General features: G+C 41.9%; 2 protein-coding genes across 3 annotated transcripts; both read left to right on the top strand.

The window, feature by feature from the left end:
- The first annotated feature begins 22,478 nt into the window (after positions 1 to 22,478).
- Positions 22,479 to 34,314, top strand: commd1 (copper metabolism (Murr1) domain containing 1). 2 transcript variants are annotated; one of them, XR_014602016.1, is made up of 4 exons: positions 22,479 to 22,653; positions 25,012 to 25,302; positions 32,215 to 33,793; positions 34,226 to 34,314. XR_014602016.1 is itself a non-coding variant. In XM_084075172.1 (3 exons), the coding sequence occupies exons 1-3, from the start codon at positions 22,480 to 22,482 to the stop codon at positions 32,320 to 32,322; spliced, it is 573 nt and encodes a 190-aa protein (XP_083931298.1). In that variant the 5' UTR covers position 22,479; the 3' UTR covers positions 32,323 to 34,278. The 2 variants fall into 2 exon arrangements, 1 of the variants encoding a protein (XP_083931298.1); XM_084075172.1 differs by having other exon boundaries at positions 32,215 to 34,278.
- Positions 34,315 to 38,242: 3,928 nt separating this feature from the next.
- Positions 38,243 to 50,081, top strand: LOC311065492 (N-acetyllactosaminide beta-1,3-N-acetylglucosaminyltransferase 2-like). The gene is made up of 3 exons (XM_084085869.1): positions 38,243 to 38,456; positions 44,445 to 44,579; positions 47,359 to 50,081. The coding sequence occupies exon 3, from the start codon at positions 47,377 to 47,379 to the stop codon at positions 48,583 to 48,585; it is 1,209 nt and encodes a 402-aa protein (XP_083941995.1). The 5' UTR covers positions 38,243 to 38,456; positions 44,445 to 44,579; positions 47,359 to 47,376; the 3' UTR covers positions 48,586 to 50,081.
- Positions 50,082 to 72,089: the final 22,008 nt, after the last annotated feature.

Raw genomic sequence — 72,089 nt, 5'->3', positions numbered from 1 at the left:
GGTATTTGGGCGTGCGTGGGGTGGGTATTTGGGGCGTGCGTGGGGTGGGTATTTGGGGCGTGCGTGGGGTGGGTATTTGGGGCGTGGGGTGGGTATTTGGGGCGTGCGTGGGGTGGGTATTTGGGGCGTGCGTGGGGTGGGTATTTGGGGCGTGCGTGGGGTGGGTATTTGGGGCGTGCGTGGGTGGGTATTTGGGGCGTGGGGTGGGTATTTGGGGCGTGCGTGGGTGGGTATTTGGGGCGTGCGTGGGGTGGGTATTTGGGGCGTGCGTGGGGTGGGTATTTGGGGCGTGGGGTGGGTATTTGGGGCGTGCGTGGGGTGGGTATTTGGGGCGTGCGTGGGGTGGGTATTTGGGGCGTGCGTGGGGTGGGTATTTGGGGCGTGCGTGGGTGGGTATTTGGGGCGTGCGTGGGGTGGGTATTTGGGCGTGCGTGGGGTGGGTATTTGGGGCGTGCGTGGGGTGGGTATTTGGGGCGTGCGTGGGGTGGGTATTTGGGGCGTGCGTGGGGTGGGTATTTGGGGCGTGCGTGGGGTGGGTATTTGGGGGCGCGTGGGGTGGGTATTTGGGGCGTGCGTGGGGTGGGTATTTGGGGCGTGCGTGGGGTGGGTATTTGGGGCGTGCGTGGGGTGGGTATTTGGGGCGTGCGTGGGTGGGTATTTGGGGCGTGCGTGGGGTGGGTATTTGGGGCGTGGGTGGGTATTTGGGGCGTGCGTGGGGTGGGTATTTGGGGCGTGCGTGGGGTGTGGGTATTTGGGGCGTGCGTGGGGTGGGTATTTGGGGCGTGCGTGGGGTGGGTATTTGGGGCGTGCGTGGGGTGGGTATTTGGGGCGTGCGTGGGGTGGGTATTTGGGGCGTGGGTTGGGTATTTGGGGCGTGCGTGGGGTGGGTATTTGGGGCGTGCGTGGGGTGGGTATTTGGGGCGTGCGTGGGGTGGGTATTTGGGGCGTGGGGTGGGTATTTGGGGCGTGCGTGGGGTGGGTATTTGGGGCGTGCGTGGGGTGGGTATTTGGGGCGTGCGTGGGGTGGGTATTTGGGGCGTGGGGTGGGTATTTGGGGCGTGCGTGGGGTGGGTATTTGGGGCGTGCGTGGGGTGGGTATTTGGGGCGTGCGTGGGTGGGTATTTGGGGCGTGCGTGGGGTGGGTATTTGGGCGTGCGTGGGGTGGGTATTTGGGGCGTGCGTGGGGTGGGTATTTGGGGCGTGGGGTGGGTATTTGGGGCGTGCGTGGGGTGGGTATTTGGGGCGTGCGTGGGTGGGTATTTGGGGCGTGCGTGGGGTGGGTATTTGGGCGTGCGTGGGGTGGTATTTGGGGCGTGCGTGGGGTGGGTATTTGGGGCGTGGGGTGGGTATTTGGGGCGTGCGTGGGGTGGGTATTTGGGGCGTGCGTGGGGTGGGTATTTGGGGCGTGCGTGGGGTGGGTATTTGGGGCGTGCGTGGGGTGGGTATTTGGGGCGTGCGTGGGGTGGGTATTTGGGGCGTGCGTGGGTGGGTATTTGGGGCGTGCGTGGGTGGGTATTGGGGCGTGGGGTGGGTATTTGGGGCGTGCGTGGGGTGGGTATTTGGGGGCGTGCGTGGGGTGGGTATTTGGGGCGTGCGTGGGGTGGGTATTTGGGCGTGCGTGGGGTGGGTATTTGGGGCGTGGGTGGGTATTTGGGGCGTGCGTGGGGTGGGTATTTGGGGCGTGCGTGGGTGGGTATTTGGGGCGTGCGTGGGGTGGGTATTTGGGCGTGCGTGGGGTGGGTATTTGGGGCGTGCGTGGGGTGGGTATTTGGGGGCGTGGGGTGGGTATTGGGGCGTGGGGGTGGGTATTTGGGGCGTGCGTGGGTGGGTATTTGGGGCGTGCGTGGGGTGGGTATTTGGGGCGTGCGTGGGGTGGGTATTTGGGGCGTGCGTGGGGTGGGTATTTGGGCGTGCGTGGGGTGGGTATTTGGGGCGTGCGTGGGGTGGGTATTTGGGGCGTGGGGGTGGGTATTTGGGGCGTGCGTGGGGTGGGTATTTGGGGCGTGCGTGGGGTGGGTATTTGGGGCGTGCGTGGGGTGGGTATTTGGGGCGTGCGTGGGGTGGGTATTTGGGCGTGCGTGGGGTGGGTATTTGGGGCGTGCGTGGGGTGGGTATTTGGGGCGTGCGTGGGGTGGGTATTTGGGGCGTGCGTGGGGTGGGTATTTGGGGCGTGCGTGGGTGGGTATTTGGGCGTGCGTGGGGTGGGTATTGGGGCGTGGGGTGGGTATTTGGGGCGTGCGTGGGGGGGTATTTGGGGCGTGCGTGGGTGGGTATTTGGGGCGTGCGTGGGGTGGGTATTTGGGGCGTGCGTGGGTTGGGTATTTGGGGCGTGCGTGGGTGGGTATTTGGGGCGTGCGTGGGGTGGGTATTTGGGGCGTGCGTGGGGTGGGTATTTGGGGCGTGCGGGGTGGGTATTTGGGGCGTGGGGTGGGTATTTGGGGCGTGCGTGGGGTGGGTATTTGGGGCGTGCGTGGGTGGGTATTTGGGGCGTGCGTGGGGTGGGTATTTGGGGCGTGCGTGGGGTGGGTATTTGGGGCGTGCGTGGGGTGGGTATTTGGGGCGTGCTGGGTGGGTATTTGGGCGTGGGGTGGGTATTTGGGGCGTGCGTGGGGTGGGTATTTGGGGCGTGCGTGGGGTGGGTATTTGGGGCGTGCGTGGGGTGGGTATTTGGGGCGTGCGTGGGGTGGGTATTTGGGGCGTGGGGTGGGTATTTGGGGCGTGCGTGGGGTGGGTATTTGGGGCGTGCGTGGGGTGGGTATTTGGGCGTGCGTGGGTGGGTATTTGGGGCGTGCGTGGGGTGGGTATTTGGGGCGTGCGTGGGTGGGTATTGGGGCGTGGGGTGGGTATTTGGGGCGTGCGTGGGGGGGGTATTGGGGGCGTGCGTGGGGTGGGTATTTGGGGCGTGCGTGGGGGTGGGTATTTGGGGCGTGCGTGGGGTGGGTATTTGGGGCGTGCGTGGGGTGGGTATTTGGGGCGTGCGTGGGGTGGGTATTTGGGGCTTGGGGTGGGTATTTGGGGCGTGCGTGGGGTGGGTATTTGGGGCGTGCGTGGGGTGGGTATTTGGGGCGTGCGTGGGGTGGGTATTTGGGGCGTGGGGTGGGTATTTGGGGCGTGGGGTGGGTATTTGGGGCGTGCGTGGGGTGGGTATTTGGGGCGTGCGTGGGGTGGGTATTTGGGGCGTGCGTGGGGTGGGTATTTGGGGCGTGCGTGGGGTGGGTATTTGGGGCGTGCGTGGGGTGGGTATTTGGGGCGTGGGGTGGGTATTTGGGGCGTGCGTGGGGTGGGTATTTGGGGCGTGCGTGGGGTGGGTATTTGGGGCGTGCGTGGGGTGGGTATTTGGGGCGTGCGTGGGGTGGGTATTTGGGGCGTGCGTGGGGTGGGTATTTGGGGCGTGCGTGGGGTGGGTATTTGGGGCGTGCGTGGGGTGGGTATTTGGGGCGTGCGTGGGGTGGGTATTTGGGGCGTGCGTGGGGTGGGTATTTGGGGCGTGCGTGGGGTGGGTATTTGGGGCGTGCGTGGGGTGGGTATTTGGGGCGTGCGTGGGGTGGGTATTTGGGGCGTGCGTGGGGTGGGTATTTGGGGCGTGGGGTGGGTATTTGGGGCGTGCGTGGGGTGGGTATTTGGGGCGTGCGTGGGGTGGGTATTTGGGGCGTGCGTGGGGTGGGTATTTGGGGCGTGCGTGGGGTGGGTATTTGGGGCGTGCGTGGGGAGGGTATTTGGGGCGTGGGGTGGGTATTTGGGGCGTGCGTGGGGTGGGTATTTGGGGCGTGCGTGGGGTGGGTATTTGGGGCGTGCGTGGGGTGGGTATTTGGGGCGTGCGTGGGGTGGGTATTTGGGGCGTGCGTGGGGTGGGTATTTGGGGCGTGCGTGGGGTGGGTATTTGGGGCGTGCGTGGGGTGGGTATTTGGGGCGTGCGTGGGGTGGGTATTTGGGGCGTGCGTGGGGTGGGTATTTGGGGCGTGCGTGGGGTGGGTATTTGGGGCGTGCGTGGGGTGGGTATTTGGGGCGTGCGTGGGGTGGGTATTTGGGGCGTGGGGTGGGTATTTGGGGCGTGCGTGGGGTGGGTATTTGGGGCGTGCGTGGGGTGGGTATTTGGGGCGTGCGTGGGGTGGGTATTTGGGGCGTGCGTGGGGTGGGTATTTGGGGCGTGCGTGGGGTGGGTATTTGGGGCGTGCGTGGGGTGGGTATTTGGGGCGTGGGGTGGGTATTTGGGGCGTGCGTGGGGTGGGTATTTGGGGCGTGCATGGGGTGGGTATTTGGGCCGTGCGTGGGGTGGGTATTTGGGGCGTGCGTGGGGTGGGTATTTGGGGCGTGGGGTGGGTATTTGGGGCGTGCGTGGGGTGGGTATTTGGGGCGTGCGTGGGGTGGGTATTTGGGGCGTGCGTGGGGTGGGTATTTGGGGCGTGCGTGGGGTGGGTATTTGGGGCGTGGGGCATATTTTGCACCATTACGGTGCGTTCATCATCGGTGACGAGTGCCTCTAAACAGCCGCTGCTGCACGCAGCCAGCGAGGCAATGCGAGGCGATGCGAGGCGACGCGAGTCATATCTCTCCCCCTGTACCTAATGGCTGTACACAGACAGGACGGATAGGACACTTACACAGACAGGACACTTATACAGACAGGACGGATAGGACACTTACTTAGACAGGACAGATGGATAGGACACTTATATAGACAGGACGGATAGGACACTTACACAGACAAGACGGATGGATAGGACACTTAGACAGGATGTTTTTTCCAAAATAAAATAAAAAAAATCAAACATGTTTTTTTGGGGGGGGGGTTAGTTAAAGTTACAGATATGGTGTGTGCGATAGGAAATGTGAGTTTACCATAATCACAGTAATCCTTATTCATATTCCATCAAGGGCTTTTGGAGAGGAATGAGACAGACTGCATTCACTTTAGAGCACTGCAGAGGGGAGGTGTGTGTGTCTAGTATTACTATTAGTACTAGTAGGTGTTAAAACAGGAAAAATAATTGCTGTCTGTGGTTTAATATGGCTGTGGCAATATTTTTTACAAATAGCTCGCAGCAACGTATTGAAAAAAAAGAACAATAAATGAACTAAATAGTTCATTTTTGGAACCATGAACTTTAGTTCAAAATGTGTAATTATGAACTCAACTAGTTCATGTAGAAAGTGAACTTTCCCAACACTGGCTACACTTGGTTGGTACAGATGATAAGATTATGACTATGGCATTAGTGCCATTCATCTTTATTATGGGTCAGTATTTATATTGTATTTGTATTAGTGTCTTATGTCTTCTGAAACAATGTGGTTTATAGTGAGAACTTACTCCACGTGTTTATATACTTTTAAACTGAAGATGATGGTCAATGTTGATGATAATTTGGGGGAAATTACAATAGTATATTGTGTTGTTATCAACTATTAATTAATTTCCCAGTCCCCACTGCGCTGGAGGAGTGACACATGCTTAATTGATTTGACTAATTAATTATTGGAAGCAGTTGTATTCCAGAATATTTGGGGACGATCCTCCACTCTGTGTCAGGAAATGTATTCCTACTGCTGTAGATCTGCCATGCTGCATTATTATGCATAGTACATAATTACCTCAGTTATCAAACTGCAAGATTTTTGATTGAAGAAAACATTTGAATTCAGATCATAGTTTTAGTGCAAAACATGGTGTTATTCTGTGAAATGTTTTGAAAAGGAAATCCCACAGCCTTCAGGTCTATGTCAGCTTCTTGAAGTGCGCATGGTACTTTATTTCCCTGTGTTTAACTTAAGGCAGAATTGCAGTCTTATGTGGTTGCTGTGCATCTGCCTCCAGGCACCACTTTATGTCGGGGAGGGGGAGTGAATTTGCACTAACAATTAAATTTAAAATAAATATTAACCATTTAACAGTTACCGGTTAAACGGTTAACCATGAACATTTGGTTATTTTCTTTTGTTTTCATAGGCCTGTGGCCCCCGACCTCAATTCATTTAACAATTTTGGCCCCCTGTCTAATCTAGTTGAATGCCCCTGGCCTAGTATGTCGAGGCGATAATCTCTCATCGTCTTCAGCACCTGGTCCAATCTGGGTCAAGAAAGAAAGAAAAATGCTCATTAGATTGTTCATAAAATAATATGATCATAAGTACCACATTCTGATTTTGAATTGTATAGTTACCTTGCCATGATGTAACTCCAAATGTGGGCGAGCAATCACAAATAGTTGCTCCATTGGTTAGAAATGTTTCATTCAAAATGTGCATCTCGTTGTTGATCAAGATCACCATGTTGATGAAATACATCAACATGGTGATCTTGATCTTGTTCTTCTTCGGGCAAGAAATTAAACTTTTAAATGAAAAACGTAGATTGTCTTGATTAAAAAGTAGCAGCGTCATGTGATTAGTGTAAACGGAACGAAATGACCAGGTCCAGGCCTGGATTTACAGAGGCTTATGTCTAAAAATATATTGAATGCAAATTCTCTCTCTCACAAACACACAAAATAACAGCCACAACACTACCAACATAGTCGTTCTACACCCTGAAAAAAACTACCTTCTAGATTCAACCTGAAAACAATAAATACATATACAATTGTCGATTCCACAACGTGGAAAAAAAGCAGCAGAGAAACATCTTTAACCACATCAGCACACATACGACTCAATCAGCATCCAACATGCATACGCCACAAGCACCATCCAACAGACTGCAGCATGAAGCAACTGCAGCATCCAGCAAAGGAAAAGGAAACATTAGTTCCTAAAATGAGGTCCTACTATGAGGTGTCTTCAGAGGAAACCCCCGCCGGGCCGATATCTTTGGTGGAGACCACCAGTGGAGACCACCGTATGGCGACCAGAAATCTGATCGCTCAGTAATCGAGCCACAGTGGAGGTTCACCAAAGACCAGGGTCAACCGCACGGAGGAATCCCCCCCAGGCAGACGAATCCATGGATAGAGAGAGATCTCTAAGGGCATCCTCGGGTTGAGCCTTCCAGCAGCCTCTCCCGCCATCTCTGTGAGAACCTCAGTCTTCTGGGCATTTAGGGCACAAGAACAATCTCAGCACAGTCTGTGTCCACTCTGAGAAAGAAAGAAAGAAAGAAAGAAAGAAAGAAAGAAAGAAAGAAAAAAAGAAAGAAAAAAACAATTAATTCAAGTGACCGAGAGCCAGATATATGTATATTGTATCCTGTCACAACATACTGTACACAGCCTAGTGTATCAAGTCAAACTTTATTTTTTGAGCACATTTAAGCTATTGTGCATTTAGAGGGCGTTCATCATAAGACATTTTTTTTAAATTGTCTTAAACATTTGTATTACTGTAAATGATTCCATTTTATTACAAAACACAATGATAATGCATAGATTGAGCATTGAGTAGTAGAACAATGGTTCCCAAACTGGGGGTCAGGACTCCCAGGGGGAACCCCCCAAATTATTTTGGGGGTCTGGTTACCCCAGATGGTAAGCTTAATGTGCAACATTATGTTCTCACTCAACAGTAAACAAACCAACATACAGTATAAGTGTAAACAGGGTATTTGCACATTTATAAAGTAACAATTTAAGGACTTTTAAGACCTTTTTAATTCCTCTAAAATGACAGATAAAAATAAACTAATAATCACTGCGTCCAAAGTAACCAAATATACTATAAAAAGATTGTGATACATTGGCCAAATGGCAAATATTACCTAAGAAAGGAAAACATTTTGTAAATAGTCACAACGCCTCGCAGTGCGAGGCGTTGTGAGCTTGTAGATCTATTGGTCTATTGTCATATTTAAAAAATTAAAAAAACTAAGTTCAAATATGATTATGTTGGGGGGGTCCCCAGTTCATATGATTATTTGGGGGGTCCCCAGTTCAAATATAATTTTTTGGGCGGGGTTCCCGGTTCATATATGATTATTTGGGGGGTCCCCAGTTCAAATATAATTTTTTGGGCGGGGTTCCCGGTTCATATATGATTATTTGGGGGGGTCCCCAGTTCAAATATGATTATTTGGGGTGGTCCCCAGTTCAAATATAATTAAATATCATTATTTGGGGGGGTCAAATATGATTATTTGGGGGGGTCCCCAGTTCAAATATGATTATTTGGGGGGGTCCCCAGTTCAAATATGATTATGTGGGGGGTCTCCTGTTCAAATAGGATTATTGGGGGGGGGGGGGGTTAAGTATAAAATTGATAAAGATGTCAGTAATTTATTTGTATTTTAAAGGTAGGGTAAGTGATATTTTTTGGTTAAAACAAAAAGTATTTTGTTAAAATGTTAAAATACTATATTCTGATAGTTATCATTGCTATAGAGTGTTTGTTCAGTAACATATGTCTCCCCGTCTCTCCAGCTCTTTAATAAACAGAAAATACATTTTTCGGTAGGTGTCAAAATCTCAGCCAATCAGGAGGAAGTACCCATTTTTAAGCTTAATTTTTATAGTGTTCCAGTTCCAATTTTGTCTGCTCATTTCTTAGTGTCATCACTTCCAATTTCACTTGTTTAATCTGTATCCTGATTGAGTTCTCTATCCTGGTTGGATAAAATTGGAAATGAAACTGAAACGAAAATGCATTTTCTGTTTAACAAAGAGGTGGAGACAGGGAGACTCCTAATACTGAACAAACAATCTATAGGAATGAGTACTATCAGAATATAGAGCTATTTAACACTTATTTTAACCAACGCAAATCACTTACCCTACCTTTAAGGTTATAGCTGCCCTGTGCAACTTTTTGATTAGGAAGCCTGAAAGCAAACAGAAATGTGTTCAATGCCCAAAACACAAGGAAATCATATTAATCACAATTCCAAATGGACCCTTAAAGATCTGTAACTCAGTGTACAAATGGAACCAAATGAACCCTTAAAGATCTGTAACTCAGAGTGTACAAATGGAACCAAATGGACCCGTGATTTGCACACACAGTTTGTAGATTTTTTTAATGGTGGAAAATGTGTGCAAATCTTTAAAAAAAAATATATACACACACACACACACACACACACACACACACACACACACACACACACACACACACACACGTTTTAAAGCGAAAATGTTTAACTTCAATCTGTGCTTCTGGGGGTCCCTGGAACAACATATTTTGAGATGGGGTCCACTCGGTGCCGCGCTATGACCTTGTAGATCTGCTGTTTTTGAATAGCCAAAGAAATCTTAAAATGACAAAGATGTGTTCCCGGATTGAATGGGTTAACTCAACTATTATGTTATCTACACAATGACTCTTAATCATAAAGGAATTTTCAAACAGATTCCACTATGTGTCACACACAGGCCCAGTTCATTCACACATTATAAAAAGACAAAACATGATACAAATATGAACATCCCTCCTTCTCCTCTACAGCAGTGGTTCTCAAACTTTTTCATGTCAAGGACCCCCAAAATTATATGTATTTGGCCGCGGACCCCCATCTAAAAATATTTTTTACAGGGTCCCCCAGAAGCAAAGATTTGAGTTACAAATGTTTGCTTTAAAAAATAATTATATTCAAAGATTTGCACAAATATTCACGATTTTTCTAAAATAGCCAAAGTATAAAAGGTTAAAGTGGTTACAAATAAAATTATTGTGATTCTATATTAACACATTTTGCTGGGGACCCCCTGGACCCCACTTTGAGAACCAACGCTCTACAGCCCTTTCCCAATCAACAGGATTACCCTACCAGCTCTGCAGAGGAGAGACACGTGACCCACACATCATTTAACTTCCTCACAGGGTCAACAGCCTCAATAAACACATTTAAAACCCTTTTAGTCCTTGTGTGTTGCTTTAACAAGGGAACCAGGAGACCTGGTACTGCCAGACCCCTAGTGGTTGAGATCTGGATGGCTTCGCATGACGTGTGTGCAGAGGAAAAGAGGGACAGACCGACCGACAAAGCCTCATGTAGGCCGACCCCCTGGGTCTGGCAAAAATGTCATTATGCACACAGAGGAAACATTGCAACACAATTGATCTGTCACTTCCAAACCAGCTGGTGATGTCAATTAGTCATTTGATTAGTCATTTGAGTGCCGCGCTATGAGCTTGTAGATCTGCTATTTTTGAAAAATCGTGAACATGTGTGCATATCTTTGAATATATGTTTTTTTAAAGCGAACATTTTTAACTCAAATCTTTGCTTCTGGGACCTCCGGGAACAAAATATTTTGAGATGGGGGTCCGTGGCCAAATACATATACCGGCCAAATACAGACCCTTATGGGTCTGTAACTCTGACAGTGCATGTACAAATGTAACCAAATGGACCCTTATGGGTCTGTAACTGAGTGTACAAATGGAACCAAATGGACCCTTATGGGTCTGTAACTCTGAAAGTGTACAAATGGAACCAAATGGACCCTTATGGGTCTGTAACTCTGAGTTCCTCTTAGTATCCAGGGTGTTAACAGTCGGTACCTATGTTAGTTGATATTGTTGTGTGCGCCTGAGAATGAAATCCCTCACCTGTAAAAAATATGAAAAAATTGACCATACTGTATATTTCTAGTATTTGATCAAATGACATGAGTATAGGACCCTCAGACAAATTTCCTAATGTTGTTATACCACCATCTTTACAATAATTAAACCCAGGGTCATTAAGGCCAGGAGGGAAGTCTGGGTTCCCCTGAATTGAGGTGAGGTGTGATGTTATTTTGGCTCGGCCCTCCAGGAGCCTCGCCACCCTCCACGCCCTAAGCGTGTACGAAACAATTGGGGTTTTACAAAGTTTCTTCACTGTTTTAGGGTCTGTAAGAAACAAGAGATGCCGGAGAGGATAATCACACTGTGCAGTTTCAATATCTAGCCAAATTGAAGGCTGGTCACCCTTTAACCAGGCCGCTACAAACCGCAATAGGCTCTATGCACAGCAGCCATATTGGGAATGAATTGGGCCCCTTCCGTACTTCCTTCACAGGTGTTACCAATGATACTAATGAAGGCTCTGTTCCATTCTGGTCAGGGTGCTGATATTGTGCATGTTGGCTCACTAGAAACGCTCCATTTTGGTTCCCAAATGGCCCCTTGTGTGTAACTCTGAGAGTGTAAAAATGTAACCAAATGGACCCGTAAGGGTCCATTTGGTTCCATTTGTACACTCTCAGAGTTATGGGGGTCCTTGAAAATAAGACAACTACTGTGCCACACTAAATGGAACAGAGCCTTAATTAGTATTGTTGGCAACACCTGTGAAGGAAGTAAGGAAAGGGCCCAATTCATTCCCAATATGGCTGCTGTGCATAGAGCCTATTGTGCAGCTGCCTGATACCACTTTATAAGATCTAGTCCACCCTCAGGGCCAGACAGAACTTGTAATTTTGATAATTTTAACCTGGGCTGTCTCTTGCTCCAAATGAACGAGCTCAGCCAGCCTTCAATGATCTTAACCACCTTGCTTGAGAGACAAATAGGAACCAGCGGACCCCCCATCTCAAAACGTGTTGTTCCAGGGACCTCCCAGAAGCAAAGATTTGACTTTTCGCTTTTAAAAAATATACATATTCAAAGATTTGACAAATTTTCACAATATCTTTTTCAAAAATAGCAGATCTACAAGCTCATAGCGCGGCACTCGGTGCCGCGCTATGAGCTTGTAGATCTGCTGTTTTTGAATAGCCAAAGAAATCTTAAAATGACACAGATGCGTTCCCGGATTGAATGGGTTAACTCAACTATTATGTTATCTACACAATGACTCTTAAACATAAAGGAATTTCCAAACAGATTCCACTATATGTCACACACAGGCCCAGTTCATTCACAAATTATAAAAAGACAAAACATGATACAAATATGAACATCCCTCCTCCTCTACAGCAGTGGTTCTCAAACTTTTTCATGTCAAGGACCCCCAAAATGATATGTATTTGGCCGCGGACCCCCATCTCAAAATATTTTGTTCCAGGGACCCCAAGAAGCAAAGATTTGAGTTACAAATGTTCGCTTTAAAAAATATTATATTCAAAGATTTGCACAAATATTCACGATTTTTCTAAAATAGCCAAAGTATAAAAGGTTAAAGTGGTTACAAATAGAATTATTGTGATTCTATATTAACACATTTTGCTGGGGACCCCCTGGAACCCCCCCAAGGACCCCTGGGGGTCCCCGGACCCCACTTTGAGAACCAATGCTCTACAGCCCTTTCCCAATCAACAGGATTACCCTACCAGCTCTGCAGAGGAGAGACACGTGACCCACACATCATTTAACTTCCTCACAGGGTCAACAGCCTCAATAAACATATTTAAAACCCTTTTAGTCCTTGTGTGTTACTTTAACAACACATTGGCTGCCAGAATTATTTATTTATTTTCTACAGTAGACTGCCAGACTTTTTCAATTAAAAAAGTACTCAGGAGCCGAGATACAGAATTTTTAAGTTTTAAGTTAACAAGGAAGTGGATGGGAGTCTAAATCTTCGAAAAATCATATCTCCTTGGTCTTTGGGTCAAATTTTTTTTATTTTTATTTTTTTAATAGAACGCAGATCTGCGTCTTTGGCAGCGTGCGTTCTAGGGACTCAATAGAACGCAGATCTGCGTTTTTGGCAGCCAATGTGTTGTTAACAAGGGAACCAGGAGACCTGGTACTGCCAGACTTGAGATCTGGATGGCTTCGCATGACGTGTGTGCAGAGGAAAAGAGGGACAGACCGACCGACCGGCCGACAAAGCCTCATGTAGGCCGACCCCCTGGGTCTGGCAAAAATGTCATTATGCACAGGTGTTGGCATCAAAATGTACTTTAAAACCCATTAAGACCTGGAACGCATGTGTGCCATTTTTAGATTTGAGCTAAAAAGCATTATTTTACACTTTGGCTATTCAAAAATAGCAGATCTACAAGCTCATAGCGCGGCACTCGGTGCCTCACTATGAGCTTGTAGATCTGCTATTATTTCTTTGCTTCTGGGACCCCCTGGAACAAAATATTTTGAGATGGGGGTCCGTGGCCAAATACATATCATTTTGGGGGTCCTTGACATGAAACAGATTGAGCACCACTGATATAGAAACATACATTTTTCAGAATATTATAGAATAGGGATTTAGGAGACATGTAGAATCGGCTTCAGGTCTTAATGGGTCCCAAAAGTAGAATGTACTCATTATGCACAATGTCCTGTTTCACAAGTTTTCTAATGGATAAATTGTCTTAAACATTTGTATTACTGTAAATGATTCCATTTTATTACAAAACACAATGATAATGCATAGATTGAGCATTGAGTAGTAGAACAATGGTTCCCAAACTGGGGGTCAGGACTCCCAGGGGGAACCCCCCAAATTATTTTGGGGGTCTGGTTACCCCAGATGGTAAGCTTAATGTGCAACATTATGTTCTCACTCAACAGTAAACAAACCAACATACAGTATAAGTGTAAACAGGGTATTTGCACATTTATAAAGTAACAATTTAAGGACTTTTAAGACCTTTTTAATTCCTCTAAAATGACAGATAAAAATAAACTAATAATCACTGCGTCCAAAGTAACCAAATATACTATAAAAAGATTGTGATACATTGGCCAAATGGCAAATATTACCTAAGAAAGGAAAACATTTTGTAAATAGTCACAACGCCTCGCAGTGCGAGGCGTTGTGAGCTTGTAGATCTATTGGTCTATTGTCATATTTAAAAAATTAAAAAAACTAAGTTCAAATATGATTATGTTGGGGGGGTCCCCAGTTCATATGATTATTTGGGGGGTCCCCAGTTCAAATATAATTTTTTGGGCGGGGTTCCCGGTTCATATATGATTATTTGGGGGGTCCCCAGTTCAAATATAATTTTTTGGGCGGGGTTCCCGGTTCATATATGATTATTTGGGGGGGTCCCCAGTTCAAATATGATTATTTGGGGTGGTCCCCAGTTCAAATATAATTAAATATAATTATTTGGGGGGGTCAAATATGATTATTTGGGGGGGTCCCCAGTTCAAATATGATTATTTGGGGGGGTCCCCAGTTCAAATATGATTATGTGGGGGGTCTCCTGTTCAAATAGGATTATTGGGGGGGGGGGGGTTAAGTATAAAATTAATAAAGATGTCAGTAATTTATTTGTATTTTAAAGGTAGGGTAAGTGATATTTTTTGGTTAAAACAAAAAGTATTTTGTTAAAATGTTAAAATACTATATTCTGATAGTTATCATTGCTATAGAGTGTTTGTTCAGTAACATATGTCTCCCCGTCTCTCCAGCTCTTTAATAAACAGAAAATACATTTTTCGGTAGGTGTCAAAATCTCAGCCAATCAGGAGGAAGTACCCATTTTTAAGCTTAATTTTTATAGTGTTCCAGTTCCAATTTTGTCTGCTCATTTCTTAGTGTCATCACTTCCAATTTCACTTGTTTAATCTGTATCCTGATTGAGTTCTCTATCCTGGTTGGATAAAATTGGAAATGAAACTGAAACGAAAATGCATTTTCTGTTTAACAAAGAGGTGGAGACAGGGAGACTCCTAATACTGAACAAACAATCTATAGGAATGAGTACTATCAGAATATAGAGCTATTTAACACTTATTTTAACCAACGCAAATCACTTACCCTACCTTTAAGGTTATAGCTGCCCTGTGCAACTTTTTGATTAGGAAGCCTGAAAGCAAACAGAAATGTGTTCAATGCCCAAAACACAAGGAAATCATATTAATCACAATTCCAAATGGACCCTTAAAGATCTGTAACTCAGTGTACAAATGGAACCAAATGAACCCTTAAAGATCTGTAACTCAGAGTGTACAAATGGAACCAAATGGACCCGTGATTTGCACACACAGTTTGTAGATTTTTTTAATGGTGGAAAATGTGTGCAAATCTTTAAAAAAAAAAATATACACACACACACACACACACACACACACACACACACACACACACACACACACACACACACACGTTTTAAAGCGAAAATGTTTAACTTCAATCTGTGCTTCTGGGGGTCCCTGGAACAACATATTTTGAGATGGGGTCCACTCGGTGCCGCGCTATGACCTTGTAGATCTGCTGTTTTTGAATAGCCAAAGAAATCTTAAAATGACAAAGATGTGTTCCCGGATTGAATGGGTTAACTCAACTATTATGTTATCTACACAATGACTCTTAATCATAAAGGAATTTTCAAACAGATTCCACTATGTGTCACACACAGGCCCAGTTCATTCACACATTATAAAAAGACAAAACATGATACAAATATGAACATCCCTCCTTCTCCTCTACAGCAGTGGTTCTCAAACTTTTTCATGTCAAGGACCCCCAAAATTATATGTATTTGGCCGCGGACCCCCATCTAAAAATATTTTTTACAGGGTCCCCCAGAAGCAAAGATTTGAGTTACAAATGTTTGCTTTAAAAAATAATTATATTCAAAGATTTGCACAAATATTCACGATTTTTCTAAAATAGCCAAAGTATAAAAGGTTAAAGTGGTTACAAATAAAATTATTGTGATTCTATATTAACACATTTTGCTGGGGACCCCCTGGACCCCACTTTGAGAACCAACGCTCTACAGCCCTTTCCCAATCAACAGGATTACCCTACCAGCTCTGCAGAGGAGAGACACGTGACCCACACATCATTTAACTTCCTCACAGGGTCAACAGCCTCAATAAACACATTTAAAACCCTTTTAGTCCTTGTGTGTTGCTTTAACAAGGGAACCAGGAGACCTGGTACTGCCAGACCCCTAGTGGTTGAGATCTGGATGGCTTCGCATGACGTGTGTGCAGAGGAAAAGAGGGACAGACCGACCGACAAAGCCTCATGTAGGCCGACCCCCTGGGTCTGGCAAAAATGTCATTATGCACACAGAGGAAACATTGCAACACAATTGATCTGTCACTTCCAAACCAGCTGGTGATGTCAATTAGTCATTTGATTAGTCATTTGAGTGCCGCGCTATGAGCTTGTAGATCTGCTATTTTTGAAAAATCGTGAACATGTGTGCATATCTTTGAATATATGTTTTTTTAAAGCGAACATTTTTAACTCAAATCTTTGCTTCTGGGACCTCCGGGAACAAAATATTTTGAGATGGGGGTCCGTGGCCAAATACATATACCGGCCAAATACAGACCCTTATGGGTCTGTAACTCTGACAGTGCATGTACAAATGGAACCAAATGGACCCTTATGGGTCTGTAACTCTGAAAGTGTACAAATGGAACCAAATGGACCCTTATGGGTCTGTAACTCTGAGTTCCTCTTAGTATCCAGGGTGTTAACAGTCGGTACCTATGTTAGTTGATATTGTTGTGTGCGCCTGAGAATGAAATCCCTCACCTGTAAAAAATATGAAAAAATTGACCATACTGTATATTTCTAGTATTTGATCAAATGACATGAGTATAGGACCCTCAGACAAATTTCCTAATGTTGTTATACCACCATCTTTACAATAATTAAACCCAGGGTCATTAAGGCCAGGAGGGAAGTCTGGGTTCCCCTGAATTGAGGTGAGGTGTGATGTTATTTTGGCTCGGCCCTCCAGGAGCCTCGCCACCCTCCACGCCCTAAGCGTGTACGAAACAATTGGGGTTTTACAAAGTTTCTTCACTGTTTTAGGGTCTGTAAGAAACAAGAGATGCCGGAGAGGATAATCACACTGTGCAGTTTCAATATCTAGCCAAATTGAAGGCTGGTCACCCTTTAACCAGGCCGCTACAAACCGCAATAGGCTCTATGCACAGCAGCCATATTGGGAATGAATTGGGCCCCTTCCGTACTTCCTTCACAGGTGTTACCAATGATACTAATGAAGGCTCTGTTCCATTCTGGTCAGGGTGCTGATATTGTGCATGTTGGCTCACTAGAAACGCTCCATTTTGGTTCCCAAATGGCCCCTTGTGTGTAACTCTGAGAGTGTAAAAATGTAACCAAATGGACCCGTAAGGGTCCATTTGGTTCCATTTGTACACTCTCAGAGTTATGGGGGTCCTTGAAAATAAGACAACTACTGTGCCACACTAAATGGAACAGAGCCTTAATTAGTATTGTTGGCAACACCTGTGAAGGAAGTAAGGAAAGGGCCCAATTCATTCCCAATATGGCTGCTGTGCATAGAGCCTATTGTGCAGCTGCCTGATACCACTTTATAAGATCTAGTCCACCCTCAGGGCCAGACAGAACTTGTAATTTTGATAATTTTAACCTGGGCTGTCTCTTGCTCCAAATGAACGAGCTCAGCCAGCCTTCAATGATCTTAACCACCTTGCTTGAGAGACAAATAGGAACCAGCGGACCCCCCATCTCAAAACGTGTTGTTCCAGGGACCTCCCAGAAGCAAAGATTTGACTTTTCGCTTTTAAAAAATATACATATTCAAAGATTTGACAAATTTTCACAATATCTTTTTCAAAAATAGCAGATCTACAAGCTCATAGCGCGGCACTCGGTGCCGCGCTATGAGCTTGTAGATCTGCTGTTTTTGAATAGCCAAAGAAATCTTAAAATGACACAGATGCGTTCCCGGATTGAATGGGTTAACTCAACTATTATGTTATCTACACAATGACTCTTAAACATAAAGGAATTTCCAAACAGATTCCACTATATGTCACACACAGGCCCAGTTCATTCACAAATTATAAAAAGACAAAACATGATACAAATATGAACATCCCTCCTCCTCTACAGCAGTGGTTCTCAAACTTTTTCATGTCAAGGACCCCCAAAATGATATGTATTTGGCCGCGGACCCCCATCTCAAAATATTTTGTTCCAGGGACCCCAAGAAGCAAAGATTTGAGTTACAAATGTTCGCTTTAAAAAATATTGTATTCAAAGATTTGCACAAATATTCACGATTTTTCTAAAATAGCCAAAGTATAAAAGGTTAAAGTGGTTACAAATAGAATTATTGTGATTCTATATTAACACATTTTGCTGGGGACCCCCTGGAACCCCCCCAAGGACCCCTGGGGGTCCCCGGACCCCACTTTGAGAACTCTACAGCCCTTTCCCAATCAACAGGATTACCCTACCAGCTCTGCAGAGGAGAGACACGTGACCCACACATCATTTAACTTCCTCACAGGGTCAACAGCCTCAATAAACATATTTAAAACCCTTTTAGTCCTTGTGTGTTACTTTAACAACACATTGGCTGCCAGAATTATTTATTTATTTTCTACAGTAGACTGCCAGACTTTTTCAATTAAAAAAGTACTCAGGAGCCGAGATACAGAATTTTTAAGTTTTAAGTTAACAAGGAAGTGGATGGGAGTCTAAATCTTCGAAAAATCATATCTCCTTGGTCTTTGGGTCAAATTTTTTTTATTTTTATTTTTTTAATAGAACGCAGATCTGCGTCTTTGGCAGCGTGCGTTCTAGGGACTCAATAGAACGCAGATCTGCGTTTTTGGCAGCCAATGTGTTGTTAACAAGGGAACCAGGAGACCTGGTACTGCCAGACTTGAGATCTGGATGGCTTCGCATGACGTGTGTGCAGAGGAAAAGAGGGACAGACCGACCGACCGGCCGACAAAGCCTCATGTAGGCCGACCCCCTGGGTCTGGCAAAAATGTCATTATGCACAGGTGTTGGCATCAAAATGTACTTTAAAACCCATTAAGACCTGGAACGCATGTGTGCCATTTTTAGATTTGAGCTAAAAAGCATTATTTTACACTTTGGCTATTCAAAAATAGCAGATCTACAAGCTCATAGCGCGGCACTCGGTGCCTCACTATGAGCTTGTAGATCTGCTATTATTTCTTTGCTTCTGGGACCCCCTGGAACAAAATATTTTGAGATGGGGGTCCGTGGCCAAATACATATCATTTTGGGGGTCCTTGACATGAAACAGATTGAGCACCACTGATATAGAAACATACATTTTTCAGAATATTATAGAATAGGGATTTAGGAGACATGTAGAATCGGCTTCAGGTCTTAATGGGTCCCAAAAGTAGAATGTACTCATTATGCACAATGTCCTGTTTCACAAGTTTTCTAATGGATAGAAATCTTTTGAAAATAGCAGATCAACATACTCACAATGTGTCGCATCACGACGCATTGTGAGCTTGCAGATCTGCCATTTTCAAATGGCCGAAATGGCTGAAGTGTTTAATATATGTTTAGTAATAATCCAAATCTACAAAGTAACTAGTAACTTAAGTTTGCAAATAGTAGTGGAGTAAAAGTACAATAGTTGTCTCTTAGATGTAGTGGAGTAAAGTAAAAGTACTGCAAATTGGAAATATTATATATATGTATGTATAAGTAAAGAAAAAAAGAAAAACTCACAGAGAATTCTCAGGTAGCTTCACCAGATAACCTCTGTGTAGCCATTAGAGCTGGATGTTCTGGTAGGATGAGAAATAGAGAAAGAAAGAAAGAAAGAAATAATTAATTCAAGTGAGCGAGAGCCAGTCACAACATACACAGCCTAGTGTATTGGTTCTCAAAGTGGGGTCCGGGCACATTTGTACAAGTGAGCGTGTACAAATGTAACCAAATGGACCCTTATGGGTCTGTAATTCTGAGAGTGTACAATGTAACCAAATGGACCCTTATGGGTCTGTAACCGAGTGTACAAATGTAACCAAATGGACCCTTATGGGTCCATTTGGTTACATTTGTACACTCTCAGAGTTACATTAACATAGATTTTACAATAGTGGGGTCCCAGAGATAGAAATGCCATTAAATGGGGGTCCGTAGCCTAATGCATGTCAAACTGGGGGTCCTTGAGATTAAAATGGTTGAGAATCACTGCTCACCTGTTTGTCTGGATGGAGAATTCATTCACACAAACAGCCTGCTCTTCACCAGCCTAATAAACACTGATATCTTTACCCATAACCATGTCCATGTGGACTAATGTTACTTTAGGAGTTGTTAAAGTTCACTTTTAAACTGTCTTTTTACTGCCAAACAATTTAAACGTCGTGTTTGCTGCTTTGAGAGAGAGCGCGAGCGATCGAGCGAGGCGGCAAACACCTGCTGTCCCTTTGATCTCTCACCGCAAAGCGGGCTGCTACTGTATGAGCAAATCTACAAGCTCACAATGCCTAGCACCGCGACGCATTGTGAGCTTGTAGATCTGCTATTTTCAAATGGCCGAAATATATATATAGGGCTTAAGTGGTTACTGTAGGTTTTGTAATAATAATCCAAATCTACAAAGTAACTAGTAACTAAAGTTTTCAAACAATTGTAGTGGAGTAAAAGTACAATATTTATTTCTGGGATGTAGTGGAGTACAAGTAAACGTACTGCAAATTGGAAATACTCGAGTAAAGTAAAAAAATATATATATATCTCAAAATTGTACTCAAAGTAGCCTACAGTACTTGAGTACATGTACTCTGTTACTTTCCAGCACTGACTAGGCCTGTCGCCTGTCATGAAATGAATACCAAGGACCTCAATGGAAACAAGGCCTTTTAGACAAAGTATTATACATGTAATTGTGATGTTTTACATTGTTTTGCCTAATAAAACACAGCTCAATAAAACACATATTATATATTCACTTCACACATCCTACTAGTTGCAATTGTGAAATTACTCGCAATTCCAAGGCAATGCAACTCACCTGCTTGGAGATAATTGTCTTGTTTTAGCGTTTTAACAGCTTGTTCCACATCCCTGGTCAACTCTACTCGACGTCCATGTGGAATAATGTTACATTATGAGTGGTTTAGTTCACTTTTTAACACTCTTTTTTACTAACAAACATTTAAACAGAGCTGCGTCACAAACGCTCGTTCGTATTTGCCGCTCTGTGTGTGTGTGTGTGTGTGTGTGTGTGTGTGTGTGTGTGTGGGTGAGGCGGGGCTGAAAGCTGCTCGCGCTCTCTCTTTGATCTCACCCGCAAAGCCGCCTGCGATGGGCGTGGGCGGTGACGTCACGAAGAGTGGACACTGAGCAGATCTACAAGCTCACAATGCGTTGCGTGGCAAGCATTGTGAGCTTGTAGATCTGCTAATTTCAAATGGCAGAAATGTGTATAGGGCTGAAGTGGTTAATGTATCTTTAGTGATAATAATCAAAATCTACAAAGTAGGCCTAACTACAATAAAGTTTTCAAACAATTGTGGTGGAGTAAAATTATGATATTTGCCTCTGAGATGTAATGGAGTAGAAGTAAAAGTACTGAAAATTGCAAATACTCCAGTAAAGTAAAAACAAATACCTACATATTTTTGACATATACAATATTTTACTGAGAATAAAGGGTGAAAATGTGAATTACATTAATAAATATGATTGACAGATTCATATGGTAGAATAATTAAATTAATACCATTATGGTAGAAGGGTGCAATTTCAGACAATTAAGGCACAGAGGAGATAGCTGCCTAAAATAAAATAAAATGGAATGCATCTTTTATTCACAGACTGTCTCACACAGACTGACATTGTGCTTATATTCACGTTGACTGTTAATTCTGCACAATCACCATTGATACACAAATCAGTGTTTTTAAAATAACGTTTAATTGTATGCAGTGTGCAGTCACGTCGAGTTTATTTTGATTTAGGCTGTTCTCGACCGCAAATAGTGCGAACTGCCGTTATAGAAATATATTTTAAAGGACTATTTGCATTACTGGCCTATCACCATTAATGCAAACTGCCATTATTTAAGCGATAATAGTGAGATATTATCACTTCTAAACATACTGTTAGCGTCCTAATAAAACCCTTTTTCAAAAACATGTCTAAAAAATAAAATAAATATCATGGTTTAAAACTGGTCTAAATGTAGACGTTTATATATGGTTTTGATTTAAACGTCTAAATCTTGGCTAAATTTAAACTATACTGTATAATGATCAATGGCTATTCAAATTGTTTTTGTCCAATAATTGGAGATCAGTTATGCAACTTACAGTTGTTTTTTTAATCGATATTTATGGAATAATGCTTTAAATTAATTCAGTCGGCTAAATTCGGTCTACATTATAGACCGATTCTAGACCAGCTAATTTAGGTCTAAAAAAAAAACGGACGTCTAATATTCGACTATGGCTCACTGGGTTGGGTTTAGGGGTTGGGGTTGAAATAATCAGGGGGTTATGGGTTTATAAATGCTTTTTTGTGTGGTGTCTGCACTTTTTAAGTGAAAGTCATCCGGGATGAAATGTGCTATATGAATATTGACTCGATTTATGCTTAATTTATCACATGTTTCCCTTTCCCACTTTTTATTTAATATTTTATAAGAAGCCAAATAATTGATGATTTATTTTTTATAATTTAGTTAGTATAAATGCCAGCTGATTTACTAAAACAAAATCTAATTGTAATACATTCATTCTAATGACACAGTAATGTCTGTTCTTTGAAAATTAACATAGGACTAATAATAATAAAATAAAATAAATACATGAATTCATTTTATTGCAATGACGTTTCTGAAGGCTTTCCACGGGTACTGACAGTGTGACGCGATGTTACTGCGTGACTTTCACGTGATCTGGGTCACGTGATCATAACAGGGCAACATGGCGGACGTGGATGCATCCAAGTCTCTGAGCGGTCTGTTAAATGGTTTAGCTCAAAGTGTTTATTATAATAACACTGACATTACTGAAGAACTGCTGAAAAATGAACTGTATCCCGACCTCCCGCAGGAAGAGTTCTACGCCTTGTACGAGAAGATGAAAGGCCTTATAAAGGTACATGTGTGTAGTGCATCTCTGCTGTCTTTAAGTTTCACTGCACATATTACATGATACATTGTAGCCATGATTCACATGACGCTTGTATGGAATGACAGTCATGTTTCAGGGCTAGATACATTGATAATATAGTATATCATCAATTTATCATGCAATATAAACACAAATAAACACCGTGTTTATTTGTGGGTCAGACATTATAGTATTATTATACACTATGTCTGACCCACAAATAAACACAGAGTCTTAAGGAGTTGTGTATTTGGTATTACTGAACATGAACTTTGTGTTTGTCTGGGTGATGATGTCACATATTGGGTACTGTCTGCTGGTAGGACAACATGCAATGACGAATTAGTAGCCTATATCAGTGGTTCTCAACCTGTGGGTCAGGACCCACACTATTTATCTGTGTAACCGAGTCAAACTAAATGTAATGCCTCAACTCCTACAATTCTAGTGCGTGTCAGGGTGGGGGGTCCCAAGTTCAAATTATGATTATTTTGGGGGGTTGCGGCCTGAAAAGGTTGAGAACCACTGCCCTATATAGCAGCGGTTGTCAGACTTTTAAATTTGTTTGGTATTGCATTAGGCCACTGACCCCCATAACTCTGAGAGTGTACAAATGGAACCCTTGGGTCCATTTGGTTCCTAACTATCAATCACTTTGCTGGGGACCCTGGAACCCCCCTCAAGAACCACTGGGGATCCCTGGACCCCACTTTGAGACAACCACTAGTATAAAGAAATGGTGCCCAGTGGGTGCCCTATGCAGTAATGATATGCTGAGAACCAGAGGGTACATTTTCAATTAAAAATTCAAGCTAAGGTTAAGTTCTCCAAGACAATACTGTCCAGTTCACGTTCAATGTGTCATCTCCTAAGGGCTCACACCGTGACAAATTATATGTATATACTACCTATGAGTTTGAGGTGTTTTTCTTATTATTTTTATTAGATTATCACAGTTGAGATTGTTCTCTAACAATCTACTGTATTATTTCAAGTTGCAATTCCCTTCATTGACGGCCCCATTCGTGAAACGGAAAAGTCCTATCTTATTGTATTAAACAACGATTAACTCCACAGTATTGCGCCTCTCTTGAGAGCTTGGGTTATCCTCTTTGTCTCTGGGAGCGCTTGTCCTGCGTCCTGCGCACATAATACAGTATACATACAGGACGTTGAGTTATTTAAAAACGAGCGCTTCCCAACACGAACACTTGAAGAATCATGGCTGCATGGAGTTCATTGACAGAAAGTTGCTCCATAACATGATACGGGTCAGCTGCATGACTTTAATTTGTGTTTTAATATAATAGTCCCTTTATTAGCTACTGTATGTTGTCTTCTCTTGGCCTATTTTTGCCAGCAGGTGGCAGCACTAATACATCAAATCAGTGTAGCTATGATCACAGGTGTCTCACAGGATTGTTGATAACAAAGGGTCATTTCCTATTCTATCAGTACTATGGTTTGCTATTTTTAGTCCTTAGTTAGGGTGGTAGTAGCAAACTGTATTTAGACTCTTATGTTGTTATTGCTAAACATTTCCAAGATAATCAATCACAGTAAATAAAATAGAGAAGAGTTGACCCCATGTCACAGAAATGAATTATTGGGTGTGTACACACTACACCAGGAGTGGGCAGCATTTTTTTCCAGGGGGCCATACTGACCTCGATAAAGTGAGTGAAGGCCCATTGGACTATTGGATTAAAACATGAAACACTTTGTTGAATCATGTTAAAACTGCATGAATTTGGTAGACACGACAGACTACTTTACAATAGGGCCAACACCTTTTTTCTTTTTCTTTTTTTACAGCTGTACTGTATCACTCACATTATCAAACATATTGCATTATTCGCGTTATAAATATGGACTCAAGGCAGACTGTTTCACTGTCACATTTATAGACATTTAACATTTGAGTGTATACGGATGGAATGCAGGTATGTACTCAAATGGTACATGGTAATTACTAATAATTAATTGGAGTCGAGTTAAATACATTTCCCTCAAAACCATTAACATAAAATGCTGCCTTTTTAAGATGTCGATTTTTGGGGGGCATTTAGTTTTTCTTTGAGGACTTATGAGTGCCGGATTGAGATGGTCAAAGGGCCGGGTCCGGCCCTCGGGCCGTATGTTGCCCATGTGTGCACCACACGCTACAAATTAGAATGGTGTAGAGATTAATCCCTCCACTGAAATGCATTGAGTGTTTTATGATTATATATGGAATAAATGCAATGTATGGAATAAAAGCCATTCTAGGGCTAATATACCGCACCCAAATGTTCCTTTCTATGACTGTTCTCCCCCTTTGCCACTCTTCTGTCCCTCTCCTAGTCCATTGCCGTGGCGGACATGGACCACGAGCAGCTTGAGGCCTTCCTCACGGCCCAAACCAGGAAGCAGGGTGGCGGGGGGGTGAGCACCGAGCAGGCCGCCGCCCTCTCTCGCTTCTGGAAGAGCCAGCGGACCCGCGTGAGGGAGAGCCTCCTGGGACAGAGCCGCTGGGAGCCCGGCCTCAGGGGTCTGTCCTGGAGGGTGGACCTGCAGACGTCGGCCAGCAAGGGGGAGACGGCTAACAGCAGCCCCGTGGCGCTGGTGGAGCTGGAGCTGGGCAGGGCTGAGCAGGTGAGTTTAACTGTAACACTGTACAGTAAGCTAACTTAACCCATTCAAACCGGGAACGCATCTGTGTAACCACTTTAACTATTATTTATACTTTGGCTATTAAAAAATAGCAGATGAGATATACAAGCTCATAGCGTGGCACCGAGTGCCGCGCTATGAGCTTGTATATGAAAGATTTTTTGTGCAAATCTTTGAATATAGATTTTTTTAAAGCGAACTTTTTCCCCCCCCACGTTTTATACTTTTTGAATATATGTCAACGGATCTTTGATTGGGCTGAAATCTTTTCCCAAATTTTGAATCATACCTTATGACTCGACAACTGACGTCACAGGCTCGGACGCCACATGACGTCCGAGATCCACGTTGGAGGCACGCCATTCCTGTTATGGATCCAAAAAATCCATATGATTCGATTTATACAATGAACACATGCATAGGTAAAAAAGTACAAGGTCCAAATATGCTACATGAGTACTCAAACCATAGAAGTCCAATAAAGATGAAAAATGAATGTAATAAAATAAAGCAACACCATAGTACTATATGGACCATAAACCATTAATCATAGAGCATACATAGGTGGCATACAGTACATACACACCCATGGTATTTGGCACCATATCAGATAACATGGCAGGATGAAATACAGCTCAGACACGGCCAATATAGAATAGACCGCACATGTTTTTCCCTGCTCCTATGCATTTTGGGGAATTTGCATGAAATTGACCACAGTTACGTACTTATGATGTCCATGGGCCACGCCTATTTATTTAGCCTGATATGCCCTCAAATAGATGATGATGAAATAGATCAAACAGTATGCACCGTGTGGCAGTGACTTGTTTTATGCAGAGATTGCATGCAATGTCCGTTGTGATGTCCATGTCAGATAAACTAAATGAAACGGGTGTCCCTAAATCTACAGGATATCCAATGCCCTCTCACGCAGAGATTTGGACAATTATATTAAACTGTGTCCAGTGGCAAAAAGTAGCCGAGCTTGTAGATCTGCAATTTTAACAATTTTTGAAAATATTTGAATGTTTCCAAAAGCCTTCATTTTTGCCATTAATGACATGCCCATAATAGGGACGCCAGGTTGAAAGTGTTTAAGCACTACACATATAGCGATCGACTGCATCTGAATGTTGTTTTTATAGTCAGATAGTGGATGTTTCCTGCTGCGCTGGATGTTGTGCTATTAGCATGTGGTGTTTGGCATATCCTATTAGATCTGCTCTAGAATGACAATGAGATGCTGGAGCCAGTAGTACACAGGGGAGAGAGGATCAGGAAAGCCATGTTCTGCAACAGTGAGTCAGCAGTGGTTCTCAACATGTGGGTCGGGACCCAAATTATTTTGGGGCGGTTCCCAGATGATTAGCTTAATGTGCAACATTGTTTTCTCACTCAACAGTAAACAAACCAACATACAGTAAACACAGGGTATCTGCACATTTCTAAAGTTACAATTTAAGGACCTTTAAGTACTAAGTTGGCCAAATTGTCAAATATTACGTAAGAAAGAGGCAAACATTGTGGAAATAGTCGATCTACAAAAACTGCGAGGCGTTGTGGGCTTTACTTATTAGGAATTGTAGATCGGCTATTTTCACAATATTTATCTGTGGAACCGATTCAAACTAAATGTAATGCCTACAATTCCAAGTGCTTGTCAGGGTGGGGGGTCCCCAGTTCAAATATGATCTATTTTGGGGGGGTCCCCAGTTCAAATATGATCTATTTTGGGGGTCACAGCCTGAAAAGTTTGGGAACCCATGAGCTACAGTATGCCAACTGAACCTGGGACGTGTCGCAATGAAAGAAACACAAATTCATAGTGTTGGCTATTACACCAGTGATAAGAATGAGACCGATAGGAGAGAAACATTGTTGTTTTTTTGACAATTGAGGGAGGCTTCTGTTCATTAGATTGAACATTAAAGGGACATTTCACCCCTGGAAGAAAATGACCCAATGGTAATGAAGTTTAGGACTCAATTATTATTATTTTTGTGTATGATCTGTGTTTTGAGATATCTAGTAATCTTCTACCTTCTCGTGACGTTATTTACGTCACGAAATGTTATGTCATTCCTTTTCCGCACTACATGTTGTCTCGACGCGTCTCACACAGACCAGCTCCAAAGACCGCCCCAATGGGGTGTCCCCACACAGTCACTCCCATTAGCTGCGCCCCCCGTTGCAGAGTGAGACTTTACTTTACCTGAGTTATCTTCTGATAGTTGTACTTGAATGTTGACATGAAATAATAATCCTGTGTAGTGTTTCATAAGCTCAAGCGTGAAAAAAAAAAAGACAGCGTGGAGAGGCAGCTGGTAAACAAACCGTCGCGAAAGGCTAGGATAAAAATACCAAGGATTCGACAGTGATGTCACTACTATGTGACACGGAAGTAGAACTGCATGAAGATAGCAAGGATTTGACAGTGATATGACATCACTAACGAATCCTTGGACATATATGTAACTAGATGAACATGTGCTAGGTTGACGTTCTTCAGTCAGTGTTGCCAGATATTGTGAGAGAAATAAGCAACCAGGTCTAAGAAAACAAACCCAAAAGAGGATAACTAGGCCAACTTTACCTAGACATGTACATGGGATATTATATATTTGAAAATTGCCGATCTACAAGCTCACAACGCTTCGCTGCCCATTGTGAGCTTGTAGATCTGCTATTTACAAAAACATCTTGAGGGGGAAAAAGTGCAAAATGTGGAATATTTTTGACAAATATCTGTTAGGGGCTCCCTGGCACAAATTATAATTTCAGATGGGGGACTGTGGAAAAATACATGAACATGTTTGAGAACCACTGGTTTAAACAACAATCAAAACATTTGGAAACAAGCCCAAATATCAACTACATTTTAGAAAGAAGCCGCTTATAATAAGCAGACATGGCAACACTACCATGCTGTTTCAACGTTGTTGTTGGAGATCACACCCACACAGAATCTCCCCTGCCACAAGGAGGGGCAGTAAACCAAAAGCATTATGGTCATTGTAGTAATAAGCAGTCCAGTCAAAACCTAGTCAAACACACAGATTTCATTATTTTTATGGCCATAGGGTGCAAATTTTAAATTGTGCTACTGTTATCTACTACAAATACTATTACCATTGAGTGATTGCAGTTTCTTCCAGGGGTGAAATGCTCCTTTAACCAACATGAACCCAAGAGTCCCTATTCTGGGGGCGAACATTTGGCGAAAGTAGCAGATCTACAAGCTCACAGCTTTGATCGATAGGCTATTTTTAGAGGGGGGGGAGGAGGGTGCCTAGTATAGACCCCTGGGGGACTCTGTGTGTCACTGGTGCATATGGACGTAGGGCTGTCACGATTACAAATTTAAGTTGACGATTAATTGTTACTCAAATAATTGCGATTAACGATTTTCATGTTTGGCATTGAACATTGGAACATATGAGCTTCGTAATAAAAAGATTCACAGCGCATATATGACAAATAACTGAAATATACAAAGAAATTATTGACATATTTAATACTTTTATACATGTAAAAATAGCAGAAATAGCTGATCTACAAGCTTACAACGCGTCACTTTGTGACGCGTTGTAAGCTTGTAGATCTGCTTTTTTCTGCTTTTTTGATATTTGAAAACGTGTTTCAACATGGAAACGATTATGACGATTATGCAAAAATTATTGTGATTTTCGCAAATAATTGCGATTAGACGATTTTGTAATAATTGTGACAGGCCATAATGGACCATGTATGTCAGATTGTCCCCCAGGAGTTAATTGGTTTTGTCAGGGACGGCTCCCCTTTCCCACAGATCTGAGCTTCTCTGTGCTCCCCTGGCACTGCCTATCAGATCAGAATACAAACACGTCCGCCCATAGCAACCTATATACAGTACCGCTGAGGTTTATATAGTGATAATGGCTGATTAGTAGTTGCTCATGAAAGTGGATTTCGTTTTTTCATGTTTTCTATGTCAAGATTCAACATTATTATTTAGCTGAATTTAATGTGATTGACTTTATTTTTTAAACCACTTAAGATGATGATATTAAAGCGTTCATGTTAATCGTAATATGAAATACATGGGCAAAGTAGGCTCTAACAAAGAATGCCTATGTGGTACAATAAACCAAAGCCATTCTACATTTACAGTAAATATTGACCCCAGAAATGCAGAAATGTGAGTACTTCTTCCATCACTGACATCTGTTCACAGGGTTTGGTTTGGTGTAGCCCTTTCTGTCCTCGAGATCCTTGCCCAGATACACACCAGGGGTGTTTGTTCCGTGCAAATGAATTCGCTCGAAAATATATATGTACTTTTTGTCATGAGTATGTCCATACAGAATGCAAATGTAAACGGGTGATTAAGTGATGCAACAATGATAATGAACTTTATTTATCATCAGCCATATCAGGGCTTTTCAACTGGTGGTCCGTGAAGGTAGTGCATGTAGTCCCTGACAATGAATTTAGTAATGTAGCAAATTGGAGACTAACATATTAGTGCTCCACTTTTCCACTCTTTAGTGCGATGTTGACAAACATAGCACTAAATGACCTGGTGACATGTGATGATATGTTGTCAGTTACTGGGAAGTCGTAGATCAAGAAAGTCCACAGAAAAGGGAGTTAGAATCTCAAGAAGAGAAAGTGTACCGGATTGACTGGTTGAGTCACCATTGTTAGAAAATGTGCTCATAAAATCGCATGTGTCTGCTCATAAGTTACAATCAGTATATCAGTTAACATGAGTTTAATATAGAAGTTTATGAGAACGGACACAGGGTAACAGTGGGATAGGAATAGATCAGTGGTTCTCAACCTTTTTTTAGCTCTGGACCACTAGCATATTTCAGTTAAATAATGATTAATGACTGTTACGGGCATGATTTAATTTGTTGTGCGTACGAATTAAATCAAGCCCTTAACAGTCATTATTTAATTTCTATCTTTTCCCCCCACACCACGCCCATATCCCCTCCCAACACAGCAGTGGTCCCCAGGTTGATTCTTAGTCAGGTTGGTGGTCCCTGGTTCGTAATCAGTTGAAAACCCCTGAACTATATGAATAGTTTTTATGCTAAATAGTATACAGTACTTGGCAATCTTCATATCATTTATTCGTCACGTCATAGGGAATTTGAACTTCTGCGACTGTTGCACTCACTGCAAGTCAGTAAAAGTTGTAAAATATCAATATGAGAGGTACTTGTTTCCCTCTGGCAGGAGATGATCATTCATGCCAAACAGGAAGACAGGGGGAAAAGACAAACAAAACATGGTAACCAGGCAACAGGTGTTGAAGAGAAGGATCACTGAGAGACATCCATTGTTTGGGACAATCAGAGGAATAAAGGGGATGGAGGGTGGGGACAGTGTCATGTCATGTCACAGAGATGTCACTGAACTCCACTTCTTCATGCATATTTAAGTAGCATGTAATGGACAGGTCACATGTTATTGTCACACGGGCATGGAGAGAGATGAATAGAGCTCTGTGCAAGGTGCTCTGCTCACTGGATTGGACCGTTAGTCACTTAACCATATGAACCTTACTGTCCCTATTCTGGGGGCAAACATTCAGGAAAAGTAGCAGACCGACAAGCTGGCGACATGTTGAGATTGTATATTACTTGTAGATTTGCTATTTTGGGGTAGAGGGAAAAAAGGGGGGCCTAGTATAGACCTTTGGGGGACTCTGGTCAACAAAGTATAGGGTTTTAAGTCGTTCAGCCCTATATATTTCATCATACGACAAATAGGGAAAATAGCCGCTTCACACAACGTGTCGACTCATGACACCTTGTGAGCTTGTAGCTTGTAGGCTGCTATTTATATTTTATTGTGTGAAATATTTTGGAAAATTGTGGAAAGATTTACCTATAATGACATATGCCCAATATAGGGATGCTTGGTTGAAAGTGGTTAGCTGGGTGACATATATGGAGGTTAGACAATGCACTCCATATTTGGGCGTAGCTGCATTGGGAACTCCATATATGGTTATGGCTGAGTCATAACGGTCCTCCCATTAGCCAATTTAAATATATAGGATTAATTCCGCTTTGCACTGAAAATGCTGTTTAATGATCCAATCCATAGGTGAGACGGTGCAACTTTTAAATATCCTCATAATGCTTTTAATGTATCAGCAAAAAATTGTTCAATCAATCTTTTTCGCACCTAATATAAATGTTGCTTGACCTTTTTGGCGGTTGTGTACAGTATATGTATGTATCATTTTGGAAATTACTTCTTTCTTTGTAAAAAATCATATGCGGTTTAGCTTTCTCCTGTCCATTCTTTCCTCTCTGATGACACAATAGTCAGAAAGGTAGTGTGACATTGGAGCTTTTCTTTTCACAATCCCCAGAGAGAGCAGAGGCGTTAAAATGATAGTCAACATCAGAAGGAGAGACACAGTTAGCTAGACTGAACGGGTTGCCATGCCAACTGTCTTAATAAACAAAGCGTGTTAACAATTGGTCCCAATGGGTCCTGTCAAAGACTTTTTGAACAACAGTCATTTTCCCTCTACTCCAATGTGGTATTGGAGTTGCAGAGAGATTATGTGAATTTATACTGTAATGATGTTATACATACAGAATATACAGAATACTGAAATATGGCAAAACTACATACAGTACAAGGGTCTGAGGCGTCAATACAAACATGCTCCTACTGTAATACCGAGTTTCTGTTTTAAAAAATAACAAAAACGATGGAGCTTGCACAAAAACTAATTTCACCCACCGTCGTACACCTGTAAACCTGTGATGTGACAATAAAGTTGATTCAGATTCCATTAAATGCATTAATGACACGTAATGTAATGTAATGTAATGTAATGTAATGTAATGTAATGTAATGTAATGTAATCCTCTCTGGCAGGACTCTGAGTTTGTGTGTCTGGAGTTTGATGAAGCCAAGATCAACCAGGTGCTGAAAAAGATGACCAACATTCAAGAGAGCATCGACAGCATTGCTCACCGCAGCTAGGTGTGTGTGTGTGTGTGTGTGTGTGTGTGTGTGTGTGTGTGTGTGTGTGTGTGTGTGTGTGTGTGTGTGTGTGTGTGTGTGTGTGTGTGTGTGTGTGTGTGTGTGTGTGTGTGTGTGTGTGTGTGTGTGTGTGTGTGTGTGTGTGTGTGTGTGTGTGTGTGTGTGTGTGTGTGTGTGCGCGTCCGCGCGCGCGCGCGCGCGCGGTTGGTAAAACAATGGGATGCAATTCGGACTGCTCTCTTTGTACTGTAACCTCCTTCAATGTCATAATGATGTAATAACTTCCTGTCCAGGCTGGACTTCTTCCCTTTCTTCTTCTGTATTGTTTTCAAAAGATAAAACAGTGCTTTAGTTTAAAGCCTTAAAAAAGACCTACGTTCACCAGACACTAGACTTGTGTCCCCTGGATCAGACTATCTAATTTGAATGTATTATGTACGTATATCATATATGACTGCTATCCATTCCTATCCACATGTGTTTTTTCCTTTTGCACAGAACCAGTTGATTTGTTGATATAAGAGATTATACTGTAATAGTGCCTGAGCAGGCAGCATCTCACAGACAGGCTCTATTCAATTCAATCATTTCTCTAGGGTTCAGTTTCTACAGCACGCAATGTCATTTAGTTTACAGGCATATAGAGTCACACATGCGTGCAAGACAAGTAATAGAATACAGTGAAGAGATACAAGGTTTCTGCCCCACAGCAGCATTATTCTTCTTCTTCCTGCACTTTGTTGTCAAGGAGTACATTTCATTTTGTATCGTCCGTACTTTTTCCACACAGTACATACTGGAACTTTAGTTTTTAAAAAGATTATTGTGCCCAAATGTTGCTCTCATGGGCAAAGCCAAGGCAACACTTTAGTTAATGAATGGACTGATTTTGATACTAAACCCCAAAGGTTACATTGATTTCTCCTGTTTTCTGACATTTATCAATTGATAAAGTGAAAAGCTACAGGCAGGTATGACATTAGTCTGTGTATTTTTTTAGATAGAGTTAAGTGAACCAGCTATAGTTATAAATGAGGCCCATGGCATCTATAAAGGGCGTTGTCTGTGGTACATATTGAGTACAGTACACCAAGGGTTCCCAAACTTTTCAGGCCGCAGCCCCCCCAAATAATCATATTTGAACTGGGGACCCCCCAGAATAATCATTCAATTGTAGGCATTACATTTAGTTGGACTCGGTTCCACAGATAAATATTGTGAAAATAGCCGAACTGCAAGCTCACAACGCCTCGCACTGCGAGAAAACAATGTTGTTGCACATTAAGCTAAACAACACCCAAATAATTTGGGACCCCCCCCACACACACCCAGTTTGGGAACCACTGCAGTACACTATACTTCAAAGCCTCAGAGCCTATCTGAACCTTTGTGCAGTATGCTCAGGAAACCATTACCTCAGCCTTTTCCTCCCAAAAGAAAATATGTATCATTCATTGTTTATGTTGACAACGTGGTTTCTGTCATCTATGAGCCTTAAAGGAGACACACCATGAATTTAAAACAAATATTTGATATTTAATATCATATGGTGTATGTCCCTCAAACCATTTCAAAAGGTTTGAGCCTAAATCAACACTCAGATATACTCATCCCAAGTCAATTCTCTCAGGCTTATAAAGCATTTTCAGCTGCAATACCAAAACGTCCTGTTGGGCAGAGGGGCGCTGTACTGCGGTACTGAGCAATTCTGTCTGTCAAAATACATGGGCAAAAAGTTTCGTGAGGTAAGCAAACTTGCCATTCTGAGATGGCCTGTTCAGACACGCCCATTCTGAAAATCTCTGAAATGAGAATGAATGACTGAATGTTAAAAAATATATCTTTTTTGGGGTACAAGAGACACTGGGGAGCCCAAAAAATACAAAAAAAATAAAAAAAAAAGTGAAATTCATGGTGTGTCTCCTTTAATCAAGTTGTACTTTTGAAGAGTCAACATTTTTCATGCAGTTTTTATTATTAAAGTATTGTCATAAATCAATGTAACCCATTGTTTTTTCTTGTTTGTTTTTTCCACGTACCAGAATTAAGCAGTGCTTAATTGCATAGGGTGGTAAATGTTTGGAGCCAAGCCACGCTGACTGGCATAGGGTGGTACTGTAAATGGGGAAGCTGAGCTGTTTGCATGGCAAGATTAACACACAGTGGTTTGATAAGATAAAATGTTCCACCCACGTCAGTTTGGTACTAGTAAGGACTGTAGCGGAAGATAACCTCAGTTAACCCCTTTTTTATACATGAATTATTTCAAGTACATGTCATTTACTGTCATTTATCATGACTACTACTACTACCTTTTCCTTATGACATGCTGTATATGAATGTCATGTGGACTTTAAATTGACAAGACCATCTGTGTTTTTACACTTTTTAATGTACACATTTTTGGTTGTAATACATTCACGTGTGCCCTTGGGCCCCTTGTTGCAACACAGCTCATGTATTAACCTCATATACCGGTAATCAGTTATATGGAAGATTCTTATACTTCTACTGCATCAGCAGATTTCTGCATTCAAGCACCTGATTCATATAAACGCCTGAGGTGATGGCAGACACCTGGTTTCATCAGACATCGCCACGGTTGCCAAAACCTACAGTATGTACTGTAATATCTTATACCTGTGCTGCACCATATAGGTTTGATTCCTGCATTCTGTCAGTGTCCTGCAGAAAGTTACAAAGTAATATATTATGTTCCAGGAGCAACACTACTCCTTACATCCCAATGCACTGCTGGTGAAATTATTCTGAGATCTGATCTGATGAGATCTGATTGACTTCCATTACGAAATTAAAGTTATGTATTTCAAAATATATCTTAAAACATGTGGGAAAAGTGCATGTTAGTTCTTCTTTGGCCTACTGGCAGTGGGCACATGACAGTTGTGTGCTGATCGGTCCAGCCCACTGCCAAGATTAGCCCTGAATACATACGCCCTCCTACAGAGCCACGCCGTTAAAAAAAACGTGTTACGGTAATCTATGTCGAAAACTGCATAAGAGCCCACTGTTTACCTGTACCATTATTAGAACATCATCAGGGCTATGGTCTGACGTTGAGGGGCTTGACCCAAACCTTGTAAATCCTAGAGATAATGTTATGAATACATAATACTGAATTTACTGCCAGTAATTATGTGGCACTGGTCTAACCTTACTGCAGTAACTAACACAGTTCAGCGTTAGCCTACAGTATATACTGAGTATACTGTGTGTGTGTGTGTGTGTGTGTGTGTTTGTTTATAGTATATATAAATCATATTCATGCCTATACAGTAAGACCCGATGAATGAAAACAGTGGCTACTACCTTCAGTTACCTTCCTTGAAAACGTTTTACAACTTAGATTTCAAGGTAGAAAGCAAGTGGTTTCTGGGGAGTGATGAGTTTCACTGTATAAACCTATTTTGTCCATATCTTGATTCCCAGCAAGACTCTGTTTGGAGCCACTATCATTAGAGACGTGATGCAAAGTTTCTCTCTTCTGTTTGTGTGTGTGGATATTGTCCACACCATCTAGGTGTCAGGCAGGCATTGAGCCTCTAGATTTCACGTTGTGGTGGCTGGTTCACTAGAGGGGGCCAGAAAGGGAAGCTTTGTGTAATCCCCAAATAGCTTTTACAGCACTATAACACAACCATTGTGACCAAGGCTTCCATTCCTTAAGACCTGTCACAACCACAATCACTTTATTACCTAAGTCTGATCAATGTACATTTATCTCGAAATGTCCACAGACAGTAACAGTAATCTAAACTAGAGATCTTACATGAAGTTCAAGTTGAATTTACAGGCAGTGGTGTAAAGTAACTAAGTACATTTACTCAAGTAATGCCTGACAGCGTGTCGCAGGTTCGAATCCCTATCCCAACGACCTTTGCTGTGTGTCATCTCTCTCTGCCCATTTCCTGTCTAGTCTACTGTATACTTTACAAAAAGATAAATGGACACAGGGCTTAAAGGAATAGTTCACCCAAAAATGACACATTTTCTATCAATTACACACCCCATGATTTTTTTGTTTTTGACGCATTATGAGGCAATGATTTCCGGTAGGAGACTCAAAGAGACTCCTTCGAGTCTCCTACCGGATACATTACCATTTTTCTGCCAGTAATCAAATTATTGGCTTAGGAATGCGACAAAAAAAAAATCTCCATGAATTCAATGCTTCATGGGGTGTGTAATTAATAGAAAATAAGTCATTTTTTGGGTAAACTATTCCTTTAACAGGACACAGGTGAATGGGCAATCAACGCAGGATAGCTGAGGTGGAGACGAATGTGGGAGGGGCCGGAGGAGAGAGACAGACAGAGATGCCAGAGACAGAAAGAGAGGGAGTGAAAAAGAGAGCAAAGATTGAGAGCAGAGCGAGAGACAAGACAGAGAGAATAGAGAACAGTGGAATAATGTCCAAGCACTGGAGAATGTGGCCAGAGTGGCCAGGGGCCAGTGGTGTAAAGTAACTAAGTACATTTACTATGACTTAAGTACACCATTTTGAGGTATTTTTACTTTACTAGAGTATTTCCATTTTTCAGTACTCTTACTTCTACTCCACTTACTACATCTCAGAGGCAAATATTGTACTTTTTACTACACTACAATTATTTTAAAACTTTAGTTACTAGTTACTTTGTAGATTTATTATTACAAAACAAAACATACATTAATCACTTCAGCCCTATATACATTTCGGTCCATTTGAAAATAGCCGATGTACAAGCTCACAATGCGTCGTGATGCAACGCATTGTGAGCTTGTAGATCTGCTATTTTCAAAAGATTTGTATACATTTGAAAACATGTGAAATGGGACATTCTGCATAATGAGTGCTTTCTACTTTTGGTACTTTATGTACATTTTGATACCAATACTTTTGTACTTTACTCTAGTACATTTTTAATTCCGGACTTTTACTTGTAACAGAGTATTTCTACATTGCTATATTGATACTTGTAAGGGGGCTGGAGGGAGCAGAGGAGCAGACCATAACATAAAGTGCAATAAAAAATATTAAGCACAAAGATATTTACATGGGAAGATGTACCCTGCATGGCACTACAATACCATACAACGTCAAGAGAGAGTATTGTAACTATTGAAGCTGATCTAATCCTGAGCAGCAACTGAAAGTAGTTTCTATTGCTGTTTTCTGTCACTTTAGGTGTGTGTGTGTGTGTGTGTGTGTGTGTGTGTGTGTGTGTGTGTGTGTGTGTGTGTGTGTGTGTGTGTGTGTGTGTGTGTGTGTGTGTGTGTGTGTGTGTGTGTGTGTGTGTGTGTGTGTGTGTGTGTGTGTGTGTAATATCTTATATCATATTATTAATAATCATATTGGAACTGGGGACCCGCCTCCACCCTGATAAGCACTTGGAATGTAGGAGTTGAGGCATTACATTTTGTTTGACTTGGTTCCACAGTTAAATATTGAGAAAATAGCAGATCTACAAGCATACAATGCTTAGCTTGCAGATTGACATTTTTTATTTATTTTTTTGCCTCTTTCTTAAATGATTTGACAATTTGGCCAATGTTTGACCAGTTTTTATTGTATAGTTTGTTGATTACTTTTGATGTCCCCCTGGGGGTCCCGACCCACAGGTTGAGAACCACTGATCTAATACACTTGCAGTCTGCTTATAACACGATCATGGTGCCTTATAACGCCCCATACAGATACACAGCTACTGAAGTAAAGTGCCACTGCTACCCTAGAGGTTCTATAAATGACTTTAGTTACTTTGACTATGACCATAAAAACACTAAAGCAGAGAGATAGCGGCCCCTGAAGCATAATGATACGTCAACTAGACTCAAGGAGGAGTCAGCGCACATAGACCTAACCTCTCTACAGAACAACCAGTAGATACACTGTAACGATCGGCCGTCTAGACTGGAGCCAATGTAACCATTTATTAACGGGAAACTGCGAGACCTTTCGCCTCGTAAATGGCCGTAAATGACTGCGACAAAGTTCCACCTGAGAATGAATGAATGACCGGACCATGCCTTGATCTCTGATATGATATATGATCCAACAGACAGGACAGCTTCTGGTTGTTGTGAGATCTGCAGAAAGAAAGAAAGAAAGGACCGAAGCGTTTATGATTCAGGTAAAGTTTCACTTTATATTCTCACGTGTCCTGCTGCCGATTTACCTGATTATTATGTGGGTCGCACTCGCACGCTACTATACGAAAACATGCAAATTATATAGGCGATGATTATGTCAACTTTTCTCATAGTTATGTATTTGACCGTGATAGTAGGCTATTACAAATTCCTCTTCCAGGTCAGGTGTAGGAAAACCCAAAGTTGGGGGTGCATAGTTATAAGTTTAAATAATTGTATTTAATACAGTAACAGGACAGGTGGGCACCAACTAGGAAGAGTGGGCACCTCTGTGTTAAATTGGCTTTTTTTTTTACCAAAATGTAAAAAAAATATATATATATTTGGAAAATGTTTTTAAGTCAAGTAAAGTATGCATGATTAGAACATACTAAAACATTCGACAATTAAGTCTAATATTTCTGCAATTGCTACAAATTGCTACAAAACCTGTATATCCAGTCATTTTGTGGCATAAACAAGAAGTTGAAGGATACAATTAAGTCTGATAATGTTGTACCTGCATGTTCACATCATGTATACTTTACATTCTTTAATTTTGGACAAAATAACTAATTTCACATCGAGGTGCCCAGATGTCCCTGGTGCCCACCTATCCTGTATCCTTTAATACATTGGTTCTCAAAGTGAGGTCCGGGGACCCCCGGGGTCCTTGAGGGAGTTCCAGGGGGTCCCCAGCTAAATGATTGATAGTTAGGAACCAAATGGACCCTTATGGGTCTGTAACTCAGAGTACAAATGGAACCAAATGGACCCGTTAGGGTCCATTTGGTTCCATTTGTATACTCTCAGAGTTAAATCAACATTGATTTTATAATATAAATTGGGGTCCCAGAGATAGAAGTGCCATTAAATGGGGGTCCGTAGCCTAATGCATATCAAACTGGGGGTCCTTGACATTAAAATGGTTCAGAATCACTGCTAGAGCCGTAACAATCTTCTCTTAAGGGGGTCCCTGGCATATCTTTTCAAATGGGGGTCTGCCGGCTAATAAGTGTCAATTTGGGGGTCCTTGACATGAAAAAGTTTGAGAACCACTGCTTTAATACACATAACACTAGTGATAGTAAGCAGAAGGTGCATATTGTTTTTGTTTTAACATTCTCAAACTCAGCCTGATGCTCGATTATCTGAAGATGTTACACTTATGAACACAAGTTCTAAACTGCAGTTTATGATTATCATCATAATAAGGTGTATTTTGGAGCAGACAGGGGAAACTCAATAAAGTTACTGAGACACCCACTCTTGTTGGACATTTTACATGATGCAACTGAACATATCTACACATCTGATCACAAGCTGAAAGGCTCTGAAGACATTTTAAACTACTTATCTAGATAAATAGTCCAACAGTACAATAAGTTCAAGCTAACACTACAAACATGCGCTGGTAGAATTTATATTCCTAAATGACTATCATGTGCAAGCAGTCTGCAGGAAAAGGTTCAAGGTGATAGATACCACACAGATTAGATTTAAACATAGGGCAACAGAGATAACTTGATATTTACATACTAGTCCATATCTATACAACAATATCAGTTGCATTAAAATGAGAAAAGTTCTCCAACTGCTGCAAAGGTTTGAAATAATCATGATATTGATTTGAATTTTGAATTAATTTGATTTTGAATTGAATTAAAATGTTCTAATCAAAATGTAGTTATTCCTGTTGGCCCTCAGAGTGATACAGTAGCAGAGTTTAAGCTAAGCCCTGTCTCTCCCATTACAGCCAAAGTCATACTGTAGATAACAGAACTAGGTTAACTGTTAGTACACAAACAGGCTAGTCTGTTGTTGCAGGGTTGCCCAGAGCAACATTAATCCAAAGATATTTAACTCCCTCCCAGCCGTGTGTGTGTGTGTGTGTGTGTGTGTGTGTGTGTGTGTGTGTGTGTGTGTGTGTGTGTGTGTGTGTGTGTGTGTGTGTGTGTGAGAGAGAGAGAGAGAACGAGAACACAACCATATTCTGTGTAGATGCATTGTAAATGCACTTAACGTGTATGACATAACTGTATCTTTAGCCACTAAAGCACTATATACCTTGTCGTATAAGAAACAGCCAAAAATAGCCGATCTACAAGCCTTTAGAGCTGCTACTTTCTCAACTTCTGCATTATTAAAATATTATTTTATTTTGTAATTTTTTTTGACATGATATGCCCAAAATATGGACAGCAGGGTTAATGTAGTTAAAGTATTTTGATTATGCTAATATCTATTTCACACTCAATTGTCTGTACTTTTACTTCTACTCCACTACATCTCAGAGGCAAATATTGTACTTTTAACTCCACTACAATTATTTGAAAACTGTAGTTAGTTACTTTGCAGATATAAATATATTACATTATAAAACATGCATTAACCACTATAGCCCTATTTTATACCTAGGCAATTTGAAAATAGCAGATCTACAAGCTCACAACGCGTCGCATCGTGACGCAGCATTGTGAGCTTGTAGATATGCTATTTTCAAACATTTTAGTTACTTTTACTTTTGGTACTTTAAGTACATTTTAATACCAATACCTTTGTACTTTTACTCAAGTAAAGTTTGAATTACAGACTTTTACTAAACAGAGTATTTCTGCATTGCAGTATTGATACTTTTACTTACGTAAAACATTTGAGTACGTTTTCCACCACTGTTGGACACAATGCTTGTGTTTCTCATTATTTGACTGCTGCTGACGTGAGTGTTTGCACAGAGAGATAATTCACTGACTCCAAAGTGGAACGAGGTGTCCTTTGCTCTGCTCCTATAGTGCCAGCGGGATCACACTCATCTTACTAGCCCTCTTTCACCAGGGTTTCCATGATCCAGTTCTGTTGGTATATTTTTGTAACAAGACCACAAACAAAAGAAGTAACACCTTGCTGCACTGGTAACTCAATACTCATAGTTTGCATGTGTGGTCAAAAGCAACACCATAATAGAATGCTAAATGTATGCTGCAGGCAGTGGAGTAAAGTAACTAAGTACATTTACTCAAGTACTGTACTTGAGTACACTTTTGAGGTACTTTTACTTTACTGGAGTATTTCCAATTGTCTATACCAGGGGTCTTCAACGTTTTCAGGCCAAGGACCCCTTGGCTGAGAGAGAGAGAAAGCAGATCGGCTATTTTTTTAGGTGTAGGGGGGAAAAAGAGCAGCAAAAGTTTATCTGAAATATAATTGTATACAATATAGAGGGGGTCCCTGCTTCATCTCTCTCTCAGCTAGGGGGTCCTTGGCTTGAAAACATTGAAGACCCCTGTCTTAGCCAGCTCTTTAATCCCTTTTATTTACTCCTTAATATCTGGACCTTTTCACACTTGCCTGAAAACATAAACATTCTAAATGGGTCCAAAGTTTATGTGCTGCTGCAGTGTTTGTGGATATCAGTAGCTGACAGCAAATGAACTCATGAACTCATGAACCCTGCTAGCGTCCCTGTGTCTGGCCATGATCATTCAGCGAAAAGTGGGGGGAATCATAGAATCAAGTATCAAGAGCCGCATCACCAGACAGACCACAACAGCAGAGTTTTTATCTAGCAACTGTCAGACTGTCGAACACAACCTAAGCCTGTCTCCTGTGTCTTTCATCAACTGCGCATTATACTGAAAGCTCCTTTACATTGTGTCATCTAGGACTTGTTTTAATCTACAAACATGACACTGATTTTAAAGCGCCGCTATTCTCATACTTTTTTTTAATGTTCCTTTCTTTTATTCTCCCTTCTTTATACTATTCTAAACTGCAACAGTGAAAGCCGCAGCATAAGTAATGATGTCACCTTACTTTTTTTACCTCGTATTTGTGTTGAAATACAAGAAGATCTAGTTTAGAGCCCTGGGGGACCCCGTTCAACTAAGTATATAGGGTCAGGTTCAAAGTGCTTACTTTGGACCCAAGCTGTTCCCTAGCAACGCAATTCCACTGAGAAGGTCTAATGGTATAGTTGCATTCTTTATCAGTGTCTTGCTGCTTGTGCGTTTGCTTTATGTTGTCCTGTTTTGCAAAGCACTTTGGAACATTGTTTTTAAAAGTGCTATACAAATAAAAGTATTATTAAACGTACTTAGTTACTTACTTATTATTAAAGTATTATTATTATTACTATTATTAGCCACACTGGTGGTGGTGGGGCTCTAACCACTTCCCCTGTTGTTCTGGGTGGAACACTCGCAAAAAAAATAGCTGATAATACATGATATACAAGCTCTCAACGTGACCTGTTCTGATACATTGTGAGCTTGTAGATCGTCAATTTGTCAGCGAAGAGAGATTTGGAGTGGAGGGGAAAAAAGAGCGGAAAAAGGACAGAGCCAATTCAGGTTATGTTGACTAAGTATAGAGTGTCAGTCTGTCTGTCCATTGGTTGGTCGTTCAGTCCATCCAACATTTGGCTCCAAACAACATGTCTAGAGAACTACCGTCTGGATTTCATGGGTTTTGCGGTGCACCTTCCTGCTCCCCCAGAGGATGATCCCTGCTGATTTTGTTGACTCCTTGGCCTTTCGTCTAGCACAGTGGTTCTCAACCTTTTCAGGCCGAATTTTTTTTTTTCTTAAAAGGTCTTAAAAGTCTTTAAATTGTCACGTCACTGTCATCTGGGGACCCCCCCAAAATCACCCCTAGGGGTCCCGACCCACATGTTGAAAACCACTGGTCTAGCACCACCCGTAGGCCAAGATTTCCACTTACACACGAGCTATCTCAAAATAGAATGGGCGAATTATCGTGAAATGTTACTGAACGTTTGCTGAGCATGGTGGATGAACCCTTTTTTATGTGACATTAAAGTAAAAAGGCAGCATTGAAGGTACAATATTCACAGCCATACATGTTAATTTCACCCACAACAGACAGATGAAAATGGTTTGCATCCTGGCTCCCTGCCATAGTGACAGTAAACAGGTTAGACCTGTGCAGGCATGCCTATAAACTCACCTGCTTTTTATCAGAGGCCATATTCAGTTTATTTGCCATGTACTGTACCTACTGTACTCATACAAGGTGTGCAGCAGTGAAACATATTTAATGAATTGATAAAAGCATTCATGTTTAATGACGTTGGAGAGGTGTATTCAACTTCTCAAAAGGCAGAGAGGCTCCTTTAGTAACAGACATGTGTCTGAGCCTTCTTTTAATTCCCCATAATTGATTTTTTTCCTTACTCTTTCTTTCTATTTGGATCACATAAAAGTCCTTTTCATGCTCCTAATAAAACGGTAATCTTGAAAAGTATTTGAAGTAAGTAACAGTGTATCTCCACTACAACCATTGGAGCCATGCTACAGTATGTGAGCATAGATACATTATTTGATCCAACGAGCAACACAATGGTTCACTGTCCCAGAATGCATGGGTGAAACACATGGAATCTCATAGAGTCGCAAAACAAACAAGGCTATTATTACATGTTTTTTTTGCCCATCCACCCCTACTATAAGAACCGTTCTAGATCACGGTCAAGGACTAATTTCTGTCCCATCGTAGCCCTCATTGCATTTTTTCTTTGTGGTTCACGGTTCTTGATGCTTGTGAGCAGTGTTGATTTTGTCGACTAAAACTATGACAAAAAATGTTCGTCGACTACCTTTTTTCCCTAACAAAAACTAAATAAAAACTAAGCTATGGTGACTAAAACTAAGACTAAATATATTGACAAGTTCGTTAACAAATAAAAACTAGACTAAAATGTTAGTGAGGGACTAGTGGAGAAGAGATCCAGTAGAACTAAAAGAAAAGTAATTTTATGTTTGGTTGCACTCGGGTGTTGCGGTCTGAAAATAGCAGATCTACAAGTCGCGCTGCGACGCGCTGTGAGCTTGTAGATCGGCTATTTTCAGCATGCAACCAAGTGTAAAATCACGCCATCAAGGCACCGCCCAAAATACATTTTAGTCGACTAAATCAACTGTAGTTGGTAGTGTGTACTGTCTGATTCACAGAGTGATTGTGCTTCATTCCAGGTGGCTTGATAAGGTACCAGGCCCCCACCTCCGTCTTCTGGGGACGTTTACCAACCAACTGAACCACATGGCTTGAATAGAGCTCTGGGCAGTCAGTCAGCAAACACAACGGGCCGAGCATCTCCCACCAGTCAGGTAAAACCAGGTCTTCACATTTTGAAAAACACACACAGGCAAAATATTTAGAATAAAGACTTCTTTGGAAGAACCAGCTAATTTGGGAACCAGAGAAGCAAAACAATCTAGACCCAATCACACGAAAGTGTGCAGTTCATATTTTATATATAAGTTTAAAAAGATATGGATTTAGATGTTTAAAAAAGTCATCACTCCCAACCCCATTTGTGCACTATTTGGCTTTATACCAGAGACCTGTTACGAGGCAAAGCCCATGTAATCATAGCCTTCACATCTCTGTTAGCGAGGAGACTTATCCTCCTTTCATGGAAGCAACACTCTCCACCCAGCTTTACCAGGTGGATTAAAGAGACTACGTATTTCTTGAAACTAGACAAAATCAATACACACTTAAAGGGTCTGTTTTTAAAAAATCATGGAGATTTGGACCCCCTTCCTTGACTATTGCGAGAGTTTACAGGTGCCGCTTGATGAGGAGACCTAAGTGGATGGAGCATTAGGCGAGACCACAGGGTTCCCCTTTCTCTTCTTCCCTTCCCTTCTCTTCCCTTCCCTCTCTTCTTCCTTTTCTTTTGCTTTTCTTTTCCTTTACTCTTTTTACTCAGACCTTCTCTCTTCTTAATTTATTTTTATTTTTAAGACATTTGTGAGTTATACATAACAAGATCATTGTTTCAACAACATATAAATGTATATATATTTTTTTATTGTTACAGATTTGTATGTTTATGACAAACTAAATAAGAAACTGTTAAAGATAAAGATATATGGATGATAATGCCCTAAGAATGTTGACCAAATAACCTGTTAAAAACCCTATAAACAGAACCTACTGTATCAAGTTCACACTTTTTGGCATGATTTGCATAACGTGACCACATTCATATTTCTCAGAAACATTGAGGAAGTGACATGTGTCTTATTTCCTTCTGCTGCTGTGCGGATTATAAGTGTCACATACGTATTTGCAAGTGCTGATGACTTCATTTGGTATTTGTGAACCCTTTCACACTTACTCTGAAGACTTTTGAGTTGGCACATGCCAGTGTCCTTGTTTCTCACAAAAAACAAAATTACCAAGTCTAGCGTTTGTATTTAACCCATTAAGACCGGGAAGGTATCTGTGTCATTTTTAGATGTCTTTGGCTATTCAAAAATAGCAGATATACAAGCTCATAACACCTGAAACATCGTGAAAATGTGTGCAAATCTTTGAATATATATATATATTTTTTTTTAAAGCATTTTTTTAACTCAAATCTTTGCTTCTGGGGGGTCCCTGGAACAACATATTTTGAGATGGGGTTCCGTGACCAAATACATATCATTTTAGGGGTCCTTGACATGAAAAAATGTGAGCACATTATACGTTTTTTTTTAAAACTGTTACGATTTAGAAGACATTTGTAGAATCCCCAGAAGCAAAGATTTTAGAAAAATATATATATATATTATATTCAAAGATTTGGCCAAAAAAATTACAATAAAAAAAATAAATAAACAGATCTACAAGCTCATATGAGCTTGCAGATCTTCTATTTTTGAATAGCGAAAGAAATCTTAAAATTACACATATGCGTTCCCTGTCTTAATGGGTTAATAGTGAGAGCAGGGTGGAGAGCAACTGTGGTTCAGCAAGAGAGAAATGTTCTCTCTTTGCACACAAATCTTTGTTAGCTTAAATCACTGTATTGTGTTAACCATCAAACCATCTGGCACTAGGTAGGTAAAGTCAACAACAGAGTGACTGTTGCTACAGTGCTCAAAAGTGCAGTTCTGTTGTGTGTGTATGTAAGTTTTCTATTTTAAGCTGGTTGATGTTTAATGTGTTTTAATGTGCAATGTCATTTGAGGTTAAGCTTCATTCCTTGTTTGTTTTTTTCAGCCGCTGGGATTTTCCTGTCGTGGTCATGTGAACTCGCTTAGTCAGGACCCACATGTTTCAGAAATCACTTATTTACAGTAGTGTTATTTTAGAATTCCTTACATTGAATTGCATGCCAATGTGATGAATATCATGGTCAGATAAAAAAAGCTCGAGCTTGTAGATCGGCTATTTTCAAATAGCTGAGGTATAAAATAGGACTAAAGTGGTTAATGTATGTCTTATAATGTAAAATTGTATATCCGCAAAGTAACTAGTAACTAAAGTTTTCAAATAATTGTAGTGGAGTAAAAGTACACTATTTGCCTCTGAGATGTAGTGTAGTAAAAGTAAAAGTATTGGAAATTGGAAATACTCAAGGGAAGTACAAATACCTCAAAATTGTACTTAAGTACATGTACTCAATACCTGAGTACATGTACTTAGTTACTTTCCACCACTGGTGTTGAGATGCATGAGCACTTTTGTGTGTATGGAGTCAATATGCCATGACTCAATGCTGCTGGTAAATTGGTATCATGAGCATGTCTAACTTGAATCCCATGATGCCTGTCTGCCATTGTTGAAGGAAGAGAGGAGAGAGCAGGAAATGTGCACGTCGGCCCATTCATTCCTGCAGGACTACGGTTAAAAGAGCTCTGAATCCAAACCAAGTCTCTCTCGAAATCCATTTCCACACATTCCACACTCTTGTCTCCCATCTTCTTAAAAAGCCAGTCTTTTCTATGTTTCTACATGTACCTATGTCCTATCCTGGGTTTGATGTAAGTGTGCTAACCTCAGAGGCAGACAGATCGCAACCGCTGATTATGCTAGATTTGCCAGATTTGTAGGCTGCTGTTTTCTTGTCACGTTTCGATGACCTGACCTGTTCCTCTCTCTCTTTTCCAGGCCCAGAGAGGAGGCAACATGCCCACCAGCCGCAGGAAACCCAGGGTGATCTGCATGATATTGGTCCTCAACGTTTTCATCGGCGTCCTGGTGGTCGTGTCTCGGAACCTGGGCGGGGACAAGAGCGATCGGCAAAAGGTCCGCATTCCGTCCAAGAGGTTCTGGCGAAGACAGGTGCTGAGCAAGTCCTTCTGGAACAAGGAGCAGCAGCACCTGGATTTCTTCCACAACCCCATCCTCTCGTCGGCCCTCTCCAACGACTCCCTCCTGGTCGACCTGCCGGACTGGCTGAACGACACGGCGCCCCTCAACCCTTGCGAGACGGACGGCCGCGTGTCCACTCAGATCTGGGACTTCAACACGTTGCCGCAGCGCTTCCAGGACTTCCTGAGCCACATGAACTGCAGGACGTACCCCTTGTTGATCGATCAACCCCACATATGTGATAATAAACCCTACCTCCTGCTGGCCATCAAGTCGCTGGCGCCGCACTTCGATCGGCGGCAGGCCATTCGCGAATCCTGGGGGCGGGCGGGGGTCTTGGCCAATCGCACCGTGGCGACGGTCTTCCTGCTGGGAAGCGCCACGTCCATCGACTTCTTCCCCGACCTGTCGTGGATGCTGGACCACGAGGCGGAGCTTCACGGGGACATCCTCCAATGGGAGTACAGGGATACCTTTTTCAACCTCACCCTCAAGGAGGTTCTCTTCCTGGACTGGTTCAGCCAACACTGTCCCCACGTGCAGTACGTCCTCAAAGCCGACGACGACGTCTTCGTCAACACGCTGCAAATCATCGATTTCCTGGAAGGTCTCCCGGAGGCCAGGGCCGCGGATCTGTTCATAGGCGACGTCATCGACAACGCGGGGCCTCACCGGGACCCCAAACTCAAGTACTTCATCCCGGAGAGCGTGTTCGTCGGACAGTACCCGCCGTACGCGGGGGGCGGAGGGTACTTGTATTCCGGCGAACTGGCGTTGCGTCTCAGCGCGATATCTCGACAGGTGGCCCTGTACCCCATCGACGACGTCTACACGGGGATGTGTCTGAAAAAGCTGGGCCTCGTCCCGGAGAAGCACAAGGGCTTCAGGACTTTTGGCATCGAGGAGAAGTACAGGTACAATCCGTGCGTCTATAAGAGCCTTATGCTGGTGCACAGTCGGACGCCACAGGAGATTATCCAGATATGGTCTTGGCTCGCCGATCCCGCCGTGGAGTGCCAGTGAGCATTCATATCCATCTATGAAGAAGAGTTGCATTTGCTACATACTATTGTTATTGGAGTCCTTTACAACTCTTACGGATGTGAAAGAGTGAACTCTAAGATATCTGTTCGGGTTGTTGTTCAGAAGTGAACAATAAATTCACGCAACAAAGTGTTCTCTTTACCATGTGATCTAATTCAGTGTTTTGCAACCTTTTTAGGCCGTGACCCCCCAAAATAATCATATTTGAACTGGGGACCCCACACTCTTGAGATTGTGGGAGTTGAGGCATTTCATTATTTTTTTACTCGGTTCCACAGATAAATATTAGGTGTTGTGAGCTTGTAGATCTGCTATTTTCATTTTTTTTGCCCCCCTGGAGGTCCCAACCCACAGGTTGAGAACCACTGATCTAATTAGTCACGTTTGAGATAGTGTTCAGTGAATGTGAGCTCTGGAACTTCCATTTTCATTCAATCTACAGTACAGTACTTGGGCAAGAATAATAGAGTTACTTCTTGCTATGAATGGAATGTGAAAAATCTGTATAACTGCAGCAACAATCTCTTTTTCTCTTTACTTACACAAACTGAAGATTTGTTCGACTTTTAAATGATCTGTGAATGTTTTCTCACTGTGTACAGTAGCTGACAGAACAAGATTTTGGTTGTACAGTATGTACAAAGCAACTCCTGGGTAAATGTGTGTAAATATATGATGACTACGCAGCAGGGTGGTGGTGAAAAAGAGTATGAATGCTCAATAAACCCTTCCCGGGATAAATAAATATTTCAAAAACAACAAAAATGTAAAGCAACCTTCCACACAATTAGAGCAACAGCTGGCTCAGGAGGTAGTGGCTCCTGAATTTGTGTGAAACCGTTGAGCAGGTTGGTGCCTTGCATGGTCGCCTCTACTGTCTGTCGGTGTGTGAATGTGAGTGTGAAAGGTCCATGGTTCTACGTTTATTTTAATTGTCACATGCACTAAAATACAGATGTGGCAACATTGCACGCACGCACACACGCACGCACGCACACAAAGGGTGAATGTAACATATTTTAAAGCACTTTGGAGAAGGAGGCTATATAAATGTAGACCATTTGCCACAGAACAACTCATAAAAAGGAATTTAGTCATTCAATTACACCTAAGCTCTTACTACATACAGTACATGGTATATTTTCCACAGTATTCCATTTGGGGACAGTAGGTTACACTCTCTCTCTCTCTGTGGTATTTTTGATTTAATGCCACACAGTTCTGTTCAGTTCTGATCTTAGACCAGCAGGAATACATGTCATTCTGTAGGGGAAATTAGTAACTACTGCACCATATGTTTTACTACTGAACTTCAGCGATATAGAATTGGAGGTTAGTCGTAGTCTGATTCGACTGTATTCGCTCAGCATTACCATTGTGTTTTCATGAAGTGACATACCAAGGTGTTGTATGAAGTTATGTTGTATTGAATTTCGCTGTTGGTTTTACCAACTGCAGCAGGTTACAGTAGGTGGCCAGTGACTTTGACCAGTTTCACTTTCAAAACCTTTGCATCATGCATGTCACACAAACTCTGTTTGTGTGACATGCATGATGCGGCACACGACACCAATGGTTTTGATAATGTGGATTGTGGAAGTTAAATGGTGGATTTGTGGATAGGACTCTATATGAAAAAAAATGTTATATCAACAAAACGCGTCGCATTCTGTTTGTGTGACATGCATGATGCAAAGGTTTTGAAAGTGAAACTGGTCAAGGTCACTGGCCACCTACTGTACATTACTGCATATTGGCTATTGGGAAGCTTGACCATGATGTGACCCTTCCAAAATGTCACTCTAATCACTTGACTTGATCCTATAGACTATTTATGATATTGTTTTAATTTGCTACTACTACTACTACTTGAGACAAATTGAATTCTGATGAACGAAAGTGTACATTTAGTGATTACCGTTAATTGGCTCTTTTGTTTTGTTACCAGCTGTCATTACAGTATGTATGCTGTCAAAGTGAGATATATTGCTGCTGTAATTGTGTACGTGTGTGTGCGTGCATGTGTGTCTAAAGTGAGTTTGACTCTTTTAAGTGTTCATAACAATAACAACTTCGATATCAACTCTCATTTGGAGTTAGGGTGTGGCCTTGATTATTGGTGTTTGTTTGTTTGTTTGTTATATTATGTAAGTCATCGTGGGAAATAAATATCTGGATATTTTTGTATGATAATTCATTTGAAAAAAGTCATCTGTGGATTTATTTTGCTTTTGTTTTAGTGACTGAACAAAAAAGTGACAATCGTCATCCGTGGCCTGCAAGCAGTTCTCTGTGAGCAGGGGCGAGTTTAATTTGCCATGGGTGGTCTCAAGGACAACAATTAGCATAGTTAATTTGTGGTGATACACAGTAGTAGATTGGAGTATAGCTTACTGGGAGAGGGTACAATCTACATTTAAAAACCCTGCAGTGATGCTGCAGGTTTACACCTCTGCTACCACTCTCACAAGGTTATAGGAACACTTTAGATTCATGATAAGACAGAACTCTTTATTTTACTGTAGTTAGCTGCATTTGCTCACTTTTATTACAAAGCCATATGGTTATTTAAATTTTAAGTTGCCTTTTTTTAAATATATGCGGTAATGTAGAAATACATCACTTTAAAAAATAAAAATAACTATTGACATATATCATCACAGTGATAGATTTATAAATGAAGCCTCAACTGTCTCAAATGTTTTTAATTTGATGTGGTTAATCAATGTTATGTCATTGAATGTAATGCATGTAATTTGACACATTCTGGGTGGTTTTGTCAATAGAGGCCTCATGTAGTGTAGAAAAGGGATATTATTGGTTAACTTTATTGAAAGCATACAGCGACCTCTGCTGGTAGCTACACAGTAAAACAAATCATCAGCTTGATATTTTTCACCTGTTGATGGTGAGAGATCTTCCACAGTGGATCACAGTAGATCACACAGATCACAGTGGATTAAGTTAACAGACCTGTTGATCGTCATACATTTTACAAATATTTCAAACAGTCAAAGTAAAATGCCGAAAAAGTGTTTAAGGTTGAAAAGCAGATTCATGTTTCTACTCATATTTAGTATATTTACTCAACTCTGTGACTCTTGGGTAAGTTGTGCATTTTCAATTAATTTTCATCATACCGCCCTCCCCTACACACACACACACACACACACACACACACACATATATATAGTGTGTATTGGTAACATATGTGTATTGGTAACTATGATTGTTGTCTTGTTTTGCAGACAGATATAAACGGCGCCGATGATGGTCGGGGTAAGAATCGCAATTTGAATAGCGCTTATTTTATTATCGCTCATAGGCTACATTATATGATATTGACACTACTTTATTGACAATACTGCGAGCTGTTCATTTAGACACGCCTTATTTTGCATTATAGGGCTTCCTTGATCTGTACACTGTGTTAATCGACTGTATTTCCATTTTCTACACACCCAGTTAAAGCCCAAGCTTTAATCTGGAACTTATTTGAATGAGTAGGCCTAGGCCTAAAACATAACAAAGTACATTTACTCAAGTACTGTACTTAAGTAAAACAAATTTGGCTTTTACTTTACTGGAGTATTTCCAGTTTTCTTTTCTTCATTACATCTGAGGCAAATATTATATATTTTTTTACACCACTACAATTATTAAAAAACTTTAGTTACTGATGGGTCTGATTTTGTACCATTTTCTTATGGATCTAAAGTGAACCATTTTCCATGTATGTGTTAATATGGTTAAAAGTGTCAGTGCCGCTCAGGCAGCCTGCAACATTGTTTTGGTCTGATGGGCTCGTTCTGGTATGTCAACAATATTAGATAGCAGGTTAACTTCGTTGCCACACGGATTTGTTGTTATAAACTCTGTGCATATATGATACCCCAACCTTGGTTGCCCAGGAAACGGAGCCATTCAAGACATAACTGATGGCTGACGTGGTGACGAAAGGCGTAACCCCACGTTATGTGTATAATACTATGTATCTCTGTTTTAAAGAAGAATATATCTGGAACCATGCATTTCCGACGCTTGTAAGATCTCTTCTCTGGAATAAACCCAAATACTATTATTAACACGTTTCCTTCCTCCGTTTATTGATGTAATTAATTCTTATCTGACCGATAGATATGGACCGGTATTAACTAGGAAAAATAAAGCTATCAGTGTAGAAGTAGTGAAGTAGTAGTAGTGTGCTGCCTGAAGCTCATATGTGCATTACCTCCCCTGGCCAAGTAAGGATTCCATATGGAAAGCGTGGTAGGTAGAATGTTAGTGACCAGGGTTCGAGTCCCAGGGCAGCAGGACAGCTATAGGTCATGACATATTCTGAAAGCAGCTTGAAATGAACACATGATTTTACATATCCTGTTCTGCCTTTATTGTTTCACCAGGTGAACTTTGTGCACTATTGTTCTTTCTTTCGTTGTTCTTCAGATGGTCGGGGAAACGACAGAAATGCGTTCTTCGCCATGCAGAGCTGCCACCAGGTGTTGCGCGGCGGCGACCGTGGCGAGTTCTTCTCCCCGGACTACCTTTGCTCCAGCCCGCCGCTGTGGTGCAACTGGACCATCGTCGTGGCGCCGGGCAAGCGCGTGCGTCTCTACCTGGAGGACCTGGCCCCGGAGGACGCCTGCCTCCTCAAGCAGGACCAGATCCACGTCGACGAGCCCGCCGGTTACTTCGCCGGTCACAAGGTCCTGCAGAGGTGCTGGCGAGAGGCCGAGTACATATCGCTCTCCAACACGCTCTATGTGGTCCTGCTCATCGCCGGCTACCCTGATCCTCCATACAGGTGAAGTCCACAATCACAACACCAGAGGCAGCTCCACTGATCATGTCCAACCCAGATTGTTTGGCACAAACAAGGGAATGAACTCGTTCTCATGCTATGCAACACAAATGTGTAATGCCCTGCCTACCTAAAGGAGTGTAAAACCCTACTCACTTTCAAAACTGCCCTAAAAAAATACCTTCAGGAGGCTGCAATTCCAAACTGGCCCCTGTCAAAGTCTTAACCCCCCCCCCTCCTCGAACTGTTTATTGCACATATTTCTTGTTTTTCATACCAGTAACCTGTAAGCTGTTTGTATGACGTTCTGCATAGTGTATATCTATCTATCTCTCATTTGAAATACACTGTTGTACTTTTATGGGCGATCCAGTTTAGAGGACCTTGTATTGTTAAATGTACTTCCATGTACTTTTTCCATGTCTCTCTAAATAAAGTACTTCATTCATTCATTCACACAGGGGATTCTACGGTCGGTATCAAGCTTTTGGACCGCCGGTCGCGTATAGTCCTCCTCGTGATGACGTCGCAGAACGAGGCAGGAAGCCTCGTGTAGAACACAAGGTCACACAGCAGCCTGTTGGTCAGAGGTTCAGCTTCACTAGGTTCACGCCCACGATCGATACGAGCCCACAGAAGACGGTTTTATCAGAACACCCCACGTTTCTTCCTCAGGCTGACTATGAAGGTATGTATAGGGCTGGGACGATATGAACATTTCATGTCACGATTATTGTGACCAAAATATTGCGATTTATGATATTATCGCGATATAAATACGCAAAATATGCGTAAAACTCTTAAAATGCCACTTTTGTTAACCACTTCTTGAATCCTAGCATCCATAGTCTGGGGTGGAACATTTGCCAAAAATAGCAGATCTACAAGCTCACAACGCGTTTTTCTTTGCGACGCGTTGTGAGCTTGTAGATCTGCTATTTTTGGCAAAAAGAGATTTAGAGTGAAAAAAAGACTGTATCAAGTACGTTCTTTACAGGTGCGTTTTACCAATTCTAGGGGGTTTTAAGTGGTACCGGATATGCAGCTCGGCAAAGCTGAATTGATCCCAGGGTATGACTGAGGACAATTTCACGATAAATTTAAATCTCTGCGATACATTTATTGTGAGCGTTTTTTTTCTATCACGATAAACGATAATGATGATTATGGTCCCATCCCTAGGTATGTATGATGATGATGACCAAGCTGAGCTTCCAGGGGAGGCTGAGGAGGAACAAACTGAGATCGATGATGGCACCTTGACGTCATCACCCATAATTCGGGGACAGGAGGACAGCAGTCCTCAAGTGAATGACAGTGATGTATCCCGTTTAACCATTATGCCCAACATGGCAATGTCCACCCAGGGGATTTACCGTGCAGGGAGAGGTGCTTCTCACGCAGTCACACAACAACAAACCACAGATGAAGGCCAACATCCCCTCTCTTCTTCACGCCAACATACGCCCTCAGCAACACTGAGAGATGTGGATGCCCAGACACAAGAAGACACCCCTCTTGTTGTTGAGAACGACTCCACACCAGGTCCAACAGAGGTCACCGCCGCTGCAACGGTTGGAGGTTTAGAGCAAGTTGGAGAGGATGAGAACAGTATACAGCAGCTCATTAAGGCTTCACGTGATGTCGAGGAGACACGCACCCACCCTCACCCCCACCCCAACATGGTGGAACCACGCTTGGGCCATAGAAGGCACGGTGGGTATATACAGCAAAAGATGTTAATTTAACCACTTAATTTACCGGGTTTCCCTGGGGCTCCGTACCTGATCCACTCCTTTTTTCCCTCTGCACCAAATTTCTTTGCTGACAATAGCAGACCTACTGAGATTGTACAGTAGATCTGCTATTTTTGCCAAATGTTTGCCCAAGTATAGGGATCCTAGGGTTAATGTGGTTAACTCTTGACAGGTCAGTCATGAACTGTAGCTTACATACCTCCTGAAAATAATTGTACATTGGATTTTTATCTTCTGGCAAAGCAACAAGTAACTTTACCCATTCTTCTGGAAGGTTATCACATCAAGGTTCAAATTGGCATAAAGTCATTCAGGTTAGGTAGGTTAAACATTTATAAGCAAACTATAGGGTCCCATCTTTGCAGTTCAGCTAAAAGGTAAAGATACAGATTTCATATACACAGGGATACTTTTTGCCACTCGGCCCATCGTACATGTAAGTAACCTAAGTGGTCTCCTTTGGGTGTGCACTGGTAGCTGACCAGTGTGTTGATCATATAATTGACACATCCCTGGTTCGATTCCAGCTGGAGATGTGTGTGTTGCATGTCTTCCTCTGTCTCTGGCCTACTTTTTTAAAAATAATAATCAATGGTCCTTTTTGCATGTGTACAATATGTACAATAGAACTGAGCTGTAATGCCTAATATTAAATGCTGTTGTTACAACAAGTCAAATACTGTTCTCAGTCAAGTATAGCTTTGCTTTTTATCTGTTGTGTTTGATGTTGGCCTGTGTCTGTTCTGCTATAGGAAATGACAGAAATCATACCGGACACATTCCACATCTACCTGGGGGTGAGCCAACTGAGCGTTAGGAAATCCTATCATATTACTTTTATGAAATATGTGTGGTTAGTTACATGACTTAACCTCTTGTTTTGGTTGCTTCTCAGATCTTCTTTTTGAAGTCACCGTCGAGGTCAGTTTCCAACATGATCCTGCAGAGGCCTGGGAGGATGTAGCGACGTCACTGCTGAAGTCCGTAGTGGACTTGGTATGTCAAAAAGAAATTGCAATACCATAAATCATAGTGTTCTCCAGTGTTGAGTTTGTCGACTAAAACTATGACGAAAAATGTTCGTCAACTACCTTTTTTCACTGACAAACTAAATAAAAACTAAGCTACGATGACTAAAACTAAGACTAATTTCGTCAACAAATAAAAACTACACTAAAATGTTAGTGAGGGACTAGTGGAGAATTAAAAGACAAGTCATTTTATGTTTGGTTGCACTCGGGTGTTGCGCTCTGTAAATAGCAGATCTACAAGCTCACAACACGTCGCGCTGCGAGCTTGTAGATCGGCTATTTTCAGCACGCAACCAAGTGTAAAATCAGCCATTCCGATGCCATCAAGGCACCGCCACAATACATTTTAGTCGACTAAATCAACTGTAGATTTAGTCGACTATAATCTTATGATATTTAGTCGGCTGAAAGTGGACTAACAGTAAAACATATCAGATGACTAAAATATGACTAACTAGCTAAATAGAATTTTATTCAAAAGACTATGACTAAAACCAAATCGACATTTGCTGTCAAAATCAACACTGGTGTGCTCCTTTACTGCTCTAACAATTTTCTTTGAGAGGTGATTTTAAATATTGATTTTGATTACCTACAGCCCCCTGGGAAGGTGTTCCAATGCCATGTCAGATTAGCCCATGTCATACAGTAATCTTATTACAACATCTGTCTTGTTTCCTTAGATTTCTACACGGCTGGTTCTTCATAACCCTATAAGCACATCATCCAAAAGAACAATAAGGTATGTGTACACGACGAACGCACCTCGGAGTATCACCTGTGTTCCATTCTGAAGTACAGCATAATATGATTGTATGTTTATGGCTTTATGTATATGCTTGTCTGCAAATGTCTCCTAAACCTTCCTCAAACCGCTGTGGCTGAACTGTGCAGAATGCAGCAGCAGTCACAATTCAGAACATGATGTAAATTACGTACTAAAATCTGAGGCCATTGGGTGTGATGGCTGTCAAAATACTACTACTTCAACTTCAAACACATACTCATCAACAACTATGACACTTTTCCACTGCATGACACTACTCTCCTTTTGTTTTGGTTTTCCGTTAGGCTAAAGTACCTGGTACTTTTTGGTCTCGCCTCAGTTGAAGCAAGCTGAGGCGATAACCAAAAAGTGAAAACACTGCAGACTATAATTGGTCAGAGAGAATTGTCACTAGTGTCTTTGTGTCATTACATCAGGATGGACTCCCCTACACTGCACGAAAGCTCCCAAATACTGTTAATAAACTTTTAAACTAGCTGTTGTAAATTACAACTTACACAATATTGATTAACTATTTTGAGCCTAAAATGTTATTGGAAACCGTTTTCTTGGGACTGTGCTCTCCTAAGCAGTTGGTTGGTTGTAGCCGTGAGAACAGCTACATTGATAATCTTGCAGATCGGGGATCCGATCTGCAATATTACACATGCTATTAAGCCTTTTTTGACTGCATTGTGTCATCTCTGTGCCCAGGTTGGATGCAGGTGTGCTGTATATCCTCTGGCTCCAGACCGGGGAGGCACCTGCGCGTCACAGGGCTCTCCCTGCTTCCCTGGAGGGCCTTAGACACACCGCCATCAGCCTTGGGGACAGTGAGAGGCAGGCTGTCATTGTCTCCATGTCAACAAAAGGTATACAACCACGGTTCAGCAGCGTTCTCAAAGTATTATGCTAATGTAACTGATCTAATGGATCTGCTATAAATTGGGGGCAAATATTTTTTTTTAGTATATTAGTTTTTGCATTGGACTTTAGAACAGAATTACACTGCGTACTAGGGCTGAAACAGTTAATCAAACTATTTTTGCTATTAGTTGTACGATGAAGCATATGCCTAATGGTTAAACACATGATTATTGTGTCTGATTATTAGTCATTATTTCTATGCTTAATAACTTGTGATATGTACAGATAATGTTCAATTAAATACACACAATATACTTAAAATGTCTTAAGTCTTGTAGATCAGATATCCTGTGTTCATGCGTCATTCTGCCATGTGTTCATCTATTTTAGATGTCAATGAGTGCGGGACTCAGCTGGTGCTGTGTGACATCAACGCCGAGTGTGTGAACCATTTTGCGACCTACGCGTGCCACTGCCGACCCGGGTTCAAGGACCTGTCCCACCTGGGTTCAGGAGGAACCCACTGTGTCGATGTGAAGGCCTCTGGTACGCACCAGCACAAGGAAAACAAAGTTGTGGTTTTGTGACATACCCCTTAACACAGCCGCAGTAATTGACCACAGACGTTTTTCTTGCACCATACTTGGGGGGGGGGGGGGAGACGCAAGAGAACAAGAAGGGGTCTAATAATGTGGATCTCAGACAAAATTCTGTACAAATTGTGACATTTTCCTTTGGGGGAGTTAACTTCCTTGGCCTGGCAGTGTGACAAACGCACAGACGTACTACGCCATAAACATTGGCTGCCATGTGAATATGGTCAATGCTGTTCGGGTTTGACCTCTTTGAATATAGGCGTAATCAAATCCATATTGTGTTTTTTTTCTGATTTTTGCTCTTGATAGTGTTATGGGTAAATTGTTACACTCAGTTAAATTAACAGTCAGTGTTACTGTGTGTGAAATGTGAAAATTCACATATAGAAGAATACAAGTGCCCTGACCTGGACAGATGTAATTATTTTTATGATATTCCTACCCCCAGCCTGTAGCTCTGGGCCGTCCGCTGAGATGACCAACGGAGTGTACGTGATGTTCTTCCTGCTGAGCGCCCTCATCCTGATCACACTGCTCGTCGTTGCTGCAATGTGCCACCGTCACCACACGGGGGCCTTCATCTTCACAAACGGGCCCCACATAGCTGACGGCAGCCTTCCAGATCCTTGCTCTGACCACCTGCCCCCTCCTCCCCCGCCTATAAGACGACCCAAAGACGGCTGGTCCCACCCCGAGGACTGCTGCCCTGCTGTAGACCCGCACCTAGTGCGCTTTAGTCCTCTCCTACCACTAGACAGCTACATAGACCCAGTGGCAGAAGCAAAGATGTGACGTTTCCATTCATGTTATGGTCGCTTGAAAGTAATGATGCCTCATAATATTGTGTGTTAATTATGAATTTTCACTGTATGGGAAGTCTTATCTTTCAGTGACATCACTTGGCCTATTCATTCATGATTTTGGCATTAATAAAACTACTCACTGCGATGTATTTTTTTGCTGTTATTATTTTGAATATTGATACTAATGTTGACAGATCTCCCCAGGCTTCTAATATTCCATTTAAAGCTGCAGTCCATAACTTTTATGTTCTTCCCGGGATTCAAACCCTTTTGTCCCGGATGAAAGACCAAATTTCTACAAACAGGGGAGTGCGACAAGTCCAGGTGTAGCCTACTTTGGGATTTAGTGACAACCAGACATTATCGCAATATATAACCTACCGAGTGCCGCGCTATGAGCTTGTAGATCTGCAATTTTTTTGACACATCGTGAAAATGTGTGCAAATCTTTGAAAATATTTTTCAAAGCGAATTAACTCAAATCTTTGCTTCTGGGGTGGTCGCTGGAACAAAATACTTTGACGTGGGTGTCCGTGGCCAAGTACATATCATTTTGGGGGTCCTTGACATGAAAAAAATTGAGAAACACTGTTATAATGGACACAGGAGATGTACAGTATCACATGGAACTGAACTTTTGATTGTGATTTTGTTTACAGTCTACTACTACTAGGCCACCGTGTAGCATTTCATGCTGGGAGTGAAGTCCACTCACTAATGTTGGGTTGGGAGACAGGGTGGCCCACCTTGTCCAAACCACAATAATAGGCTTACCGCACCTAATCCAAGGCAGTGTGCTGTCACATGGGGAGTCTGCTGACCGACCTTTAGTTTATTGTAGGGCGGTTTGCTCCTTTAGTGCCTTTGTGTTCAAACGCTACACTTTCCCTTGAGAGGAGAAATATCCACTTTATTATTCACTTTTCTTAAGTCACTTTTCAAGGGCCTTCTCTTGAGAGGGGGTCATGTATATTGTAGTCTAGAACTGAAGTGATGCCTCAGTAGTTTACTAAACCTGAGAGAAAACTCACAATTTGGGCAAATAAACCTTAATTCTTGTTTGTTTTGTTAGTTGCATATCATACATTTAAATGTGCAATATATGTGTTATCACGAAAAAGGACACTTAATCAGTTGATTCATTAGCTACGGAAAGCCCTAAACCCAGAAAAGGTTTTTCTTGTATTAGCAAAGGCCTTGACTTGAATAGACAGAAACCTTTATTGATCCCACAGTAAGAATGAAGCAAAGATACAGTTATGGTTAACTACAGAAATACGGTAACAATGTAATATAAAAGACAGTATAAAGATGACTTACCTGGGCTGGTCAGACCACCAGCAGGTGGAAATAAAGGCATAATATGTCGTAAGCTTTATATCACAAATAAAAACTGCATATAAGTAGACTTAAAGACTTAGATTGACCTGGCCACCTGCACTGAATATGCAAGCCATATTTTAAACGTAATTTGTAATAAGTTGTAATAATTGTGAATGTATTACAAACTACTAATTCTGAGCTATATAGAGATAAAGATTGTTTTCTCTTTTTCTCACTGTACCACACATTCACACCTGGGAGCTCAGCTACCTAGTTGTACAACCAAAGTCTGATGGTCACTGATCAGCTCCACTGGGGAAGTTTGGTGTTCAGTGCCTTGCTCAAGGGCACTTCACTGAGTTGAGGGAAGGGTGAGTGTTGTCAGGTGGTTAACCGGGAGCAGCACCAGTGTACATACTGTAAGACAAGAAGACAGGAGGGGATATGCTGATAAAGCATGGACAGTTCTCTGTCTCCCTGGCAAGACCACACCATAAATGTAAGCACACATCCATTGTTACACGCACATGACCATTTTCAAAAAGCATACCGTAGTTTGTTAGATATTTTTAAGTAAGCCACTGGATTCAGTTAATTTCATTATGGTACAAAAATCACATTTGCAGAGACTTAAAACCTGCTTGAGAATGAGATAGTTAATAATAATTGCATGGTTGTTTTTCTGTCAAAGTTGCATTAGGATTGCATTTAATACATTTTTAGGCATGGATTTGGCTAATTTGAACAGTTTCTGACTTCCATGACTTGTAAACATGAATTGTTTAACCAATATTGACAATTATTTAAAAAAATAAAGCCATTCTTGAGAAAATTGTCTTTGTTTATGACTGAAGCTTTGAATTCTGACATTTAGCTACACTATTATTACCCGCTTTTAACAGATCCATTTTTGTGGTTGTTTTCCATGCTCGTCACGTCTCACAGACAGTGGGGTCCGTGCAGCTCTCCACAGGACAGGGGGGGGGGGGGGGCACACCCTCAGCTCTCTGTTGGCCCTCAGGTAGAGCTGGAGGTCAAGGGGGTCATACCCCACTCCACCCCCCTACCCCCACGGCTGTCTTCACCTACCTGCCTCTCCACTGCTGGCCCCCAACTGAGCATGGAAGCATTGTAACTGTTTTCAAACCGCGAACGCATCTTTGTCATTTTAAGATTTCTTTGGTAATTAAAAAATGATTGTGTATATTAATGTATTTGGCCATAGACCACCATCTAATTTTTTTTTGTTCCAGGGACCCAGATGTTTATATATATATTCAAATATTTTCACAAATGCCCAAGATTTTTCAAAAAATAGCACATCTACAAGTTTGTATATCTGCTATTTTTGACAAGCTAAAGTGTAAAATATGGATAAAGTGCATGGTTACACGGATGCGTTCCCGGTTTGAATGGGTTAACGTATGTGGGGGGAGAACCTCCATGTGTGATGTTGTGCTGTCGGCCAGTGGCTACTATCCAAATGTTAGCCTTTCAGTTATTTTTGTCATCCAGTGGAACAAAATCTCCCTTCTACCAAAATAACCCCCAGCAATTTTTATTATTATCTTTTTTAATAAATAAGATAATAATACATTTCTATTTCGTTCAATTTCTTCTTGAAAATGTAAATTTCTTTATTTTAGCTATTTTCGCTATTCACTGTACGCCGAAGTACCTATTCTCCTAGTGCTTAAGCGGTGAAAGCCACCACGCTGAGACAAATTCCTTTACCACTGTTGACCTGTAGTTATGTGTATCATCTATCATGACCTCAAGAGAAGTGACCTCTTTTCATCTGGATGACTTCCATACTTCCTCCACTGTTATTCCTTTTCCAATGGCGGTTGTTTGGAGTTGTGAGCCTCTCTCTACATGGTGTGTCAGAGAGGCCAGGCTTTGTCTTCAGGACCACAGTGAGAGCTGTGAGGGGTTCTGTTCTGTACTGTGTTAGTGTTGGAGAACAGTGATCCGCTCTGCTAGATGGACAAGGACACAGAAGGACCTGATGTGTACAGTGTTTAATGAACCTCTGTGTACACTGTAGTGGCAGCTTGGGTGGGCTTACTCGCCTCTCTTGAATTGCCCTTGTGATACTGTATTTGTCCTTAATGTACACTGTATGGCATTGGCAGTCAGCTCGTTTGTACTTTGGCAGGGCAAAATACAGATTTTCTTACTGTCATAAGTTATATTATTTGCTGCCCTAAATTCCACAAAATATAGGAATTGCATGAAACTGTTGTTGTATCTACAACATGTTGGTTTACAACCAAATTGAATGTATTTGGTTGCGGACCCCCATTTGAAAAGATCTTGTGACAGGGACTTCCACAAGAGATGATTTGTCAGCATTTGTCAACATTGTTCGAAAACAGACAATCTACAAGATCACAGATAGTCTATTTTCGCATGAAAAATAAAACAGGGCTGTGTTTAAACTGTTCCTCATTTTTCTGGGAATCCCCTGCAACCCCCTCAAGGACCCCTGGGGGTCCCTGGACCCCACTTTGAGAACCAACGAGTTAAAGTTATGTGAAAGACAAATGTCTGTTGTCCCACTTCCAAACCAAACAAATTGATAGGACACTTTAACAGTTTTCTGATACGTTGCTTTACTTGCTGATTATTAAAGGTCGTTTTATTTTGACGTTTCAGTCTGAAAAGGCCTCGCAACCAATCAGAAGGTTCCATCCCTTCAGGCTATGGCATGGTAGAACGTCTCACGTGGTGTGCAGTGCTATTGTTTGTTTCCTGCAGGAGCGGGCTGGCCAAGGGATAGAGACATGGCCAACGTGCAGAATGTTTGTTACCAAGTTGCTTATTTGTAACCTAAAATGTTTTCAGATACATATTTTAGTTTGCTGATTAAGTGCTTCTGGACGTCATTTGAATTAGATTCAAACCGAGTAGTTCTATAATTAAAATGTTTGGAGGAACACGCAGCTATGGGAATAACACAGGTGAACGAAAACAAGATTCGTTTATATTCATGAAAGTGTTTGTCTGTCATCACCCAGTACGTTTTCATTCACAGGAAGTAATTAAAGGTAGGGTAAGTGATATTTTTGGGGTTAAAACAATTTAAAAAAACACTATAGGCCTATATTGTGATAGTAATCATTGCTATAGAGTGTTTGTTCAGCTCCAGCTCTTTAATAAACAGAAAATACCTTTTCAGGTAGGTGACAAAATGTCAGCCAATCAGGAGAGAGTACCCATTTACTAGCTTCATTTGTGTTCCAGTTCCAATTTTGTCTGCTCATTTCTTTGTGTCGTCAATTTCACTTCAATTTTTAATCTGTATCCTGACTGAGGTCTCTATGCTGATTTGATAAAATTGGTATCCCGACCTGAAAATATATTTTCTGTTTAATAAAGAGCGGGAGAGACAACTCCTGTTACTGAACAAACACTCTATAGCAATGAGTACTATCAGAACATTTACACTTATTTTAACCAAATAAAATCACTTACCCTACCTTTAAGATTGTCTTTTTTAGGGACTTTTGATGTAAAAAATACCCAAAAATTAAAAAAGATATCTATTTGGTATGCCCATATGATGAGCACAGATATGCTCTAAAATTGTGAAAAACGTATTTCTCATTTCACTTTAAACCTTTAAATTCATCATTTAATCACCATTTACTTCCACTCTGTTTCGGTAACATTGCTTGATCAAAGGCCTATAGAGTTGACTGTTGTGGGGCAGAGCTGATGGGGTGATGTCATCATGATGACCACAGGGCAGCCTGTGTGTTCTGTGTTGCTAGGGGGGAAATAAAAAAAATGTTTGAAACGCTGACCTTGCATCTCCCAAACGGGATGAGCTCAGCGATAATCCCACAGATTTTTATTAACCTGATATGAGTGTTGTGTCGCTATTATATCAGAGGAAAGACTTTATTTTTTTTTCTGTCCCATGGCACATTGTATTGGAATTTCCTTCTGCAATTTATTTTTCTATTAGCAGAGCCCTGTGAAGTGTGATTGGGCTGTGAGCTGCTGGTCTGCAGGCCGAGGCGGTGAGTGGACTGGCTGGACCGATAAGGGACCCGGCCGTCTGAGCGATCCTCTACTACAGCACACTGACCGCGGCTATATGTGAACTCTGATTGAATCTAGATAGGAGGTGGCTGCACTGACCCCCGCATCCCATATCACCAAGACCTCCATTCACACAGCCATGACCCACCACCACCTCTTTGGCACACCCAAATAAATCACGGTATGTTATTACTATTTTTATTTTTTTTGTCGTTGTAGATGATGTTTTTACTTCTTATACCACTTTGTAAAGTGTTATCAAGTGCTTTACAGACAATAAAACAGTAATACAGACCAGTGCAATTTGGTGACATACATTAAAAATGAATGAAGATTAACTTTGTATTTAAGAATACAATTGGGGAAGTAGGGGAAGAATACAATGGGTATAAACTAGAAAAGTGTGCTCCTCGGAGCACATGCAGGTCTCCGCCAGGCCAGGTTGCCTACCCAGAGCCTGCAAACTTTGGTCTTAGCCACTTAAAATGGTATCTGAAAAATCAAACTGATCACATGACCCTAGAGATAATGTGTACCGATTTGTGTATCGGTACACAAATCTGGCCTCCAGAGAGTGTGCGTGCACAGTTTCACGTCGATCTTGCAAACGGTGCCGGAGATTAGCTGACATTTGTTGGGCAATCAAATCCAAACGTTTGTGATGCCCATAAATCCACCCTCCACCATCCAATACATAGGACCAAAACAGGATTTCAGGGGCGGGGCTGAAAAACAACTGACAGGATTGCGGTGGCATTTGGAAGCATGCAGGAGTGAGGGAGGAAGAGCGAGAGAGGGGGAGGGAGGGAGGTAGAGAGCCTATTTCACCAACACAATAACTCAGTCATGGCTGGGTAACAGAACCTGAACACGCTGATCTGCAGCCCAACCCTGGCAATGCCAGGCACGCTGAAATCCTGGTGCAAAGCTTGTAATTAATAAGACCACAACTAGAGTTGTGTATTAGTTGAGTTGTGAGTCATTTGGGGGGGTGTTTCCGAGTTTGTTTTGGTCTTTTCAGTACCCTCCGGTGGTCAAATCAGCCAGCCTCATTATAATAGTTTTAGCACTTGCTTTGCGCAGCTCCACTAAAAATGTGACACTGTTAAGCAGGTCAGGTCATATGGCTTTGATTTCCTCTGCAAAGTGTTATGTATGGTTTACTGTCAACACACTTCCAGAATGTCTTGAGTGTATTGATGAAACAGAAGGCTTTCTGGTGGGTGTGAAGGCATAACCTGAGGCTTTCTTCTCCACAACCATCCACTCTATTCCCCTTTTTACCATAAAGATTAGCCTACTCCCCCCCTCCCTCAACCCAGAGCAGCTGTGGATCAATATTGGGACATCTGTTCAATATGGGTCTATAACCTATCCTGATCTTAGACCATTCATGTTTTCCTCCATGTGCTTTGAAAAGTGGATTGACATCAGCTGTTTTGGCCGATAACAAAATAAAAACTAGCATGTGTCTTGTTCAGGGCCTGTTGGGAACTTCATTTTGTAATTTAATGTAAATTCATTTAGTTAAAATGCTGTATATTTCATAGATTATTTCATTAAACATATGTTCATTTTGATGCACGTTTGTGTCATTGTAATGTTTTAACACAAATATTTATATTATATATCTACAAAATATCATCTTACTTAGATTCTTAATATTCAATATCTATCTATCCATTCATCCACCTTCTACCGCTTGTGCAGAGTCAAGTTGTGGAAGTGAAAGTTGTTCTAGCAGAGAATCCTAATAAGTTTTTGTTATTAATGCAAGATTTTTGTATAGCTTCGGCCGTCGAGTGTAAAGTTCTCTCCCTGAGCGAATGAAACCTATTGGATGGAGCTAGTACAATAACAATAACCCTCTCTTTTCCACAGAGGCCAGGCCATATACTTTAATGATACTTGCCTTATTTACAGCTAAAAGTATATCAGGCACCTGATAAGAATATATTCACGTAGAATTACTTAATTGACTTAAATATGACTCAAGTAGCAGTAAGGTTACTTATAAAAGTACAAAAGTAGCTTATGAGGACTCCATACGGTCACATATTGGCTGTAAGTAACCATTTACATATGAATACATTGTACCAACCCCATCTCTGATTCAGGGAATGCTGTCCATCTTTATTTATGGATCATAAAGCTTTCTCAAAGATTGACTTGGTTTGAAGTAAACTTAAATAGAATCTCCTCCTGAGTGTTCCATAGCAGCATACTGTAGGCTACTCTGTAATTCTTCCCTTTCCAAAAGTAGTTCTTCTAAAATATATTCACTGCAAGTGAAAGTAGAATGACTTCTACCCTTGCTATTAAAGGATGCATGCTTTGTCAGACTGACCTCATGGCACGCACAGAGGAAGTTGCAGTGAAGAAGATTAGTCTACAGGGGGCAGTGCCAAGCCTTATCCTCTCTCCCTCTTCTTCTTCAAGCTTTAATCATTCTTCTGGCATAATAAGAGAAACATTTATAGTCATATCCCAATAATAAAAGAGGTGTCTCATTGTCCTTTTTTCATTCAATACATTGTCACAACCCAGAGCCCTAATCCTGCAAACTGACGGACAGTTGCATCCTGGGAAAAGAGGCGCACGCCATTGTCTGAGTGAGTCAAATCTGTTAAGCCCCCAATTCCTCTGTAGGCATTTGCATATTCGGAAGTATTTCTTTACTAAAGGGCCAAATCCTCCTTGTGTGTGATGTGAGGCATTTTTAGTATCATTTGTGAAGTATCTACATGCACTATTAGCGCGGCATAATACCTCCATATAATGTGGCAGCATAATCTGGCAGATAAGATGGGTTTTTTCTAAAGTGTAGCATTACGCTGGGATGAAACGCCACAATTTCAGGCACATTCAAAGGGGCTCAAATGTCATCAGAAATGTCAAGTGCCTCTGCAGTGACGGGATACCAGAATGGCTCTTTTTTTTCCCTTGTTATTATCGTTTTTCATCCCTGCCACCATTCCTCGAATTTACCAACCTGCTGAAAGGTCTGGCTGTGTGTGGACCTGGCCCTCTGTAATGTAATGTAATGTGGCTGGTCCTATGATAAAGCACTGCTACCTCTGACACATTTGCACTGTAAAATCCTTCGTGTTAATTTAACACTGAGAGTGTACATGGTTTACAGTGATAGTGAACCAAATGGAACCAATGGTGCATTTGGTTCCATTCGTACACTCTCCAGTGTTAAATTAACATTGGTGATTGTTCTGTGTGGCCTATCTCTCCCTCCTTACCACTCTCTTTCCTGATTATAGCAGGATGACTTTCCAAAATTTCAATAGAGTTAGTCTGTTTGTTATCTGTGGCCTTGGCTTTGAGCGTGATGGTGTATACATGGCTGTGTCTGGCATTCACACACCACTGCGGGGCCTTCTCTAAGATATTAGTGCGGCGCTCTGGAGTCCCTTCTGCAAAAGCGTTGATAAGATTGTTGAATTCAGGTGGCGGGGCTGCAGCATGATGGTGAATAGAGTAATGGAGGTGTGTGTGTGTGCTGTATAAATGCGGAAACTATGACGACCCCTCAGAGTGAGCCTGTATACCGTCTGTCATTCTATCTGCAGAGCACATGTACAGTAGGCTATGTACAGCGATGTGGGATCCGGTTTCAAAATCACCCTTTTGTTCGAAGTGATGTTGTGCGGTGTTGCAGCACCACTTATTCTCTGGTGCGTTACAGTGTGAAACACACACACACACACACACACACACACACACACACACACACACACACACACACACACACACACACACACACACATATGCACGCACGCACGCACGCAGAACCACCAGTGGTGTAAAGTAACTAAGTACTTAATACTGTACTTAAGTACAATTTTGAGGTACTTTTACTTTACTGGAGTATTTCCAATTGTCTATACTTTTACTTTTACTCCACTACATCTCAGAGGCAAATATTGTTATATATTGTTACAAAATATTTTGCTCTACTATACAATTATTTGAAAACTCTAGATACTTTGCAGATATAAATGATTACATTATAAAACATAACTTAACCACTTCAGCCCTATTTTATACCTAGGCTCTTTGACAATAGCCAATCTACAAGCTCAGCGTTGTGAGCTTGTAGATCTGCTATTTTCAAACATTTTAGTACTCTTGGTACTTTAAGTACATTTTCATACCAATACCTTTGTACTTTTACTCAAGTAAATTTAGCATTCCGGATTTTTACTTGTAACGGAGTACTTCTACATTGCATTATTGATACTTTTACTTAAGTAAAACATTCGAGTACTTTTTCCACCACTGTGCGTTCCAGTGTGAAACACACATACTGTATACACATATGCATGCATTGCATGCACAGTGCACGTACGCACGCGCGCGCGCGCACGCACGCACGCACGCACGCACGCACGCACAGAGATGGAGGAATTTGTGGGAGCCACTCTGCATCTGTTCTGTGTGCTGGTGTTTGCCTATTTGTTTTGTTCTTCCAACACTGTGGATCCAAGCGTCGATTTCCATCCAGCGAGGGACACATGAAAAGAGCCATGGCACGAACAGAAAACAAGCCCTCAGAGACGGGGAGGATGAAATGAAAACACAAGGAAAAAGAAACGTAGACCCAGGAATAAGCTGCGATTAAACCACAAACAATGAAGCAGGCGGAGATGAGAAGAAGGAGAGAGAAAAACACACACGCAACAATGCGAGCAAATAGAACGGGCAAACAAGGAACGCCACGCGTGTGGAGAGAAAAAAACAAATTGTTGGCAACGACAAATCACACACGACTGCCAATTAATGGAGCATCGTTTTTTTAAAAAGGGAGCCTGGAGTTCTGCTGAAAATGGAGACAATCAAAACACATCACTGTAGATCACCAACGCACATGAAATATGCTGTTGGAGATGGAGAATGTAGTTGCATCAGCATTATGCAGTGTTCCAGGCCCAATCCGGGATATGTTTTTGAACTTATACATTGGGTTTATGTTAACTCACATTCTTAAAGCGGTTGATTTGTAGATGGGGGGGAATATGCTATTTGGAAATGTCTTACCCCATCATGGATCAAAAACACAGGACTGATTTACTCAAATGTTTACATTGATCAAAGTAAACAAAGATTTTACAGCCCCAAAATAATACAGCAAATAAAAAATATATATATATATTAGCTGTCGTAGGGTTAGTCACTCTAGCTGTGTCAGTCACCGTCCTAGAGAATAAAAACATGTCTCCATTATCTTTCATTTTTGGTGATGGGGCTACCCATTAGTTTCTGTTTCACTGACTGAAGCTTTAACCATAACATATGTAACAAAAATAACTCCTGCATCCTGCTACACTAATTGACGAGCATTGACATAGAGTGTTGGTGCCCAGTTGTGCACAGTCTCACAGCAGACACATGGCTCAACTAACTCCACACTTTCCACAAAAAATCCTCAATATTCTGTCTAGAGCACCAACTGCTTCCCCTACAGTTACTGTACTTGCACAATGTACAATTAACTTCCACAGGTAGTGCAACGTCAAAATCGTCACAACTTTTTGGACAACAGATCTACAACGTGCGTCGACGCGTTGTTGCCTTGTCTATTTAAATGTGTAACCGCATTTATCTTTGACTTGATTTTATTCTCTGGGCAATGTTTCACAGAGTCATCCCTACTGTCTGTTCCATGCTTTTGGACAAAATTGATCTGTCTTTGCCACCAGCAGCAGACTTCATTGCTGTTCAAAGCTCTTCATGTTGAAGCATAGTGGTGCTGTTACAATTCACTGGATCCCTGACACCCTGACACAAGCTCTCTTATGACAGCTGAGGGCTTTTTAACAATCTGTGTGCAGGCAGTGGACTGGCTCTTCTTAATTAGTACTTTTGTCTCTGGATAGAAGTGTGACCTCTTCTCCTTTGCACTCTTGGATGAATTCACGCTCGCTTCTTGTCCACGAGATTCCATTCGCTTTACATGGTCGGTGATGTGCGATTTACACTTTATTCAGCATACGACACCAGTGTGTCACTGTCTTTCCTGTGAAATGGCCATTTCCCAGGCCAAGTGGGCATAGCCTGGTTCCAGACAAATCTGCCATTGCAAAAAATAAATTGCCCTCGGCAGATTAGGTCTGTTCCCTCTCAATAGAGATTGGATTTCTCTCCCTCCGAAGTTGCGAGGGACCAATCAGGGCCCAGTTTGCAAATATGGGGCGGGTTTGTCACCAGAGGCATTTTTTTTTGCCCCTTGGAAATGCAGGTTCCACACTAATTAAAGATTCCAGACTAATATCTACGCAGTGATAGTCTGGCCATGCCAGGCTAAAGTGGGCATTCCTCTGTTCTCAAACATGCTTCTCAAGGGCTTAAAGCCTGAAATGATACTGACTGAGTGACATGCATCGAAAAACCGTGACAAGTGTCCTCATACCCACCTCCTCCTCCTCCTCCTCATTGACGGCCATGGTTTCCCTAGCGTGTCTGTCTGGAGACTAGGCTACTACAACAACCATCGCCTCCTCCTCCATTTGGGGGAATCAGAGATGACCTTTGCATGAATAAAGTCAAAGAGGATTATATGGGGGAGAAGAGACCTTCCCAATGTCGGCCATATGGGGGAAGAGGCAGATGCGACCTCCTTTTGAACGTGGCTTGAGTGTTGATGCCTCCTCCATCCTTAAAGGCTGTGTTCGCAAGCTCTGCGTGTATACGTGGATTATGATGAGATTGCAAAAGCGAAAAGAAGCTCATATTTATATTTACAAACAAGAGGAATATTTCAAATATGTAATTCCATACTGATGCTATGCTTTTTTCGGTTATTAGCCTCCTGTCATTCATCCGTTTCGCCGGAGGTGATAATATCACCAGGTAATATCCTTATCTGATTTATTTGCCACTCCTATCTAATCCATAGGTTACAAGATGTACAAACACGGGATGTATTTGGTTAAGTAAAAGATCTGTCCATCACACTGCAGGGATTATGGCAATTGAGCTTATAGCTACCTTTCTTTACCACACAGTAAACTGAAGGCCGTTGTTGGATTTCTGATAACGCTAGTAGGATATTTTATCTCAGAATTAATTCAGAAAATCACATGGCATGGTCAAATGTCTTTTTATTCACCAAATAAAGGCATTGCGTTAACTTACTTGTGTAATTGCGATGATTTAATTTTAAAGTCCTACTGGTATGTGTCTGGGCATGTTTATTTTCCTGGCTTAGTCTAGCTAAATGGACATCTTTTCTTTTGACTGCAAACTAGTTTTAGCCATTTATCTGAACCCCCAGGGGTCCTTGAGGGGTTCCAATGAGTTTAGAACCAAATGGACCCTTACATGGGTCTGTTACTCCAAGAATGTCCTTTTGGTTTCAATTGAGGATTCTAAAGTGTAGATTTGGGTCCCAGAGGTGAACATAATAGCAAATGGGGGTTTGCGGGCCAACTGCATATCAAACGGGGGGTACGTACATTAAGACCTGGAACTGTGTCAT

Source organism: Gymnoscopelus microlampas (genome assembly GCF_963454915.1).
Source record: "Gymnoscopelus microlampas genome assembly, chromosome: 2".
Lineage (NCBI taxonomy): Eukaryota > Metazoa > Chordata > Actinopteri > Myctophiformes > Myctophidae > Gymnoscopelus > Gymnoscopelus microlampas.
The sequence above is the reverse complement of the archived record's forward strand: the minus strand, read 5'-3'. Positions and strand labels throughout refer to the sequence as shown.

What these genes read in the sequence shown, in the direction of transcription:
- commd1 (XM_084075172.1), top strand. Translation starts at nt 22,480, where the DNA reads ATGGCGGACGTGGATGCATCCAAGTCTCTGAGCGGTCTGTTAAATGGT. An exon ending in AGATGAAAGGCCTTATAAAG is followed by an intron (nt 22,654 to 25,011) that starts GTACATGTGTGT and finishes TCCCTCTCCTAG; the next exon opens with TCCATTGCCGTGGCGGACAT. An exon ending in AGCTGGGCAGGGCTGAGCAG is followed by an intron (nt 25,303 to 32,214) that starts GTGAGTTTAACT and finishes CCTCTCTGGCAG; the next exon opens with GACTCTGAGTTTGTGTGTCT.
- LOC311065492 (XM_084085869.1), top strand. Translation starts at nt 47,377, where the DNA reads ATGCCCACCAGCCGCAGGAAACCCAGGGTGATCTGCATGATATTGGTC.